This window comes from Orbicella faveolata, unplaced genomic scaffold, assembly GCF_042242905.1.
Source record: "Orbicella faveolata isolate gen_17 unplaced genomic scaffold, um_ofav_v1 contig_15, whole genome shotgun sequence".
NCBI classification, from domain to species: Eukaryota; Metazoa; Cnidaria; class Anthozoa; order Scleractinia; family Merulinidae; genus Orbicella; species Orbicella faveolata.
The window spans coordinates 2,707,421-2,778,320 of record NW_028301542.1 but is presented as its reverse complement, the minus strand read 5'-3'; the positions used below and the strand labels follow the sequence as shown (position 1 = coordinate 2,778,320).

Sequence of the window (70,900 nt, the reverse complement as noted above, 5' to 3'; positions counted from 1 at the left end):
CGTCAGTTGTAATCCGTGTTAATCTTCTCCATCCTTAACCATCCTTGTTTCTTTATGGTTTATTATTACCTCTTTAGTGTTTGTCTATCTTAGCAAACTATTATTTTCAGGTTTCTTTCAATTTAAAGGTAATTTTGTACGCGGCCAAAATAAATTAACTACAGCTCCCTCGTTTTTCAGGCGGTAATACTTTCAAGTGACGACTTTGGACGTGATCTGCCTGGTGTCGAAGCACTCCTGAGGAAGCACGATGACCTGGAACGAGACTTGACCGTTATCGAAAGCCAAATGGAAGCGCTCGAAAGCGAGGCTCGGCGATTAGCTAGGTCCCAGGCTCACATGGTACGCGCCATCCAGGCCAAACAATCAGAAATTATAGAAAACTGGGAAAGGCTAAATGACTTGTTTGATGAAAGGTAAAAGTGTGTTTCTGATTTTAGTTTTTGTTACTGTTACTGTTACTGTTACTGTCACTGTTACTGTTACTGTTATATTGTTGTTGTTGTTGTTGTTGTTGTTGTTGTTGTTGTTGTTGTTGTTGTTGTTGTTGTTGCTGTCGTGATGAAAAGTAAGGCTCTGGTTCTGATAAAACCTTTGTATTTATTAACTAGGAAGGGAAAACTTGAAGCCAACCGACTCCTTCAAATCTTTCTGATGGATTTCCGTGATTTGATGGCGTGGATGACAGATCTAGCCATGAGAATTTCATCCGGGGAACCTGCTAAGAACGTCAGAGAAGCCGAGGCATTGCTTGAGCTGCATACCGAGAGAAAGGTATCATATAAGACTTGAGCTGATGCTGTTGTTGTTTTTCTGGCATGGATGTTTATTCAGGCCCCATTCACACTACGCCGGAGGAATTTGAAAACGAAGGTTTCACTCTGAAAACGCTTCAAATTTTGTCCGGCCACACTACGCCGGAGAAATTTAAAAACGCAACAATCACTGCTCATTTTGGATTTGTGTTTGAGGAAAATGTTGTCAGGAATATTACACAATTATCATAACGTAATCCTTTTCAAAAAGCCCCGTTCTCAAATTGTTTTCCATCGTCACGAAACATCATAAATTCCTTCGGTTTGAAGAGCGTTTTTTGAAAGCTCCGTTTTCGTGACGGATTAGTGTGGACGGTACGCCTAGCCGTAGAAATAAAGCCGCGTTTTTAAATCTCTCCGGCGTAGTGTGAACTTTGCCTTAGTAAAATCTGTCATAAAGCATCAAGCATGCTTTGCGCGAATTACATCGTTTGGACATGGAAAGAAACGAATTCTGGGTCAAGTAATTTCCTTTACATGCGAGTTTTGAAGTGGCTACTGTCCCTAAATTCTAGACATCTAGCAAGATTTTTCACCTTTAAGAGCTGAAGATAAGTTAGAAGTCTCGAAACCCTGTTTAATTTTCCCATACATATATTTGTAAATTCTGAAGGCTTGGACTAATGTTTAAGAATACATCATTGTATGTATTTCAAGCACAGCCATACACTTCAATTGAACGTTTCTTCTGCAATATCATTGGAAAGATATCTTAAGCTTTCAGATTGTAATTATTTCAAAAATGAACTTTTTGCAGATTATTTGAGACAAAAAATCGGATTTCTCTTTGTTAGTCATAAGTCCCAATGATTCTCTTTTTCGTTTCTTAGGGTGTGATCGAGGCCCGCATGGAGTCGTTCAACAGTGCGCATGCGTTTGGTCTCAGTTTAGTGGATCAGGGTCACTTCGCCGCAAAAGAGATTCAGGAGAACTGTGAGGAAATGAATCTAGTCAGGGACGAGCTGATGGAGTCTTGGGAAGAAAAACAGATTGAGTTATCGCAGTCTTATGAGCTGCAGGTGAGTCACAATTGAAAATGTCTAGTCTTCTACGCTGCTTGGGTCATCGCTTGTCATCTCTCGCTCTCAGCGTAAGGCCCGGGCGAGAGAGGTTAAGGGCGGGAGATGATTACTGACATTTCAGGCTACTCGTCATCTAACAGTTCAATTGACGTGGAATGTTGCGGCACGTTTCAAGTAATAGCTGCGAAAGAGACTCAAAGGAAACAAAGGAAGACAAGCAGCAAACAGATAATAAAAACACGAACAAAGGTGGTTAGAATATGGAAAAACCGAGACGGATTGTTACCGCCTGCTACAGACCTTTAGTTATTTAAGTTAAATTTTTCGACATGTTCCCTCAGCGGCAACATAGTTTCTAGCCTGTTCCAGGCTCTCGGTCAGTGGAGACGGTCGAAAAAGCGGGAAGGCGACTGCCCCGCTCGTCGCTGATCCCGCTCGTCGCTGATCCCGCTCGTCGCTGATCCCGCTTGTCGCTGATCCCGCTCGTCGCCTGGCCGCTTTTTCGATCGTCCCCACTGACCGAGAGTCTGGAAGAGGCTACATGGTTCCTTGATGTTGAAGAAATAATCACTATTTTCTATCTATATAATTATTACTTCAAGTGATCTGTATTATGTAGCCTGCGAACGCAGACGTATTTCCGGCTATCAAAGTACGTCTGCGTTCCCAGGCTATGTATTATGCCGTTTTGCTTCTGCACTCTATATGTATTGCACATTAATAGTAACTCTACCGTATATCCGTTGTTTCTGTCTTATAAAACTTCTTTCGAATGTACTTCTGACTGTGGAATTGCGTCTTAAGTCTTCTTTTCACTTGCAAGTATTTATTTGAGACCCCACGTGTGACTTCACTGTTTTAAATCCTCCAACTCTCCTGTGTTTTCTTTCAGCTGTTTCTGCGAGACGCGGATCAAGCCGACGCGTGGATAGCAACAAAGCAAGCGTTCCTGCAAGCAGAGGAATCCAGTGATAGCCTGGACACGGTAGAGTCGCTTCTTAAAAATCAGCTCAATTTCGAAAAATCGCTCACAGCTTACGAGGAGAAGATCAAAGCTTTGCAGCAGACCGCTGATCAGCTGATACTGCAGGAACACATAGACTCCAGTTTGATCAGGAATAGGAGTGAGGAGGTCTTGGAGAACTGGAAACGACTAAAGAAGTTGGCCACTGCAAAGATTGGGGACTTGGGCGAGTCCAGGAAATTGTTCCAGTTTCTCAGGGACGCTGAAGAGGTAAAGGCATTGAGTGGTCACTTTTCTGCATCCAATTTGTGTGGCGCAGGTCTTATTTCGAAGGTAGCCCAGGGCTCACGAAAAGTGCCCTCCAGTCGTCTGGGGCAAGTAGATTTTCCTGTGGAGCAAGTTACTTTTCATGTCCACTTGTCCGACAGAGGCCCAGAAAAGTCATTTGTCAATCAAGTCATTAAAAAAAAAACAAGAAAACACTTGCCTCGGGCAAGCGAAATTTGAGAGTTACTTGTCTGAGGGGCAAGTTCGAATTCAATTTTTTTTCGAGCTCTGTAATTCCAGGAGAAATTCAATAAAAAGAGGTTAATTTCATCTGCATTTGAACAGACGTCCCGCATCTAAGTTCAATTTTTTTTTTGCACGTCACAGATTGAATCGTGGATGAACGAGAAACTCCAAACAGCTTCCGAAGCCTCGTACAGAGAGACATCCAATCTGCTACAGAAACAGCAAAAACATCAAACATTCGAAGCCGAGCTAACTGCGAACAAGGGACAGCTTGACAATGTTCTCCGTGCCGGACAGACGCTGCTCGAGTCCGCGCCCCGATCACGTGAAACCGTGGAAACGAGACTTAAAGATGTCAACGACCTGTGGAGACTTCTGGGTGATATGTCGAGCAATAAAGGTCAGCGGCTTAAGGAAGCCATTCAAAGACAAACGTTTGAGAAGAATGTTGGAGACCTGGAAACATGGATTACGGAAGTGGGAAACACTCTGGCGTCCAAAGATTTCGGACGGGATGTAAAGAGCGCAAATAATCTGATCAAACGGCATCAGCTGCTTGAGGCGGACATAACGTCGCACGAGGAGAGAGTGAACGAGATCTTGATTCAAGCGGCTGAGTTCGTAGAGGCTGATCATTTCCAGAAGGATGAAATTGAAGACAGGGCGAAGGCCGTTGCTGAAAGGTGATGAATGGAGCGTCCATTTCTTAAACACGAAAGACATAAGTATGCGGTTTACGGGAATATAGTCAAATATCGGTTTACCGTATCTCTTTTTAATTCCACTGACCTTTTCTGGACCAGTCAGTTCTAGAGAAGTTGACTCGAGTCCGTCTCTGTCTTGTCTTGAGCAATTGGTACTGATCATTGAAGAAATTTTTTCGGTTATTTCTGTGAATGTAACGCGCATCAAAATTCTATCCAAACAAGTGAAACAGCTCCCCAGGTTTTGCTTTGTCACGTTTTAAATTTGCACTTAATCAAAGAAGTTTAAGTTGTAAAAACACCGAAGAAGAACAAGTGTGGTTAAACTGGGGATTGACAGAGAGGGATTACGAACGGCAAACTTGAAAAAGTTAGGATACCATTTTTCAAGATACGGGATACCAAGACTTCCAGCATATTTCTGAAATAGAGACACTAGAGAATTATCTTCACATTTAGTGTTTTGTTTCGCTTCAGATTTACGCGCCTTTCTGAGCCGGCTGAAGCACGAAGAAACAAACTGCAAGACTCGCTTGCACTTCAGCGGTACCTCGCCAATGTGGAGGAAGAGCTGGCTTGGATACGAGACAAGGAGCCGCTGGTCAAGTCTGACGATCTTGGGCGCACCCTCCTCGGTACGAGACAAAATGAAATATAGATTTTCGCGAACATTCAAACGTTGAGTTCGTAACTTGTTTTTAAACCTTTTTTACTTGTAGGAGTTCAAAATCTCATCAAGAAACAAGAAGCAGTGGACGCAGAAATCACAGCGCATGAGCAGCTGATTAACACCGTCATGTCGACCGCTGACCAGTTAATTGAGCGTGAGCATTATGCCGCGGACGAAATCGAGGCTCGGTGTGCTGACTTGCAGGAGAAATGGGCTGAGCTAACGAGTTTATCAGCAACGCGTCAGCAAAACTTACAGGAATCCCAGAAGGCGCAGCAGGTTAGAAAGAAAACTGTGCAGGACCTGCAGAGAGCATGCGCTTGCGGGCTCTTATCATACTGTCCTGTTGAACTGTAATTTTCTTTAGCTTTTGTTTAATTTTCTTAAGAGTTTAGATTAAAAAGGAAAGAAATAAAAAATAAAGTAATGACAATTCACAGCAAAATTACAAAAGGTACAAGTAAAACAATAGAAACAACTACAAGTAACCAAAAAAAACTGTCTGGGGAAGAATGTTGTATGCACTCAAATCTCTCAAGGGATAACTTCTCATTTTATATATCGTTTCTTTTACTTCCGAATCCCAGATTTAATGTTATCTCAACATTTACGAACTGCGAACATTTCGTTCTTAAACTTGAAATCAACATGGAAAATGTCTTGCAAATAATTTTATGAGGCTGCGATGTAAACGTTATCTTTTGCGCTTTGTTAATGTTGGTGTTGACTTTATTCCCCAGTTCTACACAGAGGTTACTGAGGTGGAGACCTGGATTCGAGAGAAGCTTCCTCGGGTCTCTAGCGATGACTACGGCCGCGACGAGACTAGCGCCCAGTCTCTGTTGCGTAAACACGAGACTCTTGAATTAGAGTTAGACAGTTACAGGGCAAAGGTCAGCGATCTCAAGAATACATGCCATGCGCTGGTAACGGCTGGAAATTTCGACAAGGAGAAGATTCTGCGACGACAAGTAATGATACGCAAGTTATTTTATGTCTTGCATGATTAGATACTAACATCATGATAAAAAAAAGACTGACATCTATCTGCATGATATATCATCTCCAATATATTAGTTTAGGTCATGAAGCCTTCAAACCAATAACACAATGGATTACCTGACATTTCAGGCAAAGTCGAAATCTTGATAGATACACAGGTCGCATAGTTGCTTAAAAGTATCATTCGATTCGTCAATTAAGCATCCTTTATTGATATCGTATAACTGAGTTACAATCTTCACGCTTTAGTTTTTGATCTAGTTTGGCTGACACCGGGTGATGCACCAACGGTAAGATTATTTGAATTAACTCTAGCGCAAAGGCATTTGACACCAAGTTGGACATGGCCACTTTAAAGAGCTCCATCTAAAAAAAACACTAAACAACGAACATTCCGATTTGCATTCGCACTCAGTCATCAACTTGGCAGAGTGACCTCATAGTAATCTTTTCGCTCTCAGTCACTCGCATAATGATTGACTAACAGCTAAGATACCAGTTTTGACTTTGTACTTTCTTTATTTGTTTGTCAGTCGGAGATGGAAACTCGGTTCGGCGACCTAAGCGAGAAATCCTCTCATCGCCGTCAGCGGTTGCTCGATTCCAACCAACTGTTTAACTTTTTCCGAGAAGCCGACGAAGTCGAGTCGTGGATTGCCGAAAAGGAATCGATTGCCACTTCCGACGACTACGGTCGTGATCTCGAGCACGTGGAAACTCTACTGAAGAAGTTTGAGGATTTCACACGTGACTTGGTAATGTCAGGGGAAAGGATTGCCAGTCTTACTGCGCAAGCGCAAACCTTATTAGATGAAGGTCACAGCGAGGGAGATGTAAGTTATCAGTTTTTAGTTTGTCAATTTCTCTGTCTGTCTCTCTGTCTGTCTGTTTGTCTGCCTGTCTCTCTGTTTCTCTGGTTGGTTGGTTGGTTGGGTGGCTGGCTGGCTGGCTGGCTGTCTATTTACCTGTCTGTCTTAAGTCCCGCTCTGACCACTAAGCTGGAGTTATTTCTCGGTAGACCCTCGTTCAACTCCTCACTTATGCTTGTAAATAGCCAACTGGTTGGCCTCCCGCCAGCTGGAATTTTTAAGCCTATTTTGTTCATTGGATATCTTTGTTTTGTTTTTCAGTTTTTTGCTAATTGCCTATGAACTAGCTAGGTGTACATGTAGCTAAACGCATTGACCTCTATAAACAACAATATTTGAATACTTTTTTAAAAAATTGAACAAAACAGAGGTGTTTGTTTTAAGAGCTGTGTTTTTGTTGCAACAGGCAATAGAGAATCGTATGGACGAGGTCTGCACCATGTGGGACACGCTGAAGGAGAGAACCAACTCACGGCTAGAGGCACTAGACCGAGCCAGAGAGATCCACGCCTTCAATCGGAATGTTGAAGAAACTAGGGCCTGGATCCAAGAGAAAGAAGCAGCTCTGATGTTCAGTGACGATGGGGCACGTGACCTGAGTAGTGTCCAGGCCTTACAAAGGAAGCATCAAGGCTTTCAGGTCTGGAAATGTTAATATTTTGAATTTCATTTCATTTACATTGTTTTGATGAAACGTCATAGTTTGCGTTGCTGCGCCATATACACACTGTATAAAGTACAAGAAAAAAACTGAAAACCTAATCGAAAAATGGTTGAGCATTTGTATAAAAATCTGCTTTGTTATGTTCCGTCATCTGTCGTGAGTTTTTCCCAGAATGATAGTTATCCTTAAGTTGGCAGTAATGATAAAAGAAGTAAACATTGCGTGACATGGCTTCATTAACATGGCGTGATTTTAGAGTAACACTAGCGTGACATTTACAACAAAATCGTCACATTTGGTTTTCTTCTTCAGCTGGATCTCAAGGCTCTTGGCGAAAAGGTGGAGTCAATCGCGCGTGAAGCAGAGGACCTCGCCTCAAGGTTCCCTGAGCGACAGGAACATCTGGAGGAACAAAGGGACGAGGTCGTGTCATCATGGCGTCGCCTGCAGGAGAAAGCCAGCAGCAAGAAATCCAACTTGACACAATCTGAAGAGCTGCAAAAGTTTTTGAATAACTTCAGGGATCTCTTGTGAGTATTCGTCTTTTTGGTTTTGAATTTAAGGACGGTGCTTACTAAATACAAAGGTTTTTGCGCAAGGTTAGGACCTTGCGGAAAAAGTAGGTCTTTGCAAGGTCTATCGGAATCCACAAAGAAAAAATAGGGTAGCCGCGCATTTTTCCGAGATAATTAGCCTTGAATTTCAACAAAAATGCTGACATCAGCATTTTTCTGAAAAAAGAAGAAGATATTTCTTCACAACTTTCTTTAGAATTCGCCTTTACATACAGAAAAGCAAACACATTTATAAAGATCTGAAAACTACATGGTGAATGGTAACATAAAAACCATTTTTGGTATGTTTTTAATAACAAAATCGTTGCAACAGCACTTTTAACGTCTCTGACAGCCTTCCTCTGTTTCAGCTAAAATACAGTCTAAATATCTTTTGCTCACAACCAGAAACTAATCACGTGCTGAATAGGCTTGCCACTTCCACTACATAACATAAAATATAGGGATAGCATCGAAAATCCTCGAACACATTGTACATAGCCATGTGATGAAACATTTTGAACATTATAACATACTAACAGATTGTCAGCATGGCTTTAGGTCAAAAAGATCTACAGAACTCCAACTGATACTTACTATTCATGACATTGCAAGCTCTCTACAACAAAACAAATCTATTCATGCTGCTGTGTTAGATTTTTCGAAAGCCTTCGATAAAGTCCCACATCAACGCTTACTAATGAAGCTGGAGCGTCATGGTATCCATGGTAACCTCTTATCCTGGATGGAATCCTTTCTCACTAAGAGGGTTCAAACTGTCATCTGTGAGGGTGCAACATCTACCTCCTCCCCAGTGACTTCAGGTGTACCACAAGGATCAGTACTAGGCCCGCTGTTGTTCCTAACATACATCAACGACTTGCCAAATGGTCTAACCTCTACAGTTAAGCTGTTTGCCGATGACACCCTTTTGTACGGAGTGGTGGTTGAAGACTCAGATTGCGAAAATCTCCAAGACGACCTCAATAAACTAGAAACCTGGCAACATAAGTGGCAGATGCAATTTAACCCTTCTAAATGCAACATCATCTGTATTTCAAATAAGCAATGTCCTCCCCAACGGTCATATTTGTTCTGTGGGTCCAAACTTGAGCAAGTAGATTCTGCATCGTACCTAGGAATTAACAGTAAATTAAGGTGGTCTGACCATATCTCATCTATATCAAGCAAGGCGAGTCGATCCTTGGGGGTGATAAAGAGAAATCTCTGGAACTGCCCCAGGAAAGTACGCGAAACGGCCTACACCAGCATCGTCCGACCCAAATTGGAGTACGCAAGTGCCTCGTGGGACCCACATTACAAAAAAGATATTTCAACCCTGGAGAGAGTTCAAAGGAAAGCTGCTCGTTTTTGCCTTCAAAACTTCAACAACTCAGCAAGCGTGACAGACATGCTATCTGACTTGAAATGGGACACATTAGAAACAAGACGAAAGAAAAACAGACTGACTCTAATGTACAAACTTAGTCATAACTTAATGGACATAACCACAGAAGAACACAATACTAAACAGTGAAAAAAGAACACGCAACAGCCATAGGACGTTTTTAAGTTTTCTTTTTTTCCTAGATCAATGACAGAGTGGAACCTACTGCCCGCTGACTTAGTAAATTGCAAGTCATGATCTGATTTTAAGTTAAATTTAGGAAAACACGTGAAATGAGTAAAGTAAATTGTACTTAAGAATTATTTTTTAATTATCCTTTTTGTCTAGCTTATGCATATGTGCATATATGTTTGGTACAGTTGATGTGGTGTCTTGCGGGACTTTATCAACTAAATAAATGTAGATGTAGATAGGGGTAACCACGCGTTTTTTAAAGTTATTGATCCTTTTTTAAACTTTTTACGGTGCCCGTTACATTTTTTCCTGTCACCTCCCCAGTAAGTAAAACATTTTCGTATCTCGCACTTGTTTTGCGCACGCACTACGCTATCTGCAGGTAGATGTTTACAGTTGGATTTCAGTACAATTTTCGACAGATAACAGCTAGTTTTTCAGCTGGAAGACGTTAACAGACGGTGCATGGTTAGCGATATGCTGCTGTTCTGGTGTTCCTGCTTTAAGTACAGGTTCATTAAACTTGATTTGGTCACAGTAGGAAAATTTTGCTTTTTATTAAATCCATTTTGAAATCACTGGTTATCCTTGCAATCTGATTGGCTCTCAGTGGTGCGATTTATTCACGAATCGCACTATGTTTTGCTCTAAATCGCATCTTTTTCTCAGCCAATGAGACTGGGACAGTAAAACAAAACAACCAATCAGATTTCAAGATTAGTTTAAAGTAATCAATAAAATTCCAGGAAAATGAAAGGCAAAAAGCCGTTGTGTGGAGAATTTTGCAACTACTATTGCCAAAACTTCGTTGTTATTGCAGCTTTTTTCCAAAAAAAATTGACGAATTTAATTAATTACAGTTTCTGAATGACGATTATGAGCTCCTTCAGGCTGAAGACCTACTTTAATGGAAGTTTCCAACTTTCAGTGTCCATTTTGACGAATATTTTGGCGACTTTTCTTCAACATCTGCTCAAGATCCGTATGATATCAAGTCCAGTAAAACAAAAACAAACGAAAACACACAACAACAAATTCAAAGCCATCTCAAGAAGGTAGATGTTTCCAGGTTTCCGGTAGTTTCAAACGAAGCAACAAAAGAACTCAACTCTGTCGCTGTGAATAAACATAGTCAAAATAAGCCACACTGCACAAAATAGTGAATGAACGAACGTCTTACGAAGCCGGTGCCAGTCCCGCCATCTTGGAAATATCTTAAAACAAATGGCGCCGCAAGAACTTGACAAGGTCCTGAGTATTGAGTCCTACGCCGAGGTCACAAAAAGAAACGGAGATGATAACGAGCTGGACTCCCTTAAAATCATGCCATTAAACGGTATTTAAAAGAAAAAAAACGTACTATCCACTGGGCATCGTGCACTCGAGGGAGTTTCACAACTCAAAAGAAATCGATTGCAGAATTACACAGGATATGCACCTTCAAATTCCTTCTCCAAAGACAATGAAAAGTCTCAGCCTCAACCACAGAAGAAAGGAAGGCCTTCCATCACTGATTCAGGCGTCGAGAACTGAACTTTTGTACCTGAAGTAGACTATTTTCGTTCTGATTTCAGAACTGCTTGTTTCTTTGTCATGCTCGAATGAGCTTTCGTCACATGACATTGTTTTGCATACTAAATGAGACGTAAAGGCGTTTCCGGTTCCGCTTTTTTTAACAAACCGGCTACTGGAACAATACACCAAAAATCTAAAATTTAAGGCGATGAAATTGTGCGATTTCAAAATGGATCTAATAAAGTGGCAATTGAACTTCGGGTGGTGCAATTTTGGTCTGAAATCATACTTGTGATTTCAAATCGAACTCGCGCTGCGCGCTCGTTCGATTTTGAAATCACTCGTATGATTTAAGACCAAATTGCACTCCACTCAGTTCAATTACCATTATTAATTAAGGTGGCCGAACACAGTTTTCAAGAGCCTATGCCTAATTCACCATTACTTTTAAGCTATTTATTCTTTGGCGCCCGTTTTTTGCGAGAGTCAAGGTTAACCACAGAAGGGTTTATTGTCGCATTTTGGCTAAGGTGTGTGCTGTTGCCATGGCAACGGGGCTGGTTAAAAACAAGGTTTAAAAAATGTTTTTTGTTTGTTAAAAAAAAATCCAGTCGTTAGTTTTTTTTCATTATTTGCCCACTACGAATTGACATTAAATCCCTTCTGTCAACACTGTTCTAATAAAATTTTGACATAGGCGATTTTCGTAATTCGCCGTAAATCGTTTTCACTGCGTGTTCTGTATTATTAAAAATTCCCTATGTCAAAATTAAGATTTTTTGTAATAGATCATTCACGTGGTTTCTGAACTATTTTTTTGCCAAATTTCTTGAAATTCTAACGACTGAATCGTCAGAAATCGGCACGTTTCTGCAAAAGCAATCGGTCTCAATTTTTCCAGCAGCTGCGCATGCGCTGCATTTAACTGGGTTCTTTCGGTAACAAAGAAAAAGCTGAGAATTGCTGGGTTCTTTGCGTCGTTACCTTTTCTAACATATCTTTGAAATAAAAGACTAAAGCCATCAATACACTGCGTTCAATAATAGAGAAAAATAGCACAGATAGTGCGGGTGTTGAGTAAATAAAATGATCGCTCTATTGACGGCATGTTTGTTTTTGCAATCCTTGTGCGCGCGCTGAATTGCATCAGCAAAAGCGCGCGCGAAAACTGTGTTCGGCCACCTTAAGTCGTGTAATTGGCAGCGTAGTTGATGGCGTCATGTCAACCCAGCGCGCGCGTGGCGCTTAAACCATGCCTTGCGTGATGCGCAGAACGTGTGCGCACTAACAAAAGTAGGCACCGTCCTCCTTCCGAGATGTCGCCGAAGCTACTTCGGCGAGATTTCGGGTGGGTATCGTCGAGCTGTGGTTTTTAGATACCACGACGATGTGGCGCCAAAGTCTGACGGTGGGGTCACAGACGTGAGCGTATTTTAACTCAGTTTAGGACTTAAAGGAGCTCAGCCACGGTATTTTGAGTTATGTTGGCCACATACAAAATTACCTTTAAATGGTAGGAAACCTGAAAATAACAGTTTAATAAGATAGAGAAACACCAAAGAGATAATGATAAACCATAAAGGAACAAGGATGGCTGAGGATGGAGAAGATTCACACGGATTACAAACGACGAATTTGAAAAATTGAGGCTAAACTTTTCAATATGCGCAAACCGTGACTGAGCCCCTTTAAAGGAGCTACGTCACTTTGGATGACCCCGAAAAATTGTTAATTGCATTACTGCGGATGTGACTTTTTCCGAAGTGCTGTTTCAATTTTCTGTCGTTGCCTCACATGCGTTTTGAAGGCGGTGATTTAAAGGATCCCATTCACGGCATTTTGAGTTATTTTGGCCACGTACAAAATTACCTTTAAAATTGAAGAAAACCTAAAAATGTGAGTTTACCAAGACAGAAAAACACCAGAGATATAATTTTTAACCATAAAGAAACAAGGTTGGTTAAGGATGGAGAAGATTGACACGGATTACAAACGACGAACTTGAGAAATGAACGCTTCAGGACGTGCAAACCTGAAACCGATTGTTTTATTTTTGTAGGTCGTGGATTAATCACATGTCATCTGTCATCACCGATGACGAACAACCTGATGACGTCACGAGTGCAGAAGGTTTTCTAACACGTCACGAGGAACACAAAGCAGAGATAGACACGCGGCAAAAGAGCGTCAACGAGTTCTACGAAGCCGCTGATACCCTCATTGCGGACGGTCATTCTGCATCCGCTGATGTCAAGGAGAAAAAGCAGCGGTTGCACACAGCGTGGCTAGCTTTGCAAGCAACGTGGAGTGAAAAAGGTGATGAGTTAGAACAAGCTAAGGAGGTGCAAGTGTTTAAACGGGATGCTGACCAATTAGAAGCCTGGCTGAATGCACGTGACCTTGATCAGGAGTCCGGTGACGTAGGCGATTCGTTGGATGCGGTGGAAGAATTACTGAAGAAACACGAGGAGTTTGAGAACATGCTCCTTGCTCAAGAGATGAAATTATTGGGAATTACAAAACTGACGCAGCAGGAGCAAGGAATAAATAAACAGAGGGAGGAAGAGAATGAGCTGAGAGAAGAAGAAGAGAGAAGAAACAGAGAGGAGGAGGAAGAAAGGCTAGAAGAGGAACTCAGGGAAAGAAAAAGACTGGAGGAGATAAGGCAAAAACAAGAGGATGAAAGGAAGGAAAGAGAAAGAAAACAATGGGAGGAAAGAGAAAAGATAAGGGCCAAGGAAGAAAAGACAAGAGCGGAAGCAAAAGCGAAGCAAGAGGAGAACAGGAAACGGCAGGAAGCCGAAAGACAGCAGGTCATGTTAGAAGAACAAAGGAGGCGAGAAGAACAGAAAAATACACGTGAAATCTACGACAGAAATAAAAATGGCGTCACTTCCGCCAGCAGTCCTCGGGATCAGCGGAAGGCCTCGGTGTCGTCAACTTTAGAAGGTATCTTGCAGCGCAAACAGGAACTTGAATCTGGTGGGAAAAGGGCGCATGTCCGCGCATGGAAGACGCTGTACGCGGTGTTACGCGGGCACCAACTTTTCTTTTACCGCGAGAAGAAGGACGCGCAAAGTACAAACTACGCGGCTCCTCCTATTGACTTGAAAGATGGCTTTTGCGAAGACGCCAGTGATGTCGCCAGACGAAAGAACGCTTTCAGAGTGCTTTGTGACGACGATTCCGATTTTCTCTTTGTTGCCAAAGATCCTTCTGATCTAAAGCGCTGGATGGGAAACATTTGTGAGGCCGCTGGCCAAACTGATCTCCCCAGTCCACCTCCTCCACCTCAGGCTGCACGGTTACCGAGCCCGAAGACGTCACCGCGCACGCCTCGCGAGGAAACTGGCGGCACTCCTAAGCTAGCAAAGCCTTACGGGCGAACTCCGAAACCTCTTATCACCGTCACGAGTTTTGATGATGACGAGGATGTCCTTATTGATCCCCCTCCCCCTCCCCCTGTTAATATCCCCCCTCCGTCAATTCCGTCGGACTTTTCAAACGATGACCTTTTGGAAAGTGATCTTGAAGATGAAAATAACTTAGTCGCGGATAGTGGTAGTCTTCCATTGGTGCCTGACAGCCCCCCAGCAGTACCTCCCCCGGATTTTGCCGACTTCGATGACCCTTGCGATAGTGACGACCTCCCTGTTTTGCCAACATCGCCGCCTCCGGAATTCCTTTCTGATGACGAAAATGGCTTTGACAATGACATGGAGGATTCCTCTTTTGCCTATGTCCCTACAGCATTTGATCACCCCATCCCTCCCCCCAGGAGCAAAACTAAACCGACTCCTCCCCCTGTGGCGCCCAAACCGGAGGGGCGTCTACGATCAGACTCCGGGGAATCTTTAGACTCGGCGGGAAAAGGTCCCAAACCACCGGTCAAACCCAAACCCACGGTAGACAGAGCAAATCTAGCTGGTCAGCGGTCAACGGATAGTAGACATGCGCAAGGTACAGAAAAGTTGCGGTCAGCGGTGGACAGTCCAGAGTCTGCGCATGACGACAAGAGACACGAGAAGAGGAAAGGCGTTTTAGGGAATATTTTCAAAAAGAAAAAGTAAATGAATATCTGATATTACAATGCAGTACTGTAGTTAGTAATAGTAAATTTAAATTGCTCGTGTATATTTTAACATCATTTTTTGGAAAGTATTTTTAAACAACTTTTGTAGCCGAAATTGTAAATACGCACGTTTTAGGTACAGAATATTTAAAGATAGAACTTTTTACTATTTAACAACAAAGACTATGTTTATACAACTGTGTAGTTATAAATAAAGGTATGAACTAGAAAACATGATCCCATTTTTTCACAGATGGTTATTTTTTTTTTAAATTTAACTGAAAACCAACATATTGTTTCCCAGGATACTACTTCCACGACTTTTCCTCGCACGTCCCTGTTTTTCAGAGCGTAATTTTGTATAGACAGGACTCTAAAAATGACCATTAGAAAATCGCCTTGATGCACCAAGGAAGCAAGGAATGATATTTGTTTGTCTGTTGGTTTTTTCCTTTATTTCGTAGTACTAAATCTCAACATCGCTATAACCAGTTTCCCTCTTCTCACCCCTAGAGCGGGAAAGAGACCCTAGGATGGAAGTTTTATAAATACGTTCATTACATCTCCATATAGAACTCTCAATGACCCAGTTTTCGCAACATATGTAACTATGCTAAAACTATGATATTGGGAGAACTGAGGCGCCAAACAACCACTTCGTTATTACAAATTTCAGTCAATAATTTTTGCCATGCCCGTTTAGTCTGACAACGTTGTCAATGCGACTAACCCTATGGAGTACACAGCCTTTTGTTTCATCGAGAGAGACACATGGGTTATTGACCAAGTGTGAGGACAAGATGGTCAATAAAGGATTTGTTATGTGGCTTTCAGGGAAATTTTTCTTGCGGGACACGGCGGGTAGTCCCGAGCGGGCAAGATAGCTCCATCTTGCCCGCTCGGGTAGCCAATCACAGCGCAGGATTTGATTCATCTTGCCCGTTCACGGAGCTAGCCATATAATAAAGTCATATAATATTGAATAACGTGTTTTGATAACTACTCAAAATGTCAGTTGAGATCGCTGAAAAGAACAAATAACATTTCTTCACTGAAAGAATCTGGCGATTAAATAATTAGTTAAATTTATCACACTATTCATAGCATATCGTTTAATTTATATTACTCATATGGTTTGTTAGGCGCATTTGATCATATTCACATGTTAATTTGCGCCTTAGAAATATTAAATATTATTATTTATTTATTCTCTGAGGGGGGGTTCAATGGACTCTGGCTATCGGGTAAGCGCCATATTATTTATTGAAGGGACCTCTATGTAGAAAACATGTTCACAGTTCAAGAAAAGTTCCGTTTGTTAAGTTCCTTTAGTCAATGATATTTCCTCTCACCATTGCTGTATCATGACCATGTATCACGTGACTTTGTATCACGTGTATCGAGTGACATTTCCCATTGGTTACACCTGGCTGGACTTGGTCTGTTCAATCATATCTTGAAGCTTCGTTATTGCTTGCTGAAGTCTGTTTGTGAAAAGGTCAAGGAGAGTACACGATTAATCTGTTCTAACAACGCTAACTATTACATTTCCCATGCTAACCTGAGACCACGAAGACCGAAAGTGGCGTTGAATTTTTACTTTTGACCGCCGTGAGCGTTTTCCCGCCCTTAGCAGCGGTTACATGTTTTCCCGCCCTTGACAGGTTCATGGCACTAGTTGTATGTTTTTGCTTCATGTTCTGATTGGTGCATTGCACCTCACTGCTGATTGGCCACATATGATTACTCTGGTCAACTCGTTCCCAGGGTCTCTCATCCTATCTTCTCCTTGAGAGATCCTGGGAACGAGGTTGTGCTCTGGTTTAGTTTTGGTTTTACCACAATGAAATAAGAGCACTAGCTAGAGCAAGGAATATAAAGGATATCAGCTTCATCAAAATCTTCAACTTCCACAACTGCTTCCAACCTCCCCTCCAGTTCACTTAGTTTATCCAGGAGCTTTTCATAATCCTCTGCCTGTTCTTCAAAGATTTCGTCTTCTGATGACTTGAGAGGCTGAGAGGCCGCATCCTAACGGAATAACTGAAATCAGCTGACATGTTTTCAAATAAATACTTTGGAGCCATCTAAAACTTCCCAAAAAAGTTCCCAAACATTGTTATTTGGATCACTCTTGCGAGAAAATTGTCTTTACTGCGCCTTTCAATGACATGCGGACTCTAAAATTCAAAGCTCAACCGACAAATGCGTTTTTCGCCACCGTCAATCAAATGTTAGGAGGCTCCTCCCGGCTTCCGACAACCACCGAGCGCGCAGTAATCAAATCAAATCGTTGAGCACAGTTCAGACAACATAGTCGGAAGCTGGGAGGAGCCGCCGAACATTTGATTGACGGTAGCGAACGACGCATTTGTCGGTTGAGCTTTGTTATTGAAAGGCGCAGTAAGGATTTCCGACATCTCCTCACGGCAAAAAGAATGGATTGCAATTGATTAAATCGTACAGATTAAGTACTATGTTGAAAAATCTACAGCCATTAAGACTCACCGAATTCTCTTTGATGTCGTGAACTTGAGATTCCATTTGACTGTGATCTAGATCAGGCTTGGGAATATCATGTTTATTGCACAGGTCTGATACGAGGTTCTGAAAAAGAGAAATTACAGTGAAATGGCAGATTCACATTGAGTAATAAGTCTAGGAAACTTCGGGGTTTAGCTCCTAACCATCTTGCGATTCTAGTTTCAATCTTACCGGCTTCACATTATCAACTGCGTCGAAAGGGAAACGGAAATTTTACGTGTATTATATTAAATTGACATCTTGACATCTCCAACACTTACTCTGCAAGTTTTAGCCTCTGTCTCTAGTAATGCCTTCACAAGACTGTCATCACCGATTCTGTTTAGAATATGAAAAAGATAATGAAAACGAGTTGTGTTTATGAATTAATAGTTATAAAATGTAGGTAAAGTCTGCATACGAGCCAAGTGGCTCATCAGGTCAGCGCTTATCCCGGTTTCAGTAGCATGAAGCGACTAGGAGTATTTCTACTCCCCTCTGGATGGGGTGGAGAGAGACACTGTGAGAGTAAAGTGTCTTCCCAAGAACACAAAACAATGTCCCCAGCCAGGGCTCCAATCCGAACCTCTTGATCCTGAAGCAAGCGCACTAACCATGAGGCCACCGCCCCTCCACAAAACGTGGAGAAATACAAACTCTGTTCAAAACCGTACTAATCTCTATGCATGCTATTAAACGACAAGGGCAATAACTCGTTTTACCTGTTTATTTGTTCCTGAAGTACTTGAATCACAGCGGATGCCTTCTCTACAGTAACCACAGCTAACGAGAGACGATAAGATAAGCTTACAAGAACGTTCGAAGTACAAGCTAACTACAAGCAGTCTTGAGCTAGAGAAAGAAAACGCCACATCATCTACCTATGTAAATACTCGATGACTTGCGTAAAAATTGGAGAATATTCAAATACGATAAAGACACATGATGGTTACCACTCAAATGAGAGCGAAGATTTCGACTCCAGCCAACTCTCAGCTGAAACTTGCCGTTATTTAGGCGGCAAGAAAGCGAGAAAGTTAAAACCTTACCTGTAAGACGATCCTTTTCGCCAATCTCTGCTTCTAGCTCTGCGCTCTCTTGTTGTGCTTTCTCCAACGACTTCTTATCTTCCGCAAGTTCCTTTAACAACCGTTCAAGTTTTTCTTGACTTTTAATTCCCTCTTGATTTAGTGCGTCTCTTTCCTCTTTTAACCGTTTAGCTTGTTTGAAATTTTTTTCTAAACAGCAAAAGTAAACTTAGTTAAAGGCGATACCTCCGTGAAATGAAAAGCTTTTAGTTAAATTTGACACGTGATTGCCTTGCTTTTGCGTTTCCAGAGCTTCACAAAAACACGCAAAACGCGATGTTCTGGCTAGGACCAATCACAAAGCAGCACGAAACAAAACAGTCGTGATCTTCGTTAAGGTTACGTGAGTTTTCCGGCGCTTTGCGCTGGTAACATGTTCTTCCGCGCTTGACCCTGTCACGATTTTATCGCTTCCCGCGCTTTTACGCAGTTACATCTTTTCCCGCGCCAAGCACCAGCGATGTGTTTTCGCCTTGAGTTCTGATTGGTTCATTGCATTTCCGCTGTAACTATTTTTTAATTTTCCGTTTTGAGAAGTCTTCCTCCATTTAACCTTCACTTTACGTTCATATTGATTACCTTTCTTTGCTATTTCCTTGGCTGCGTCCAGATCAGATATCTGAGACTCGACCTCACTCAAAGTTTTTCTGAGTGTCGCCACGCCTCTTTGTCCCAGCTGGATCTTGTTTGATAGGCTCGTGATTTTCTGGGACACTTCCTTCTGCTTAACATGAAGACTAAGTGAAGGGATAGAGCGATTTTCAATTGAGTCTCGTAAAACCAAAACCAAAACAACTCAGCTAATCTGAAACCGTATATTAAAACCAAAAGCAAAGTAGTTGCCTGATTTCTTCCGACACCCAATTTAAAACCTCTAAGGACTATTTCCACTATAAATTAAAATATTTAGCTGGTTTTCACACGGGTCCTCTATCCTGGCGGAATTGCAATTTGGAAATGTTGGTTTTTGTGGAGGGAGGAAAACCGGAGAACCCGGAGAAAAACCCTCGGAGCAAGGCGAAAACCAACAACAACTCAACCCACATATGGCACCGGGGTGGCATCCAACCTGGGCCACATTGGTGGGAGGCGAGCACTCTCACTACTGCGCCATCCTTGCTCTCCGCGATTTAAATTAGGTAAGTCATTATTCTGAATGATTCAGAGTTCTAATGCCTGAGTTGAAAGAATTTTTGTTGCCTTTTTGATACCTCATATCTCCTTTCATCATAGCTTGCCTTTTTTGTCGCAACTCAACGATAATGGTTAACGTTTTGAAACATGAAGGAACGAAACACCCGTTGATCATCGTATACCTTACTGTGAACAACAACTTTCCAAGATGGAGAGGTATCGTAAATTTATCAACGAACCTTGCTAGTTTAGAGTCTGCGTTGAAAGTGAAATGCTTCATGTTTAGAAATTCTTGAGCAGACTGTTGTTGTTCTTCTAGCCATTTGATTGTCTGTTCAGATTTCTCCAGCTCATCAGAGACAGATGAAACAACGCCCGCCAACCTACAAAATGAAACAACAGAAGTGGTTTGTTTTCTCGTTTCTCTAAGGCCCCGTTCACACAACGCCGGAGGAATTTTAAACCGGAGGTTTCACGCTCAAAATGCATCAAATGTTTTCCGTCCACGGTACGCTGAAGGAATTTAAATACGCAACAATCACCGGTCATTTTGGATTTGAGTTTGAGGAAAACTCGGTCAGGGAAATCACGTGATTATCGTGACGTCATCGTTTTCGACAAGATCCGTTTTCAAAATGTTTTCCGTCCACACGAAAACGCAAAGTCGGAGTTTTCAAATTGCTCCGGTTTGAAGAGCGTTTTCGAAAAGCTCCATTTTCGTGACGGATTAGTGTAGATGGTAGGTCTAACCGTAGAAATAAAGCTGCGTTTTCAAATTTCTCCGGCGCAGTGTGGACGCTGCCTCAGACCACTGCCAAAAAACAGTACTTTTAAACAAAAAATTCGAGACTCACTCTTGTTCTCTTTTGTACTTCTCCTCTGTTTGGTCATCAAACTCTTTCTGGCTAAGCGATAACAACTTCTAAAAGGACCAAAGCAACAGTGCGATTTATTTTAGAGTAGTTTCCAACTGAGAGGCGTAAAACCAAAACCACTTACAACTCTAACCAACCACAAAAGACACAAAAATCCATTGGACCAATCAAACTCAAAGTAAATACACGCAGTTGATGCGAAGCGCGGGAAAACGTGTTCGAGCAAACCACCATTGGTTTTGGTTTTACTTTCTGATCAGATGAAAAAGTGGCGTTAATTTTTTAAGCCAATCGTGTAGCGTAGTAATGAATTGGAGAGCTCCTAAATGGTTTGATTGGTCGAGAAATGACACAAACCCATTCGGAGGAGTCTAACACAATGTTGAAAATGCCTTTGAGTTCAGGACAATTCATCACGCAATTTATTAACTCACAAATTCCTCCTGTAAGGACTTCTCTCTTCTTTCTATTTCTTGTTGTTGTTTATCAAGAGCTTCCTGTTGAGGACCGAATTCCGTCTTGACAGACTCAATCTTGTTTTCTTCCTCTTTTATGGCGTTCGTAAACTCCGTTTCTTCCTCTCTTAACTTGGCAAGCTTTGCTTCTAATGCTGAAATTTCTCCCTGCAAGTAAAACAGTAGGGATAGAGAAGTAATACATCAAAAACGAAAGACTGTGTTTGACCATATTTCCAAACACCGAGAAGAGAGTTGAAAATACGATGCGCAGCGGAGTATTTTGACGAACTTCGAAAAGTTTGCAAATGTGGTCAAACACGGTCTTTCGTGTTTGATGTATCATATAATTATTCAAGTGAGTTGATTTCACCTGCAGAAATCCTCTCTGAAGCATAAGCTCTTCCTTTCTTGTCTGGAATTCCTCTGTTTTTTGCAAAATCTCGTTGCTTAATTCCTTATTTTCAGCTTCCATATGTTCCTTGTCAAGTTTCAAGTGATCCATAGTTCTTTCTAACCTCTGTCGATCAGAATTCAAACGTTGCTTTTCCTTCGTACTCCAGGTAGAGCTAATTTCTTTGTGACTCGCAAGACACTCTTGTTGTTCTTCTCGTACTTCTTGGAGAGTTGTCTGGCTCTGTCTGTAGATATCAGCCTCTTTTTGTGCTATTTCGGCTCTCAGCTTCAATGCTCTCTCAACCTTTCGAAAAACAAGTTCGATTCAACTTTTAACATTTCAAAGGGAAGAGGTGGAATAGATAAAGAAAGGCAAGAGGGAAGGATGAAAAAAAAAGGCAGGAAGACGAAGGTATACGTCTGAAACACACATATGTAATCGTATATAGCGCAGTTACTCCACCATGTAGGCCTTACTGCTAAGATAATCCCCCTCAAGTTATTTTTAGACAGTTACCACGCGCGTTGCATGGATGTTTTCTTGGACGATGAAAATGCTCATAAAGCCGCTTGGACTGTTCATGTGAGCAAACTCGGCGTCACGTGATTGGCTATTTCTAGACCCCCCTATTTTGGTGGAGCCATGATGCGTACCTATGGCATGGAAAAACAAGACTAATAGGACACCAAAGGATACAAAAAAAGGTACGTGATGTACGATTAAGTATTTACCGAACCCAAATTCGGCCATATCAGGCTCACTGGCCTGATTTCACGGGACAACACGTCCGTGCTAGTAGACGCTGCTTCAGATTGGCTAAATCCGAATTGGGGTGTGGTGAATTATTTTATTAAGACCAATAACTGTATGCTATTGTACCTTGTTATCTTGAGCTGGTAATCTATATCTTGCACATTCCAGCTCTGCTTTAAGTTGTTCCATTCTGTCACTTATCTCTTCAGCAAGGTCGTAGTTCTCACTGGCTAAGGCTAGGCTTTCCTCCACTTGAAGTTCCTTAAATTGTTGTTCCTTTAAACTCTCTACATTGTGTGATCCTGTGTACATCTGTAACAAGTCTTCCTCAAGGATACTAAGACACCTTTTGTCTTCACTTCATTGAACAAAAAAAAATTATAAAATCCCCGTTAAGTTCATTTGAAATGCACTTTGTATTTTGTCTTTCTCTCTAGTTAAAGCTCCACAAATGGACACTTCTCATGACTGACATTCACATTTTTCATGACCGAATGGGGGAATAAGGCTTGTTGTTGTTTTTTTTTTTCTGTTGTTGTAGAAAAACACACTTCTTAATGGACATTCAATCAGTCCTGGTCAACCAAGAACAGTAAATTTTGAATCTAACACAAGCAGCCCCTCTCCTAAAAGGCATTTTATTCTGTTCCCAGGAGTGTCCATTTGTGAGAAGCTAGACAATAAAGAGGTTTGACTAACTGCTGGACTAATAATAAAAATGGTTATCTTCACCCATTGAGTTCTCTGTCATACCTTTCCATGCCGAACAACTCAATAAGAGGGGGTGAGGCAGCTTTATCCAAAATTGCTTCTCCTGGTCCTGGCTTTAACCCTCTGTTACAGAGTCTAACTCGCAAAACCACTCCCTTACACAGGCTCACCTTCCTCCTCCCCCTCCCCCCCCCCCCCCCCACCACCACAAACACACACACGCAAACCCTCCTAACCCTATGTTACATAGAGTCACTAACTCAACCACTTCCTTATGCAGGCTCACCTTACCCCCACACCCACACAACCTCAGTCTGTCCCTACCCTACACATAATATCTCTTCCCCTCCCCTGCATTGCTTCTCTTTCACTTTAGGTTTACCCCTCACAAAGAGTCACGTTACCTTAACATTGTAAGTTGTGATTTCAAGTGCTGCAAAGCAATTCTCAGTTTCACTGAAGCTCCATGCAATGAATGCACACTTTCTGGCGACAGGTCAAGATTGCACCTTTCCAGATCACTAGCAGAATTTACATCACCTGTCACCTGTTTTAGCCCTGGGGTGGCTTGCTCACTAGAACCAGGTTGACATGTACTGTTGGGAGCACTGCTCAACATTGAATAGCTAGTCACTGCAAAGCTGTCATTCATGTTCACATTAAGAATCTCAGGAGGATTCTCGATTGAATCCAAAAACATCTCACTTTCTTCAATGTCCTCAGTTCCTTCTAATCTCTCGAGGGATTTTTCTAGTTTGGTCATTTCAGCGGCAGCTTCCAACTGGCCATCTGTCAAATCACCGTGAAGATTAACATTCTGACTTTGATCTAAAATCTTTAAATGCACATCGTCTTTTAAGGGTTCTTCCTTGGAAATTCCTGTCAGTGTGCCATTGCCTGTTTGAGCTGTCACATCTTCAAACAAATTTTCATCTGATGAAGAGGGAGTTCCAATAGAATACAGTGGTGTTGGAGTTTTTGGATTAGGTCCTTCAGCTCTTGCATTATTTTCTGCATTTGTTGCATCTAAATCACAAGTTAAAACCTTATAATAAGTTACTGTACATTACAAATCAGGGATATCCAGTGATCAGACATGACTGTTATCTCATCAATACCAATAATAATTATTGTTGAATAGTGCAAAGATGAAACTTGCAAAAAAGGCGAGGATTGCGGCACTACTGACATCACACCCCCCTCCTCCATCACCACTCTATTCTTCTCTCACTTCTCTTCTTGCTGCTCCCAACTAACTGAATGCCTGAAAGAGCCCCTCAGGTTTAAAATGCTGTTGACCGTTGCTGTTGTCATTGTTGTTGTTTAGTCCATCTATTTCTTATTTATCAATGTATACTTCAAAGCTCAAAATTCCTTGATCTTTTCTTTTACTCAGGAACCATGTCAACTGCAGCTAAAAGCTTTAATCTGTTACTCTAATGCTTCAGCATGTAATGCCCCCATCTGTATAATGACAGTGTTCACTTATTGACATTGTAATCAGAACATACCTTTGTGTGTTTCAGCTCTTCCTTGTTCCACAGGATCACAAACTTTCTCCTCAATTGCAACCACATCATCATTTTGTTCACTAGTGTCCCTTAATTAATAATCAAAACAATATCCAACAAAAAAGAAGATATCAATTTACAAAGACACATTCAACAATCAATAAACCGCTGCTGGCCATCCAAGTCAAAAATATTTAAGTTAATATAAACAAAAATTTGAATTAATTAACTATGCTTACCCTTTACTGTCAGGTTGTCTAGCATATCCAGGTCTGACCATATGCCGAGTTTTTTTCTTCTTTGTAGTTGATTGTCCAACTTGTTGTGGAATAGGTGATGGCTGTATAGGTTCAGGTAACAATTCCATTTCTGGTCTCGCTGTAATATCATAGAGAAAGGTCATTTTAAGTCTGTTTTCAAGCCTAGGGTAGAACCAGGCCAGTACTAATAAAATGACAGCTTCCATGATATAAAGTGGCTAGGAATATTGCTACTCACTCTAAATGGAATTCTTGGGTTCACCCCAAGTAATAAAACTTTGCTGAAATCTTCTGCCAAGCCCCCCTCCACCCTCCCCCCACCCCCTTACAAAACAATGAAGAACTCTCATGAACTAGTCATGAAGTGTTCCCAAGTCAAACTCGGTGCAACTCACCTCATTTGCTTTCTATCTTCTCGTATCCAACACGTGCTTGTGGAATAATTGTTAACTATTACACTATAAGTTGTTGTGTGTATACCTAGCTGTTATAAATATACTTTGTAATGTGGGCATTTGAATACTTTACCGAGGACTGCCGCAAAGCCTTGTATGTTTTCAGTGTCTATTTCTGTTAAACTGCTCTGTTTTTGAGGTTCTTTGGTAACAGGAGTAACGTCAGTGTGCCTCATCAAACTTAGGTTGTCACTCGCTGCTCCATAACTAGCTGTTACGGTCATGCCACTAAATAAAGAGGCACCAGCATCACTGTCCTCTGTCCTCTCCCTCTGAAATAAATTTTTCCAAAAAAAAAAGTGAATCCTTAGTATAAAGCTTAACAAACATACCTGAGGGGATCCATCAATAAAAGCTGGGTAAATAAATTTAAACCCAATTCAATCGGTCTGAGCTCCACTGAATTCGATTAATCGATTTTTGTTGTCAATAAAGGGTCTTAATTTAGCGATTTCAAGTGATTTTAATCCACCGTGCACAGTGTCTTAGGTTTTTAAACCAAACAAAGATCCAACTTTTTATTTCACTGCAACAACTTTTAAGTAAAATTAATACCATCGTTTTTCATTTAACCATTATTTTAGTTCTTCTTTGTACATCAAAAAGAAGATCTGGCCATTACCTAGTAATAAATATATAAAATCCAAGCAAAGCGAATCACTATGTAAGATAACGCGGAAGTGAAGTCTTAGTAGAATTGCTTCATAACTATCTAGAAAGCAAACGTATTTACACACCGAAGTAATCGGTAAACCATCTCCAGAAACTTGAGATTTTTTATCTCGGGAAGATGAAGGTCTCAGCTTCCGTGAACGAAAGAACAACGACATGTCTTACTTAAAATGTCTCAGTTTCATCGAGTTGATCCGCCATATTGAGTTATTAAATTCGCGCCTGCGATGTTCGACCGCTTTCACGACGTTTACTAGTGCCAGTACTCTACCAAACCGTGCATAGTGACCTGTGTCTTAGCGCGGAGACAGTAAATTTCTCCCAGTAAATTTCTACACTACCAACGTCAAATTACATGCAAGCAATTATACAAAATTCTTCATTCCCCTATCCCGTCTTTAAGTGGTCCTGGGATAACAAGCTTCCCTCGCCATGCGCTTGTATTTACTTTTTACCCTTTTAGTAACCCCCTCCCCTCCCCCCGTCCGTCCCTGGGGTTGTCATACACTGTACATCTATTTATATATCTGACTTTCGTCTCTTCTAGACTTAAAGGTTTTAGTTTTCTTTGTCTTGTCTTGTGTGATTATTTTTTTACTAGACACATTTTCTTGATGTGTTTTTGTTTGCATTCGGCCAGCCATAACAGATGATATCTAAGGTTCTATGTTCTCTTGTTTAAACAAGGCAGGTAAAATTTGACTTAGGCTCCATCGACAAACATCTTAATTCAACAAGATGATACATGACAAAAAAATAACGCTTTACCTCTTTTTTATTATTTTCCAACCATTAACGTTGCCACCGTGTTTTGTCCACATAAATGCAACCGGTTCAACAGAGACAAAAACCGCTATTCAAAGCTTCATTTCATTTGAATAATCTGCATTGAGAATGTCCCTATAGAATTTTCAAATCTTCGACTCCTTTAATTTGTTTTTGACAGTGTTTTTGACCCAGGCGGCGTTTTGTAAACTTTTTTTATTTTTCAGCTACGTTTTATAATGTGCTTGTGTTTGCGTTTTGTTATTGCCCAACCGGTGAAGGTCGCTCGAGGGCGACATTTGAGCTGAACAGGACTTTGGTCTCTATCTAGAAATACATCTTGGAATTGAAGCACTGGATAAGACATACACAGTTAGATCTTTTGTTTGTATCTATTAACGTAAAGAATGTTCTGCAAATTTGCCTCTAAAAATGACCTTATTTTCTAATGTTTCAGTCATCAAACATCTTTTGCATAAAGCTGTTTGAAGCAACAACGTTTCACGGGTGTCCGTTTTAATTGTAAGATGTAATATTTTTTTTTTTTTTTACATGCAAATGTAAAAACATTTTCTTCCACACCTTTGTAAATAGCCCCTAGGTGTGACCAGGCCTGAAGTTTGACGCTATTATACTTCTGAGAAATCTTTGAGGTCATTTTATCGTCTTGGCCCCAGCTGGGAACATCTTTCTGATAGCATCTTTTATGAGCTTGCGTAATTTACATCAGACAGTGAATTTTCATAACGCTTATTTACTGATCAGCCATGTTGCTGGAAAACGAAGGTACAATTTGTGACAGAATGAGGAGGGTTACAATTTAGGCTACGTCTCTACCGAGCTGATAGGTATCTCTAATCTTGAGAAAAATAAAGCGTTTTATCCTTTGTTCTGTTGCATTAACCCAAAGTTAAACGCCACCCTTGTTTCCTAGAGATGCGACTGTATTGTCTGGTATTTTAGTCGGGCAGCCTTTATAAACAGTTTGAATCAACAGAATGTTGTTAGCATCAACCTATCTCTTGTGCTACTAAAGCAAAAGCTTTTAAGACCTTTTTATCTTGTAAATAGCCACAGGCTATTTACGTAGCTTTCATGAAACTGTTGAGAACGGTTTCATCTTTTCGTCTCATTTGTCATGTCCATGGTGACTTGTTAACAAAGTCCAGGGGTGGCGAATGGTCTTTCAAAAACTCTGGGTCTCGTAAACTTTTACTCCAATTTCACGGGTCTCGTAGTCTCGTTTTTTAGCGATTATGTGCGTCTCGCAGTCTCAATTTTTATACGAAGCTGTCTCGGGGTCTCGATTTTTCGCAATCTAAAAAGTCAAAATGTCTCCGGCTCGCAAAGAAAAACGCTTGTCTCGCTGTCTCGCAAAGTCTCGCATTTACCATTCGCCACCGCTAAGTCCGTCTCGAAGAAGGCGTAAAAAAATGGCCCCAATTGTATTTTTCTAGCCCTGGGGGGGGAATCGGATATCCCCTACTGATTGGCTATATATTGGGTATTGTTTTCGAGCGGTTTTGGTGTGAAAATGGGCATACGTTTTGACCATTTTGGTCTGAATTAGGGTATCTTTTTAAAGGGGCTAATTTTTTCGACAGCAAAATTAGCAATCGTTTTGTCGCCTTTCTCAAAGTGTTTACGTAAATGGAAGTCAAATTCTGGTTAGCTGTGGTCACATATTAGAGCCATGTACTGATTTTAGAGGTCTGAAAATGAGGTATTGATTTTTGGCTCATGTCTGAAATCGAGTATGGAAAATCACAAATTTTGGTCTGAAATAATAGACCGTCAGGTCTTCAAGGTCTTTCAAGGTCTTAGCCAGACACCCCAACCAAAAACTTTGGGGAGTATCTCCTCGGGTTTCCTAGACGTGTATCCGTCTTTTCATTCAACAACTGATGCTTTGCTCTTAATCCGGTATTACCAGATTACCCAGCAGGTGACCATAAATGTATAAAACATTTCCCTTTACTTGTAATAGTTGTCACTAAAAATGTAGCTAGAAGTAAGAGAAATTATCTCTATTCTAAGCTTGTTTGGGAAATCGCTCAAATGTTCCGTCTTTTTTTAAGAAACAAATTTGAAGTGCAGTTCCACAGAAGTTTCCTTGCCACCAAATGTCTTGGCCAGGAATGTGTATTTTCATTCATCGTGGAAGACTAGACATTATGCTAAAACCAATTTTAAGCAGCTAGTTCCAGCCACTGCACTTAACCCAAGCCCCGCCTTGGTGGGTTCAAATTTGGCGTCAAGAAAACGTATTGAAACCTGTTTTCATTATACCAGCTGCTCGACTTTACATTACTAGACGGCAATCTATTCAAACCACTAATTATTTCGGTGTATAATTTTGCTTGGTGAAGTTGGTATCGTCTCAGCTGAATGGTAAATTAAAAACGCCACGTAATATACATAACAGGTGATTTAGATCTGTACGTAGACATTTAGGCTTACGAAATGCTTGTCTGAGCGAGTTCAAAGGGGGTCCAAAGCTGAAACACGTACATTTATCGTTTAAGGAAGGGTGATAAAAACACTTTGTTACCTCCCAAAAAAGCGTGATGAAAAGTGGTTGTTGATATATGACGAGAACTCATCTTGTATGGGTTCCGTTTAATTTACTTTCCTCTAGTTTTTCGAGGTGAAGGTTTCGAGGACGTTTAATTAAGTAAATGTCCCAGTTCGTAATCATAGCAGTGAATACTGCTGAAAAGTCATTCTTTTGCTGTTAAATTAAACGTTTTAATGTCATTTCAATCCACATTAACAAATGCTTTTTCTACTAAACACCTGGTTAACCTGGTTACTGCGCCTTTCAATGACATGGGGACTCTAAAATCCAAAGTTCAGCCGACAAATACGTTTTTCGCTACCGTCAATCAAATGTTCGGCGGCTTCTCCCAGCTTCCGACTACTGCCGAGCTCTGACTTGTGCTCAACGATTTGATTACCGCGCGCTCAGCGGTAGTCGGAAGCTGGGAGGAGCTGCCGAACATTTTATTGACGGTAGCGAAAAATGCATTTGTCGGTTGAGCTTTGAATTTTAGAGTCCGCATGTTATTGAAAGGTGCACTAACTGTAACGGTCACTTCTGAAGATGTATGTTGTAGCATACGAAACATCAAGTTTAATATACCATGCGAAACCTGTTTGTTATGTTTGTAACCGCTGTTTGTTTTCTCTTTCTCCTGAAATTAAAATGGCCGAAAAACAGAATTTTTATGATGACACCTGGTTAAGCATGAGAGAACCCGTTGGGGTGGGGGTGTTTCCTAAAACTGACTTACAGGGAGGATCCGCCCGAAAGGGCGCCTTTCTCAGGATGGGGACGGAGTTGATGCATAGAAAGGTAGGAAAAACTGGCATTTAGGCGTTCAAAAGGGCCTTTCAAAATATTTCGAACAGCGGAGGTATATTAGTGACGAAACTAAGACCTTTCAGATAGAAAAAGAAACTTGGTCAGATTTATTAAAGTTTCCTTGAATGAGTTTGAGGGCTGTGTTTGTTTGTTCAGTGATATGTTTTTCAAGTGCTGTTTTCTCGATCCTTTACTGATTTTCGCTGGTTGGGGACCTACGGCTCAAAGAGCCGATTTTGTCCGATTTCAGTCAAATTTGGTCAGTTGAAAGAATAACCTGTCTCCAACAAAGGCGAGTTGGGAAATTTGACAATTCTAAACATTATTTCGACGAGAGTCACTCAGTGCGGTCACTCCGAAGCTTTTGATATTCTATAACTTTTGAATACAATCGAACAAAGAAAACCCATACATGCTTTTTAACATGTTTAATTTGGGATTCCTGACCTCTAGAAAAAAAAAATCCAAAATATTAAAATCGTCTTGGAACTTTAAGAAACTTGAGATGATTTATACCTTCCAGTTAAGATCTTGCGGTAAACTAATTCATTTCCCGGAGAACATAATTACAAAATGTTTGAATAGCCAGATCCATAAGCTTTAATTTGGACGGGGTGTATGCACGTGACGTCATGACAGCCATATTAGTGTTTCAAGACATGTACCAAACCAATCCCGTGGGAGTTCAACTCTTTTCTTATGTAAACACCTTCTTTTGTTCCAATAAGTTTGCATGGCTTCTGGATACGTGAATGCAAACGCTCTATATCCGTGATCTAAGCGCGAAGCGCTACTTCTATAGGACTGGAGACACCCCTAAAGGTACATGGTAACCTTAAAATTAATCTCCAATTTTATTGTATCTTCCCCGTCGCATGGTGGTGTTTTTGTCATGTATGAGTCACGACTCGACAGTAACAATTTATAAACGCCAAACCTCAAATAAAAGAGGTCGGTACACCAAAAAGAGGCCAGCAGCGAGTCAGAGGGTACTCCCAGAAAAACTTGGGCAGGGTGTGGGGCCTGCTTTCCAAAACCCTTACCCTATTAAAGACCAAAATCTGCGGTTTTCCCTACCCTATTTATGACCTGACGAAAAATTCGATACCCTATTAAGACCTGACCCTTAAATTAATACCCTGTTTCAGGCCTGCCTTATAATTAGTTGTTCCCTAGTTCAGATCGATGTTGAAGGCATTGTGATGGACTTCTGTTGATGGTCTTATCGATAATGATGAAAGAGTAGTTTAATGTTATCAAAATACAATGTTTAATCCACCACGCCTTTCGTTACATTTAGCAGGCAGAATAAAACGGGTCTTTGCTTATCGTGGTAAGAGCTTTCCCATTCCGCTAAGAAAGAAAGGGACTGAAAACAGTTTGTGACCAAAATACACCTTCTCCAAATGTTAACACCGACAAAGTGAAGTATGCGAGCGTTAAGAACAACAGAGATGCTTACAACTCGAATTCTCTTAACGTCTTCAACAACTTTTCTGGAGGCCAAAAAGGTAATTTTCAAATAGGCTAGATCGGGGCTAGGTAAACTCTGTAGAAACCGATACTACAAAGAATATCTGTACGGCAGGTAGATAAAGGTTTGCATGCAAAGACTCAGCTGTGGTGACTGCGAGCTGGTCAGGCGCTTAGCCTCTTAAATAGCAAACAAGAACAACAGGGCTTCGGCCTTCCCTCCCGGAAGTTCACAATTCAATAAGAAAATTTTTGTAATCTAACGCTCAGGAAACACTACTCGACCGTTTGAGATAAAAGAGACATCCCAAATGGATATGTCTAGACAATACTTCAGAATACGTCCCTGCGAGCCTCGGCAAGTAACTCGTTGCCGGGCTCACCAACACGGGGACGTATTCTGCTTCTACCAAAATCGGAGAAAAATCTTAGTTTAAGGTAAATTCATTTTGGCGGTAAGCGCAAGACCTGAACCAAGCTTCACGCGCACGACGGTAGCGCCACTCAAACTACACAGCATAACTATGCAAGTCCCGTCCCGATCCCTCCCCTCCTCATTTGACTCCTTTGGAAAAATCTTGGCTAAGTTTCCAAGGTCTTGTAAGGGGTCATTCGACATCTTCGCAGCGAGAGGGAGCTGTCATCGTTCTTGGCTGTTTTTTTTGTTTTGTTTTGTTTTGTTTTGTTTTGTTTTGTTTGTTTGTTTGTTTTTTTTCTTTTTTCTTTCTACCCTGCGAGGAGAAGCCAACTGCTTGGAGGGTAGGATTTCTCGTGACCCAACGGGGAAAAAACTCCAAGCATTTCCGCCATTGCACTCAGCAGTCGCCACGCTGGGATAAACCTGACCTTGTGCAATCAATTTTACAATGTACGCGAAATGAAAAATAGCAGAAGTTGTTTCTGTTTCTGTTTCTGACATACTGTAAATCAATTAAAATGGCCGCGTCAACGTGCTGAAACTGTTTTCGTTATCTGGTGGAATTTTGAGAATGATAACCCAATGCTCAACATTGCATTCTTTTTCTTTTGCCGGGTTACGTCACGAGTCACGCTCGTTACACGTGTGGTCACGTGTGGGAGCAATTTCTATAGTCCAAAGGCGAGGTTCTGGGTCAACCGCTTGTTCACCAGAGTACTTCAGCTTTACAAAGCTGACCAAAGAATGATAAAGTCTTACTCTGATTGACTTTAGAAACCAACAGTAGCCTAACCAACAGAATTTACTAGCAGTTCGTTGTGATATAGACACTGGCTTTATAGTTTGGTTTTCAGGATCAATCCGGCTTTTTTTTCGACTAAATAAAAGCATTATACAGACATTATGAGGCGAAAACAAAAAATCTAGTCTTTACCTCGTGGAAAACATATGGCACAACGAAAACTGATCAAAACAATGAAAAAAATGCTTAATGACCTTAACAAAAAAAATTGACAAAATGGACTACATATTTTTCAAAACAAATCGTGCTATGAGGTGAAATAGACAGAACTCGTTGAGAAACATTTTTTGGGGGTGCAAATCGATTGAGCGTTATATTTTCAATCTGGAATCCCCTATAAATTTTAGGCGTGCCTCAAAACCTGTATTCGGAATGAAGATGAAAATTTGTCTTCTATAAAGCTTCACTGAGGTTTTCATAAATGATGGCCTTAAAAGTTTTATGCCTTTCTCCTAGAGAATTTTATCCCTTGCTGTCAATGAAAATGGCACCAGTGAAACGTTCAACCCGCCCAGAGAAAGTCTCCATGAATACTAAAATGATACAAAGGCTTTTCTTTTGCTTGGAAATAACCTGCACTTTAAAACAAAGCAAAATTATGGACGGACGATAATTAATTTTGGCTTACCTGCGCTATTAATGTTATTTATTTTACTACGCCGAGAAAAACTTGTTAAAAATCTGAAATTTGCCCAAGACAGCTAAATTTGCCCAAGAAAGCTATTCTGACAAAATTCTCGGTTGTTTGGAATTGTCAACCTTTGTTTGTTTTTATGTTGTTGGCCTTTAAGGTTCTTTTGTGGGTTGCTTTCGTCTTTGTTAGCCATCAATTTATTGATGTTTTACCTTGCTAGCGAAATCAGCTGCTCAGTCAATTTTTCACTCTTATGATATAATCGGGTGAAAAGTGTTTTAGAGGAGACACACGCTTGTTTACTAATAACTGGCCAGCCCTTTCAAAGTGTCAACCTGTGGTTTTTAAATAATATTTGGCTCATTGTCTCGGCGTGTTTTATCAAACAAAGAAACTGTTGTACAGTTAAATTGAACGTTCGTGTAATATGGTTGTTTATTAAAAGTACACTCAAAAGAAACTCTTATTAACGTTGATATATCTCCGTTGCTTGGCAGTACTTGTCATTCGACAAACTTTTTTGATACGTGGGGGAGAGGATAAGGCATAGGTAATTGACCTAGCAGGTGTTTTTGTTCGCGCGAAATGGTTTCTCAACGAACTATAAACTTGGTTGTCTGGTGGAAAGGTCTTTGTTTGAGCTCTTTCTTAGGCTGGAAAAATAAAATCCAAGGATTCATCTCCCCGAAAAAGGGGCAATGCAAACAAAACAAACATTAACTGAAACGCGACAAAAAGACTGTCAGTTAATATCTCAGTCCCCGTGTATAGAGAGGAAGCGAGACTCCGAACAAGGCACTTTTGTTGACAACGTTCTATTGTTGGCCGGTCATTATGAATTTATATTCACGTGTAAAATGACACACAAGGTACGATAAGTGTCAATACTGGCTTGAAATTTGCAGTGTAAACATGGTAAATGAGCCACGGTGGAACTAAATAGTCAGACATTTCGTATCGACAAAAAAATGTCGCCGCAATGAGTGTGAAAAAAAAAATTAATCATATTTGTTCCATTAAGCGCTGAGCCTAAAGCTAGATTAAGCAAATTTTTCGAGAGAAGTTTAGAATCCTTGTTGTAGAAAAAGCTTTCATCGGGTAGTACTTTTATTTTTAGGTTTATTTGCCGGCTGTGACTGGAAGTTCTCCTGAATTTTGAAAGCGCTCATTCAATTATTACACGTCGGAAGTACATTCGCTCAAAAACTGATGTCTGGACTAAAAATATAATAAATTTTAACCGCTTGCTAACAGCTTGCGGCTGACCGTAAGGATAAGCAAAAACTATCAGCTTGAAAATCATGGAAGAAAAATTAATATTAAAAGTTTTGGAATGAGAACGATAAGAATTAATTCGTGTTTCTCTCCGAAGCAAGTAAGAAAGATTCTGGCGAAACTTTAAATGATAATACGCGGCAAAATATACCACCTGCCGCAAAGATATGAAAAGGCACAGCGTTTACGTCCATGGCAGACTGAATAAAGAATCTAGAAAGAACATTTAGAAGATCATATTCGACCTCACGGTGACGAGGCTCCCTGCGGACATTTTTGCTAATCAAACTGTGCTTTAGCTGTGGTTGGCTATTACGGCACAATATTTCATTCACTCAGCCAACAAGCTGATGTAGAATGCTAAGCTGCTGTCAAGGCTAAATTTCATAAACTCTCTTTATTCTACCCCGCTGCTTGGTATACAATTCTTTCGCCTTAAATGGTTTTGGAAAGTACACAACGAAGTCTGAACGAGTTAATTGGTCAATGTGCGTTGGGTTCATCCGAAAATGCTTTATTGGGAAAACGCAAGCTTTCCACAGAACTCTTGACAAAAGAGTGTTTTTAAGCACTCTTTACTACTCAATAAAATGCAAAGCGTTTTTCCCTTTTGCCACTTTTGTGTAGATAACAATAAGTTAACAATGGAAAACGTTCAAGCATATTGTGTTTTCACTGGGGGGCGAGGCGAATTATGGACGCCGAGCTAGTTGGCCTGGGATTTTGAAGGAAATCGTCCAAATGTTCAAGATTGTGCATTACATCAACTGGAAAAGGTTTCACTATTTGGAGAGTTCAGAGATCGAAATCACATCTTTGTACTTCTTCTCACATATGCAAATGTTTCCTTGTGACGTTTTACGCAAGGAGTTTTCCAACTGACCAATCAGATTGAAGCTTATTGTGTTAGTTCTGTACGATTTATACTTGTCATGTTCGTGGTTCGAGGGCGATAGGTAAAATATGGCGGACATTTCCAAACTTAGTTACGTCGAATAAGCGCTGTTTGGTGACATAATCAAACACGTTTTGGATCAATATTTCTTTGAACAATCTGAACGCGTTCAGGCAACCAGAAAGCGCTTATAAAGACCGGCAGAACACGCATCGAACGTGACGAAAAGAACATAGTCGAAGACGATTTCGAATGGCGGCGCGGTGATTTGTAATTGTCCTTTCCAGACGCGAACATGAGTACAGCAAAAAGAAAGAGGCGCACAAATAGGTAAGTTTGTTTACAATTTTTACTTTTCTTGCCGTGTTTGAGGGAGATACGGCAATAGGAAATGGAATTTGTGATCCGTGCGGGACAAATCGACAATAGTGTTATGTTCGGCTGCACGTCGAGAGCCAGTGTTTCTTTTCAATTCTTGATCGCCTGAAAAAACAGTTAACTGGAATTCTTGCCGATTGCCATACAAAACAGAAAGATGCTATTATCAGTAAGGTTGTTCTGTTATTTAATCTGTTCGCTCCCGAGTGGACTTAGAGCGTTTTCTGTTCGTCCCAGTATCGACTACAACTCTACCGTAAATGTATACCCGAGCTTTTTCCGGTGTACACAATTCCGAATTCTAGCTTTTCAAAACTCGTAGCTTGTTCGCTCCCCGCGAAGCGCAAAACCCTAGCTCTTCTCAGCAATGATATAAACAAACCCACCAGCCGGCAAACCGCGTTAAATTCGCCGTTACGAGCTAGAAAGGGTGGCAGACAAAATTTGCATTACTTGACAGAGTCTTACAGACCGCGCTGCGCCGGCGAAACCCGTGAAATGGACAACATTTTATTTCGTTCCTGGTGATTCACTTGAGCGTACTTTGCTTCAAAACCTGAATTGCTGGCAATCTTGATCGTTTTACCTTTGAATAGTATTCTATCTTGGTGTTTTTGCCTCGTTAGTTTAAGCTTATATTCGATGCAACACTGCAGATAAAGTGCTGTATATCTAATTGTGACCTTTGACAGGAACAACATAGCTTCACCCGTTTAAAACTTTGAAGCGAACGTGGAAGTAAAAAAGTACGGTTGACTGTTTTATTGAGAGTAAATAACGACAATGTAATTTTCGTGCAAGATTTGTCTGCGGCCGATCAAAGAAAAACCATGCAAGCATTCTTCTTTGGCTAAAAAACCATGGGATGGGCTGATGGCTAGCTAGAAATTTTACGAGACGAATGCTACGCGCGTTTTTCTGTACACTGCTTTATTTTTTTCATAAATCGTTTATTGTAAGATCGTGGTAGTGATTTATCCAGACCTGCGAGGCCCACTGGGGTGAAGTAACGCTTTTGTTATGCGGAGTCAGTCCCGCCATGTTTGTCTTTTACGAGTTTTGGGCTGATCGTCCAATTTTTACACCCGATGCACGGAATCCTTTTCTCGTGTTCTATAAGTCACAGGAACATGTTTCTTACATATTTAGAAGCTTTAAACCTTTGAGAAACACTTTGTGACATTTGCGTGTGTGTTTTTGCCATATTTTGCATGCATCGAGTTCCTTCAACTTTCGTCTCCATGGTCATACTAATTTGCGACGGCGAGAAACAATTCTGGAGACGATCTATATTATTCCAAGCGTTTTGTTGCGGTTTTCAACAACCAGTGCTTGAATGTTGAGAACTACTCGAATTTTGTAACCGAAAAGAGCGATTTTAGAGTAAAATTTTCACAGATAGGGTGTCCATAACGAAAAAAAAGCGCGTAGACGCACAACTCATTGGACATTTTTCGAATGTTTGAGGCAATTTACATATTCAGGTGGCTGTCAAAATAATTCGTTTCTTTTTGTGCCGTGGATAATACACATGGCCCTTTATCTTTGGCGTGCTTCGGCTAATTCTTATGCAAATCGAGAATGGAAAGTTTTGGCGTTCGATGTTCATTAAAAAGGGAGAAAGGGATTCCGTGAGTCAAGTGTGAAATCGACATTGCTGTTCTCCACTGCAGTCACGGAGAAGTTGCCACATGGACTCGAGTCCTTGTTGACTTATGAATAATCGCTGTTTCAGCAACCTTAGGGGGACCGCTTGCTTAAAATTCTCTTTTACCTTGGTACTTTAAGGAAAAATAAACATCTTTTGTTATTTACTTCTCAAACTTTTCGACGTGTTTACGATTTTTCGTGTCTGAGAGAAATGGCTGCGGTTTGTTGGGTCGCCCTCTGAATAAGTGAGAGGTCGTAAAGCACACCACACCAGAAATAGTAGACGTATCTTTAGTTTTGAGTGTATTTTATGACGGAATGGAAACCGTTAGACAGATTGACAAACATCAAGGACCATTAATTAACAAGGAGGAAACACAAAATTTACATACACAGGGTTTTCGACTATTTCTGTTCAGTTTATTCTGATGTTTATCTCGTCGAGTCGCTTTTCAAATGGCATGACTAATAATTTAGCATTCAACAAGGGCCATGAATTACTGTACTCCTCGGATGAATCTTGAAATCACTTAATTTTTGACATGTTGGCAGAGTAAGAGAAAGTGTGTTGACAGATTTGGGCAGAAAGAATTTGAATAATGTAGTGAAGTCTTCAATCTGGCAGCCAAAAACTAATTGCTTTTTCGAGTGCTTTTGCCACTGTCTCCGATTTTGTTACTGTAGTTGTTCAAGCTTGCTTCCTTACTGTTTCATTAAAGGTTGCGTTCAGCTTCATTGTGGCACATGGGTACTACACAAACAAAAGGAAAACTTAACAACTGTATTTGTATGTCAAGTTTAAGCAGCTTAACCTCAGACCATTGCTTATCCCCTAAATATATACCTTCAGAGTTGTCTGGACATTTATTTGTTAAGAACATTTGCTTCAGAATTCTTTTCATCCTCTCTAGAGAAGTGTCTGCGAAAAAAAACTATTCATGAACGTTCATTAGCAAGCCCCATACCCCATGCACCTTAAAAATTACCTCAAGTAATTGTTTTGTAGTAAAATTTCAAACCACAATCAATTAGCTCTCTGTTAGCCTTAACATCCTTGCCCTTTGAAATATTTCCAAGTGTAAAACTTTGTTGGTACAAACATTTTACAGACAAATTGTAACTTTCTCCTTTCCTTTGTTTGGTACCCCTGGTTTCATTTTGTAAGATAAGATGTTTCTCTCAGATAATGTAACCTCCCTGTGGGTAGTAATCAAAAGAATGATAAAATCATTTCTCTATATAAAGGTCTGAGCAAAAATCCAAAAATTTATGTCTCAGATTTTTTGGCTTGCATTTTTTTATTCTAATTTTTTTTCTCGGCATGTTGACGTCTGAATCGTAAATACTGCTGTCTTGCATTGTAAATTCCACACTTGAGAACAAACAATCAATCCTTTTTTTTTTTTTCACAAACTGTTTGAAACAGCATCTCACAAAAGTTGATAGTCTCAACGTTCTATTGTCTCCTAGACAGTTTATGCCTTAGGCTGAAAATGAAATGGATTGGATGTCAGTAGTAATTGATTTTTTAGCAGTGATGTTGCCAGTTACATTTTAAGTTCTGTATTATACCATCATTCAGCACAACAGGAAATTGAGAACTTGAATGAAATCTAGGAAACACTATCTCCAGGTGTGCATTTCTTAAATTTCTTGAGTGTTCTGAAATAACAGAATTGTTTTGTCTTGGTAGTATAATAATTGCTTTGGCTTCTTCATATGTTTTAAGGGATAGATCTAATGAAGGGAAAAAAAAAACAATTAAACAGATTTTTTCAAAACAGTGCTTGTAAGCAAATCAACGTGTTTGCAGAATCCAAATTGTACACGCGTGATATCAATATTATTAAGTTATTGTGAGTATAAGTTAAGTTAATTGTTGGTTTCGTTTTATTTTCAGTCTCAAGGGATCCTTGAATCCTTCAAAGCGGCATCGTGATCGCTTCAATATTGAATTAGACAACCTTGCAAAATTGCTACCATTTCCACATGATGTGATTCAGAAATTGGACAAGCTTTCAATTTTGCGATTGTCAGCAAGCTACCTCAGAGCCAAGAATTTCTTCAAAGGTAGGTTTAGCTCAAATTCAAGGGAATTTTACATTTTCTAAGAATAATTGATGATGTTTTCTCTTCTGCCCAAATGTGCCTATTGGTAAGTTGTTGAATCAACTTGGAAAAAAACACTGGATGACTACCTGCTAAGGATCTGTGTTCCTTCCAGGAGGGGAAGCAATGTTTCCAGTTACTTCATTGTTTGGTTACTGGACTTAAGCTCAGCTAGCTAAATCACTAGACTTCTACAACCATCTACATAAACCTGTAGGGTGCAAAAAAAAAAAAACAACAACTTTCAAGCTTGTCCTCTGGGCAAGCTGTAACTATGAGTTACTACTGTACCCTTCGCATCAGGTAAAAGGTAGAGTTTGTTTTGAGCCAAGCTCTCTACCCTAAAGGAGTACATCCCAGTTTCCAAAGCATTAAGCAACTAGGAGTATTTGTATTTCCCCTGGATGGGATGCTAGTCCATCGTAGGGTTACCCCCCAGCATTAAATTTATATGCCTGTGGAGAGAGGCATTGTGAGAATTAAGTGTCTTGCCCACAAACAAAGAACACATTGCAATGATTCTGGCCAGCGATGTCTCAAAACCTGGCCACTTGTTCCTGTGTCTGGCATGCTTGACTGTAAAATCCACTAACTAATCCTGGTCATAACTTCCTATGTTTATTGAATCCAAAATGCTTAACCTGAGTAGCAATTTTATCTAAGTCATAACTGCATCAAAGCAACTGTGTAATGTAGTTAAATATTTCTTGCACTGAAAATCAACCCTACCCAGTGTACAGTATACACTGTATGTGCCAAAAGGACTTGTAAACTTGGCAAAGAATGAACAAATTTCCAAATTTCTGACGTCATACCTGGTAAAATTACAATTGCTTTGTGTACAAGCTTGTTGAAGGTCTGCTTCAGTTACATGGGGATCATCTATAGCATAATTACTGTGTTTCCCTAGTTAAGTTGTTAGCATTTTCCCACCAAGGAAGCCAACAGATAGTTGAAACCAAATAACTACTGTAGTATCCAGTAGTTGTTTTAATATTGTATCTTAATTTTGTGCTTAAAGAAATTGTGAGTTTATTAAAAAAAATAAATTAAGGAAAAATCCTTTTATGAAATAGTTTCTTACAATTTTTAAGTATGGTATCCAATTTTGTTTTCATGTGCAATGGTCTTCTTGTTCAGCACCTTTGAACGGAAAAAATAGCTTATTATCAAGGGTTTTTTGTGTGATATTGGAAGCTTCCTTTAAACCTCACGATTGTTCAGTAAACATGGTTAGAAACAAAAGTAAATACATGATGTCTTTTTCAGGTCAACAGTGGACGGAGGACAGTCAAGTGGGAAGACTTGCTGATGGGAATGGAGACTTTGAAGGAAATGGCATTTTTTCAAAACTTCTCTTAGATGTAAGTCCTTTTTGTGTGGATTAAGTGTGACTGTCTTTGTAGATATTTTGGTTGGTCGCTTGAGTGCACATACATGTAGTTCATGATCCACTCTTGTTTATTGTGCTAAGTGAGTCATACCCTGGTGTGGTTGTAAACCTCAATTTTAGATTGAGATTTATTATATTCCTTAATTTAGTGTGTAGGCAGGTACAATATTGTTCAAATTTTTGTTTTTATGTGGGAGTTTCATTGTTGTCAGGTATTTAACTTGATCATTCAAAACTCTTCAATATTGCTTGATTACTGAAAAGATTGGTTGTGTTGGCTTGTTTTGTGGCTAGTTTAAGACAAACAGCGGTAAAAGGATTGATCATGTTGTGGCTAATAAAGTTCTCAGCATGCATGTGCTGGGGTAATCTTGTAAGAAAATAGTGTGTTCAAAGAGGATGCCTGAAATGATATAATGTTGCTTGAAAGTACATGGGATAACTACAGTTAGACCCCATTAATTTGAACTTGGCTATTTCAAATTCCCCATTAGTTCAAACTCAAAACCATTTCCCTTTGATTTACCCTTCAGTTGTTTACTATCACCTATTTCAAACTGCTGCTATTTTGAACAATTTTTCATTTCCCCTAACAGTTCAAAATAGCGGGTTCTGTATGTAGTGAATGTATATGTGTGAGGCTAAAAGTTGGAAATAAATTCTGGTGGATGCTTGTATAAGGACACTGAAGAAGATCCATGGCAAGCTATTTTAGAGATGTTGAATCTATTCTGTTCTTTGATTTTATCCAAGAATTTGGATACATGTATGCATTTTAAAACTAAAGAAAAAATCCACAAATTGATATATTTTTTTATCATCATCACCTTGTGGTTTCCTTGACAAAGATGTTCGTATTACAGTAATAGATGAAATTGATTGCTGTTGTATCTCTCAGGCCTTGGATGGCTTTGTTATCGTCCTGACCAGAGATTTTGAAGTATTCTATGCATCTGAAACCGTTCAGGAGTACCTTGGACTTGCGCAGGTAATGTGAAATCTCAAGCAAAAACAATCTATTGACAGAGATTACTTTGAAATTAACATAGCTATCATGTAAAAATAACAATGGATTTCCAAATTTAGAGCTAACAGTTTGAAATGTTTCACCATGAACTTATAATTTTTTTTGTTTTTACAAAGGCAAAACGATTCTTTTGGTCTGTATGTTATTTGAAAGTATAGGTGGTAGGTAATGCTATAGACAAATAAATATCTGAAATTATGTTATATGGACTTGCTTGTGTTGTTGAGAGGCAATAATAAATTAAGCAATGCTCATTACAGATTGTTAGTTATATGGAATGTAGACTTTTTCTTGCATGCAATTTGAATTATTTTTAACATAAATTTGTGGACTGTTTAATAAACTGAACTTTCCTTGGGAAAATGTGATAAAATGTTGTCTGAATGGGATTGTTTTCATTAAAGGTTGTACAGGCAACAGTAATCTTTGTAAAGCCTTTTACATTAACATGTTTATTGTTGCTGATTAATTTCTTATAAGGATCGTCATGTTAATACATGAGCTTAAGCAGCTGTTCTGTTTATTTAAGAACTGAAAGATGCGCATTTATCATGCTTAAAATTTTATTTCACATCTGTAATGGATAACGAAGGCATTTGTTTCATTTTATGATATTTAATATTTTAGCGTGATCTTCTCAAACAAGAAAGGTTCTTTTCTTTTCACACGCTTTTTTTAACTGATGTGGGTATAAATACTTCTAGCATCCTGTTTCTAGAAGATTAATAATTTTGATTATGTTTGGAAAACCTTTTGCCCTTTAAGGTTGCAAGGTGATATTTGAGAAATACAATACATTTTTAATAAAACAATTGACTGAAAAATTTGTGTGGGAACCTCAGGTGAATACTACTGATAGTAATGGGTATCAGGTTAAAAGAAAATATCACGTGCTGTAAGTTCTAAGTTATCCTTTGCGATAAGCTCAAAGTTAGTAAATGTGTAGGGAAAATGTTTTACAGTGTATGTTTTCTGACTCTTGTTCATAAATATTCTTGCTTTCTATTTGAATTGATAGGTTTGTACTTTAAAATATTTAGCATTTTTGTCTCCTGAATGCATCCATTGTTTGGAAACATATCATCTTGCTGGTTACACCTTATTTACAGAACTCTTTGATATTTTCCTGGTTTTGTCTTTGCAAAAATAGTAGCAGAGACAGTTGTAAATAAAAAAAGGCTGAATTTAAATTCTTTTAGCAAACTGGTTGAGAATCTCTATGCAAACTGCTAGAGAGTTTGGGTCTCAAGTACCTATTTACCAGTAGCTCAATTGACCTTTACAAATTATACCAGTCTGCTAAATTTACTTGGTCCTTCTCTGTTTATTTGACCAGTGATCTTATCACACTTGAAATTGAGGAATTTGCACTTTCTATTTTTGCTAGTGATGGCCAACAATTTAATTGTTGAAGGACAGTGTTTTACGCCAACAGTAAACAGAAGTTAGTAAATAGGTACAGAATATGTTTTACATGTACAGTGTACATGTATGTTCAGTGACTCTTGTTCATAGATATTCTTGCTTTCTATTTGAATTGGAAGGTTTGTCCTTTAAAATATTTAGCATTTTTGTCTCACAAATGAGGAATTCAGGAATTCACACTTTCTATTTTTGCTAGTGATGGCCAACAATGTAATTGTTGAAGGACAGTGTTTTACACCAACAGTTTAAGGTTTCAAAATTGCTTACATGCCCAGTGGGAGGCAGTGGTATAATGTGTTTTACATGTGCATATCAAGAGATCAGATACAAGTCTTGCAGTTTTGATCTTGAAAATTCAGATATGATGTAAATGTTACAATGCTTCACTGTTGGTTCAAGCTGAAAACATGAATCCATTTAATTAAATAGTAAATTACCTCATGTGGTGTGTGCAAAGTTCTTCTGGTCAATTATTTAACTGAATATTTATATGAGGAATTGTTAGTTGGAAAAACACTTCCTATCACATACTGTTTTCTTTACAAAAAGTTTAGCTGGTTGTATTTCGAACCCAAAATGTCAGCTTACAGTGTGTCTCCTTGGAAACAACAGCCTTTTCCACATTATTGAAGTTTTAGCTGATAATTCATGAATTATTCTAGAAAAAGAGTGATTTTTTCTTTTTTCATACACTGGTAAATCTTAATATCCAGAGTGACCAAAGGGCTTTAAAAGAGATTTCATCGGAAATGAGTTTTTTGCTTTCTCGTCATAATGTGAAAATGTTTTGCTGTGAAGCACTCCTAGATGTCAATTATATGTTGGTTAATGGAATAATTATAGTTCTGTTTTGTCTGTGGTGACAGAATAATGAACATGTTCAATGTTCACAGTTTACAATGTATGTACATATGCTGTACTAGCTGGAAATATTAGCTGAACAACAGATGTACACTTTGTCTGACTACATTTGTGTAGATGCTGCACAAACATGTTGTAAAACTCTAAGGATGTATGAACCACTCACTCCCAAATTTTGTCAAAATTGACCAAAATAGTCTTAAGTAATAAGAACCAGGTGACAATTACTGCTCAGTAAGTCTCATTTGAATATTAAGATAGCTGAAAGGTTTAATTATCCACAGTTTTATAAGTGAGAACTACCATTTAAATTCAACATAGCAAGCAACACTCATGAATACATGGAGCTTTCATTTTGTTGGTAGAAAGATAGATGTGACCCTTAGTGTGACATGATGAACATTTATTTAATTAAAATCATCTGACTGTTGTTCTCTTAAAGGAAAATCTTGTGTTTTTATTGTGGCCCACAAAATGGATTATAGAATCAATGATACCCTCACCCAAACAGGTTTCATCTGCAGATAAAAATCAGGTTTATTGACTTGAGTTATGAGCTGGAGCGTGATAGTGTTCTTGTATTATGTTAGAGTACTGTTCCTCGTTCAGAGGTGGATAAACCTGTTATCCTTACACTTCACTTTTGTTTGCACTTCTAGCAGTGTGGAAAAGATAAGAACCTAGGTCTAACTGTAGGTTATTTTTTAGGCAAGTGTTATTCATCAAGATTTCCTGAGGTTCATACATGTGGATGATCATGACTTGATCAAGAAGAATCTTCAGCCCTTCCCTGAGGACGAGGAGGAACAAGTAAGATGGATGACATGAATTTTTAGTGTTCAGTTAATGTCAACAGGGCTGTGCTCTAGGGTGCGTGGATGCCACACGCGACTAACTTTAGCCTTTGGGCGTCTGGAAAAACTCTTTTTTTTTTCATATAAGCTTAAGTGCTGGGCACCCAGGATTTCATGGTTAGGAACCTTTTGGCTCCTCATGATTTTTCTTAGACCACAGCCTTGGTCAACTTTCATTGCAACACGTAGTGTATGGGTTCAACTTTTTTTGATTCATCCTACACAGAATGCCAAACATTATACCTTGTTTTGATTGCATTTCTCAGTTCTAACAGCAATATCGAGTATTGGAACCAAGAGCTCTACACTCAAAGTATTTTCTCTTTTTATTTCCTTTGCTGAATGAGCTCTTGAGTTGTTTACTGTGAGAGAACAAAGGAAATTTAGCATGCATTTTTATGAGGTTGTTTTTAGGGAGAAAAGCTGTTTGTGTATCAAGAATAAGTTTCAACCATGTTGAACTACAGGAATTGGTTTAATAAATGATTATATTGGAAATTATATTACATTTTCTTCTTGTTTGGGAAGGAAAAAAGGGCTGTTTCTTGACAGATAGTAATCTCTTTCCAACCAGCCTTTCAAATAATTTTTCTGTAAATTCCTGTTGTGCCAGGACAAACAATTTCTTTTCTGGAAGTTTCTTTTACATAATGCCAGCTTGTACTTGATTTTTTTCCTTTGGGTAGCAGGTTATATTGTGTGATAAAGAAAGTACTCCAGATTGTGTGACACAGTTCATTGAAAACAGAATGTTTTGATAATCAATATCTTGGTAATGCACGGAAGGAAATATATTGCGTTTAAAGTAAAAATCCACAGTAGTGTCCGTTGATTCCTGAATCCTGAGTGGTGATTTGACATCTTTTTGAACATGCTTTTCTGTAAATTTATTTACGCAGAAAATTAGAATTCTTGATGAGGAGAATGATGGGGCAGCTTCCGAAAGTGGCAGCACAAATAGTACAGGTATGAAAGTTTTTGTTTTTTTTCAATAACAGTTCTGTAAAATGATTCACTTTCATACTGGTTGTTTTTTAAAAAAACATGGTTCACTTTTTAGGAGACATACAAATTATGGCCTTATCTATTTTTCTTTCTCTCTTTCTTTCTTCCTTTGTTTTTTTCTTTTTTCATGCACAAATTTTCTAACAGTGAAAATTCACCCTGGGCTGTGAGTCCTAAGCTATTTTTTCCTTTGCTTTAGTGTGGAAAGTGTTTCAGTGCATAAAAGAGATCTTTGATAAAAGCAATGGCATTAGCCCAGGACTCGTTTTTCCTATTAACGGCTATCAATCTGTGTTATGCGTACACCTACTACTAAACACAGACCATTTCTTTATTTTGGGTTTTTACAACTGATTTTGTTTAGGTTGCAACTTTTTCATGTTAGTGAGACATGCGATTGTATTCTCTTTCTCAGGAGATGACCAAAGTAATAACAATGCTGTGGAGACAGAGAGGTCTTTTGTTTGCAGAATGAAATGTATTTTGAATACAAGTGCTGGCTTCTTCAAGGTAAAATACAGTATGCACAGAAAAACACAAAATATGCTCTTTGTTAGTCCAATTAATAGATGTTGGTATGAGGCCTGATGGCATCAGAGTCTCCTTTCAGGAGTATAAATGGGTCCCAGCAAATTCAGTTACTGTGATAACCCTGTGATCAACTCGCATCCTATTCAGGGGAGAGTAGAAATATTCCTAGTTGCTCTGTGGTGTGGAAACCAGAGACAAATGCCAGCCTGACGGGCCACTAGACTCCAACGTAGATGATACGTACGATATTAAAATAGATGATTACTTTAATTAGTTTCTTATTATGCTCTACAGCCATTCAGGTGTAGTGGACGTTTGCGTGAGATGACACTCCCTGACAGTGAAAGAAGAGAATATGGACTCTTCATGATCTGTACTCCACTGGAAACAGTTTCTTCTTCAATGCTTGAGATTAGACTAAAAACGTCCCTGTTCTGCACCAAGAACCGAATGGATCTGAGTTTTATGGATATTGATCAAAAGTAAGAAATGGATCTTTACATTGATGTACAGAATATGTTTGGAAGAGAAATAATTATCATTCTTGTACAAGTGCATGCAAGATCATTTTAAAAACCTTAAACTTTAAGCCATTTTTCTGGCAACAAGCTACATTTTGGCATCAAGTTTACTAGTGTTTCCTGGAATTTTTTAACAGTAAATTTCTGTTGCGGAATGGAAGGTATTCTTGCTTGAATGTTTGGTGGAACTTTCATGTACATTTGATCTCTTTACAATGGAGTCCAAAGCCTAACTTATTTTTGAAATTATACAAAATTTAAAATAACCTGCTTCTTTGATGTATGCTCACTTAAATCATTCTGTGAGCTTGATGACTTTTAAGCAAATTTAATTAAAGTTTTTTTTTTTTTTTTGCAATTTTTTTTCAGGGGGAGATCATTGCTTGGTTATCACAAGAGAGATATAGCTCTGCAATCCAGTTATTGTATGATTCATTTTGATGATATTCCCGTGCTTCAGACTCTTCATAGTGACTGTAAGTATCAGTGTTAAATTTGATTTGCTTAGATGTTGTCATTATTTAAGTCTGGGATCAATTTTGGCCAGTATTCTTTTGGCGAAATCTTGTTCAAGTCACTTCATTCTCTTGTTACCAATCTTAAAGTAACAGAACTTGACAAGGAATCCAAACCAATTTACAAACCAGAACTAAAGTTCTCTTCAGGGTCTACTCAAGAATTAGTCGATTGTGCGTGCCCTCGTCAACTATCGCGCATAGAAATTGAGAGTGAATAATTTAACTTTTTTAGTCATGCAAAACTTTATCTAAATCCTCTTCACAGACACCACTGGCCACTTGTTTGTTAACAGCCCCACAATGCTAGGCTACTCATCTACAACAGACTAGATAGTGGGTAGTGTAGCCAACTAAAGAATGGCATTCATGATAGAGGGCTAGTAGATTTATACTAAAAGGCAATTATAATTAATTATTATAATGTTGTTTCTTATAGTGATGGGCACTGGAAAATGTCAGGGAACATTTCGCATGCTGAACAAAAACCTGAAGTGGCAGTGGCTCACAGGGACAGCACAGGTTGTCTTCAAGGGAAACGAACCTGATTTTATAATCACAACAAACAGGCCTCTGAGGTAAACATTAAGACCTATTTTTTCCATAAGTTTTTAAAGCAATGTCAAGCATACACTCGGGTAGTGATAATAGAAGAAATCATCAACTGGGACATTTGTTTTGTTGTACCACCAACTTCTCCCATCTAACATGAAAAGAAAAGTAGTAACCAGTATGGAGAATAATTATTGATGTTTTGAACTGATATTGAAAGGCGTACTATTCATTTCAGTGATCTGAGTGAGTGGCCATTCTAAATTTTGATTTTTTTTTTTTTTTTTTTTTTTTTTTTTTGCTAGTGAGGAGGAAGGTGAAGAAATTTTGAGACAGCGAGGACAATTTCCTGTGTTACCTTTCACGGCAAGTGATAGTGGATCACCCAGTCCTCGGAGTCCGAGAAGCCCTGGCAGTGTTAGCAGCTATAGCAATGGTGGCAGTCCACATCCAGTTGGAGTACCCTGGGGAGATTTCTCTGCCACTGGGAGCTTTAAATTCCCAAATATGCCACACAAGTATTCTAGCAATGGCAGAGTGAAGAAAAAGCCACCTGCTTCGGAAGGAATCGCGAAATCTCCTGGCAGCGGTAAGTTTTCCTTTATTTCTGGTTCTTGCTTATCTAGACTCAAAAAAATAAGTTTAATAATGTACTCACAGAGATCACTCAGTGTTTCAGACTAGTTTTTGCTAAGTTTTCAATTTTTTTCATTATAGCAGTAAGTCATGGGTATCTTTAGAAGCAACATGTTCTTTTAAATCTTGGAAGCCTTTCTTGGGAATAATTAATTGCTTATGAAGGAATTTGTCAGGCTTAAGAATTGGAGCGAGTAGATATGTTGTTTACCTCTCTTAAGTGTTGCAGGGTAGTTGTTTAAACAATGCAAGTAACTTATGTGGTATCAGTGAAACAAAGAGATTGTTTTTTTTCTCAACTTGGTCTATGTGACAAGGTGACTTGCAAAAGTCTTTGATCGACAATAGAAACTAGATTAAACGTTATTTTGGATGGAGTAGGGTTTCCATTTGTTTCATATTACTACAGAGTTGCCAAGTTTTTGTTACACAGTGGAAATCAAAATTAATAGGGTCACTAAGGGGCTATGAAAATTTGATGATATTCATGGTGGACATATTAACAGGGTAGGGTCAAATTTTATTAAATGGTCTACACAAGTGAAATCTTGACAGATCTATCACAATTGTATTTCGTAACATCTGTTCTTTAATAAGCATCTGGAATGCAGATGTAACTTTAGAATTTAACTGAAACCTCAACTGGTACATATCATATTAAGTGAGGAAATATGAACACCTGTTTTGTTTGGTCATTTTAATTCACTGAAGGGTAAAATTATAATGGATTATACAGGTCAGGATGTGGCTGTTATCCGTATTAACAGGGCAACTGCATGAATGGGTTTTCTTGTAAGAAAATGTATGGGTATTTTGCTGGGATAAAAGGAAAGTTACCATAATAGTGAAGAACCATGTTAACAAGGTGATCCTAAGGCGGGCTTCCACCGCACAGCATATTTGTATGTAAAATTGCACCGCAATGTTGTGTGGTTTGAAGTCAGTACTAGTGAGTAATGAGGCTGACAAGGATCGTGTTCTTTTGCATGAAGCAAGTGAAGTTGTTAGCTTTATAGACTAGCGACTGTTCAAATGCATTGACCTGAAAAAACAACATACTAGCTTTGGGTAGGGGGAGTTAATTTTGTCAAAAGTTACAGTTGATGAAAAGTAATAGCACACAGAGGTGTGCTATTTTCCCAACATATACACAGTTGCTAGTGGTTTGGAGAACAAAGGATCTTTAATTACATTCTGGTTAATGTTTGCCCTGTAAGTACCTTGCTATTATGCCGCCCACCCCCCTATTGCAGCCATGTGGTAGCTGAAATTGTAGCATAACTTATGGAACTTTTAATGAAAGCAGCTTCTGCTATGGCTGACACCAGATTGCGGTGTTAGTTGTGTGGACATTTAGGAACACAGTCAGGTCTTCTTTAAAACTCTTAGGACCCCTACCATAAAATTCTTACCCCGTTGCCCTTGAAAAAAAAGCAGATATAACAGCATAACAAATTGATGTGTGATAACCTACAATTGATAGCTGCCCATAAAGGGGAAGTTATTAACTTAGTTGCTCTGTGCCACAGAAATCTCATGGGCTCAAAGGCAAAGTTGACTTTGATTGATAGCTTGTAAACCTATCAGCCTACACTCACTATGCTGTTAAATTAATCCAAGTAAAATAAGGACATATTTGTGACCTACCAAGCATTAAACTTTGTTAAGGTGGCTTATCATTAGCTAAAACCTTACACAATGGGCTGGAAAAGATAGCAAACCCCGTAAATTACCATAATTTTTGTTTGTTTGTTCATGTGGTAAGTGCAATGCATTATGTGCCATCCTTCTTGTCCACAGCAAGTTACAAGTGTAAATTTTATTGCTATGTGCTGCATCATCCATACATGCTGCCAGTCTCGCTGTTTTCTAACGGCGAAATGGGGATCAGAGTTGCTGCTGGTGCTGATACTTTAACTTTTCCCTTTTTCTTGAAGTCCCTGGGTCACTTTCAACCAAATTTATGTTAGAGTGAGACCCATTCTAACTGAATGACAGAAATGTTTCTTTGGTGGAATGTTTTGTGTTGTTTCAAGTAACAGAGGAAGCAACACAATTAATGCTCCAAAAGATTGTTTCTAGCATTTACTGTTTAAGGGTTTTGCCACGATTGTCTTATTTAACACCCTGCAAATTTGCATTTCTGTATTCCCATTTGCTAAATGCATCCATCTCACTTCTGTGTCTCAGCGATACACAATTAATTGTCCATTACGTAACAGGAGACCATTGCCAAAGCGTTTTTGTGAGAACTTCAAAAGCTTACCATTTTTAGAGCAACACACACATGCACACACACTAAGGTACCTAAAAGCATGACACTTTTTGCAAACCCACTCGGAACTTACTGTTTTTTTTTTCTGTTATTGTTAGGTTCTCCTTCCCCCATGCAGGACGATTTGTACTCACCTCAGCACCCTGGGTCCCCATTTCCTGATGCTTTTTTAAGCTCTACCTCTTGTACTTCTGCACCCCTGTCCCCGCCCTTGCTGGACTTGGGTGTAGACATACAAGCGGAGCTTGAAAGAGAGGCTCCAGACCTAGACTTCGCACTTCTTGATCCACAAGGTAAGATGGACCTTGTGTTCCTCTTTCACTCTGCTCTTTGTCTTCTCTCTCTTTCATGCTTTTCCTGCTCGCTTCTCCTTGCTTTCTGTTACATTGCAAGCTATTTGATTTTGATATTAACACCATGCACCCCAATCAAAGATTAAAGTTCTGTTAATCCCTTTTAATGCTGTGTAACTTTCCTTCTGGTATTATGCAGTGTAAATAGTATAAAGATAACAGTTAACCATAATACAAAGTAAGAGTAAACTTGGAATAAAGCAGTTTTTCAATGCCTTTTAAATTAAAGTAATCATTAATGATCAGTTCTAGACATGCCTATGTCCAATGTCTGTAGCTAGACTGCACACTGTACAGTACATCACCGCTCCCCATCGGCAATGCCTCTTGCATTTTGTAGATCTGGTTGTCGTGATTGTTTGTTGAAACACTGCTTTAATTGCACTCACCAGCAAAAATAACATCTGTTAATATTAACTGCAATTATCATGGAGTGAGGGAAGTTAGGATAATTATAATAATGTTAAACTCATCTACTCACTGGCATGTGTTGTCTACTTACTAACGGTGTTGTTAAATTTGTTCCCCTCTAACACTTAACAAACAGCTTTGTAAATGTCAAGAACCATCTGGTAATATGTAATAAACAGTACCACATAAAACACACTGCTCAACGGCTCTCATTTTAATGGTCACACCCAGGTTTCATCCTCATGTTGAGAGTGAACACCACCTTGTACAGCATAGTAAACAGTACCACGTGAAAGTATTGCTCAATAGCTCTCATTTGAATGGTCATGCACTAGGATTTCATCCACATACTCAGAGTGAGAACCGTCTTGTACGTACATTGTATTAAACATTACCAAATGAAACTGTGGCTCATTGGTGTTCATTTTAGTGGTCACACACTTGGGTTTCATCCTCAGATGCCAAAGTTAGGACCACCTTGTGCAGCGCAACAGTCAGTACCACTTAAAAGTGCTACTCCACAACTTTCATTTAAATGGTCACAGGCAGCATCCACAGACACGAAATATCAAGCACTACAATAATTATTGACTATTCTAATGCCACTGTTGAATAGGGATGACTTTGAGTTACATCATTCAACCATAATAATCTTCATTTCTAATTCATCTGGAAAGGTGTTCATAAAAGAATGTTTTTGGGAGATAACCTGCACGTAACACCATACAGAGTACATGTGATAACGTAGATTAAGAGAAGATTAATATTAGTCAAAATTGGAGGAGAATCTCTGACTTGAAGTTTCTGTTTTGTTTCTTTGAAACAGATTTGACATTAAATGATCTTCATCTTGAACCATTGGAGAATGTTAACGGCAGTGATCTTTTGGTTATGGATCCACCAACTTACGAAGAGGCCTTGTTGCTTGCTACAGGTTGTCTTTCACTTAGTGGTGACAACAACAGTCTGACAAGTCCCGATGGAAGTCAGCCCTCATTATCTCAAAGCCCTCCAAAGAATCTCGAACACTTTTCGCCAACACCCCAAATGGGCCCATCACCTTATCCATCACCAGGACATCCTACGTCGCGTAATTCACCCAGTGGTTTACCAACTCCTGACCCATCCCCTGTGGGGCATTGTAATCCATCAACAGCCAGAGTCAACATCTCCTGGCAGGGGATGGGCCAGATGAAAGTGTCCACTCAGCCTCTGCAACATTGCCAGCCTCAACCATCGCCACAAGTGCATTCGAAGTCGGCACTTATTTCTACAACAATAAAAAAGAAAGAGAGGCTTGAGATGTATGGTTCAAGTTGTGTCACAGGTCAACCTGCTAACCCTATGACAAGTCCCAGGGGAATGCAAAATGTTCATGGAAACTGGATGCAGCAGAATCAACCACAAGTTCCCAGAAACATGCCGCAACAAGCCTATGACTGGAAAGCAGCACAAGCAATGCAACACAGCGCGATGCAGAATTTTTCTGGGGACAGAACTGCCACAGCCATAGCCCAGGAAAACCCTGTTTATGCAACAAATATGCAAGGAGGAAAGTGGGACAATGTAACGGTCCCTCCTCTCTTTGAGGACACTCTGCCAACTCTCGATTTTGATGGTGGTGTAGGATACATGAAAACAGGACAAAACATTGGAGGAGGTCATCTTCAACATCACAACTGGGAGCCACCTGTGGACATTTTATCGCCACCTTACCAAGAGGACTTTCATCCAGGATTTGGATTTCAAGGAAATCCTCTCCCTGCTACAACAACACAAGGTCAAACAACCCTTGGATGGGGATAAGAGAGGTGCAAGGTAGCATTAAAGTAAATACTGTCCATAGATTCAACACCCAGGGTAGAGTTCCAGTCAAACCTACCAGTGGGCATTAGGGCAGTAAAGCTTGCATTGATTTGATCCCCAATTTTTCACAGTTTGTATTGACAGAAGGGCAAATTGAACTGACTTCAGAGCTTTAGAGTTGACGAAGTATGTTTCGTGGATAGATACATTCCAGATTTCTAGGTGTTTTGTTCATGGAAAACAACTTCTTAACACAATGGCGATGGCATTAGAGTGTCATCTTACCAAATATTTAAAGAGAATGAGCAGTTTTGTACATTTTCTCAGTAGGGTTATAAGTATGTTAAATGGTACTTTCAATCAGGTTATAGGAGCCGAGTGCATTCATGGTATCAGTTATTTCATTGGCTCAAAATGTTATACCCTGAATGCCAATTTAGCAGTTTTCATCTGAAAACAGCTATTTTGCTTAAGTGTAGTTGTTGGTGTAGCTAGATTTGAGGTACAACTTTTAGCCAAGTAACCATAATTACCCATTTCATTGCACTTGCAACAGTAGGAAATCTTAGTCTGGTCAGTTCAAATTTTAACGTGAAAAATTTAAAAATCTCTCATATAGTGATAGAGTGAAAAGTAAGGAAAAGTTCAAAAAGGTATGTGACTTAAGTTTCTAAAATTGATCGTTTTAAGAAATGAGCCTCATTGTAAGCTGCGTTCGTTAGTTTACCAAGTGAGCATGTAAAGACCTTTCCCAGCAACTGGTTTTTGGTGTCACTGTTGAGATTTGAGAGGCACATTGCTCAAATGGCGAGTGCATTGGCTCTGGATCCAGCTGTCCAAGTTCAATTGCTTGCCTGGGTCATTATGTTGTGTTCTTGGGCAAGACGCTTTACTCTTGCAGTGCCTTTTTCCAACCTGGGATGTGAGGTAGTCACATTGGGGGAGGGGGCTAGGAATTCCGTGGGGGGCAAAAGGGAATCCTCTCCAGGGGGTATAGAAATTCCTTGGGGGCACTTGGTGGAACAAAAAACAAACTAAGCTCTAACAGTATGTGCAAAGTGTGTACCTTTTTGCAAAGATTTGAGACTTGAAAGCTCAGAGCTTGTTATTGTACAACTCGATTCATGTGATGTTCTTGTGAGGCTTTTTCTTAATTTGATCAAATTTGAGGACTTTTGCCCTGTCCCCTTTGAATATCAGTCAGTGTTGTCTCTGCTTAGAAGAGTATTGATTGAAACTATGAAATAAATCTGAGGATTGTCTAAGAAGGATAATTAAGCAAAAAAGGATGTACTTTAACCACGCTGAGTCTTTTTCCAGTCATACTTCCATATGCGTCCCATTTGCCTTGTACATAGATCAAGGGAAATCATTCAGTTTGTACAGTTTCTTTTTTTATCCACATTTGGTTCAGTCCTTTGTACTTAACCTAAGACTTCATGCTTTTTTGCCATAGACTTCATGTTTTTTTGCCATTTTTTAAAGTTTTCTCCTTATGGAAGGAAACAATTTTTTGTTTTTAATCCAAAAGCGATTGTGTTCCATTTTTTTTTTCCGAATCAAAATTTACACTTTCAGCCCTGGCCCGCATTCTCAACCAAAATAATTTAATTTGTACATCAAGGCAATGTCAGTTAAGGTTGGTTGAAGGCATCCTTTTTTGCAACCTCAATCCCAGGCAAAGGAGACAGCCTTGGAACGAGGTTGCCTTTTTTCCTTGATTGTCCCTACAAACTGTGACGTAACAAGAATTTATTCAAACGTTAGGGGGGTATTCCCGTGTACATACTTTCAATAGATTGTCAATATGGTTTAGTCTATTTGGTTTTTTTATCTGAACGCATTATCTTATTTAGATGAAAAAACTATATGCAGCTAAAAGTAGTAATCGATGTGCGTAAAATTAAAAGTAGACTGACTTATATTGGTAGGTGAAAAAAGCAATGGACCAAGAAACCAAGCTCAAAAAAAATATGAAATTCTAAAATTATGGAATTATTTCAAGTTGGCCAATCATAGGAGGTCTTTCACATTCAAAGTCAAAAAATTAATTTATTAATTAATGATTTGAAGCATCGTAAAGAAATATGGTTAGTCACAATTGAACATGATTGCAACACTGTTTGAATCGTAGAATCAGAATCACGGAATCATTTTTTTTTTTTTTTGCGCAAACAAATGTCTGGGTGTCGATACAAGGACACAAACTCTCCATACACGTTTGTGTGGTGCTTGTAAAGAGAATTTATTTGGTGGTCATTTCTTGCTTCGAGTGTGACCGGTCTTTTTTCAAAGAGAATACAGAACATGTCTCTAATAAGTGAAAAGTGTCAGACAAAAAGTATTGCAGAAGCAAGGGAAACAGTGTTAAGGCTGCAAAATAGCTCCAAGAGCTTGGTTTTTGACTGAAATTGTTATCACCTGTCAGTATATTTTTAAAATGGCTGTAAAATGCGATTTTAGTTTAGTGTGTTAGAAGCGGCCAGAGATCAAACCAAGGCTTAAAATGTAGAAATTGTAATGGATTATAGTAGTTTTAGAGTGCAGTACACGTAGGGTAGTTTGATCAAGTGACGGGGTTTGTCATTTGTCGCAAATAAACTGTAGCATCATCCAAAATGTGGCTTGTTTTTGTCCCAAGGGGGACTCCAAGAAAACTTTGGTGAGGACGTGGCCATGTTCCCCATTTAATACCAAAATCTGCGATTTTCTCTAACCTATTTGAGACCTGACCCTTAAATCAATACCCTGTTTCAGAGCTGCCTTACAGTTAGTTGCCTTGTTAAAGGCATTGTAAAGGGCCTTTGTTGATGGCCTCGTGGATAACGATAAAACATACTCAGTTCAAGACTACAGTGCAAATACCATACCTATTGGAGACTCGATACCCTATTTCTGACCAAACCGGCTGAAAAACCCTACCCTTCAGGGCCGTACATACCTATATAGCTCATAAGAGGGAGTGCCCCGAAGAGGATGGGGGTGTCAACGTATGTGTCTTTGTTTTCCCAGAAGTGGACGCTTTCCACTATGCCATTTGTTTTTTCACACTTCCCAAACTTCTTGTCAAACACGCGGTCATTTGCGCGGCAAACGAAAGCGCTGGAAGGTGTTCGAATGCTGTCAAATGGTACAAACTCGTCCCGTCTCCGCTGAAAATTTGTCCTGTTCCATTTGGCGGGAAATTGTCACCTGTCTTAGTAAATGGAAAACCTCGGAAGTCTCCATTGTTGCTTAGTTTCCAGTACGAGAGATCATTACACGTCACTTGACTTCATTAGTTCCAGTGCTCCTTGATTGCCAAAGGTTAAGCTGTCGATGGTAGTTCATTAAACCTTACTTAAGGGGGCTCGATCGGATTATAGAATAATGATATTTTTCAACTGTGAGGGACTAGAGCACTACCCTAAAGAATCTAACAAAATCGAACGTTACTAGTGTACTGGAGAAATATGAGAGTTTCAAATGGGGTACATGTTCGTTTTACCAAGATCGATGTTACTATTGCAACATGATGACGCATACCCCATTTTACGAGTAATAAAACATCAGGACTTGGAATTCGACAGGTCGGGTAGTCGCTCTGTACATCAAGTTACACGATATCGATTTTTAACGCGACAGTCTTGCGTTCAAAATCGGCTTGTGTAACGTCACCTTTAGTTAGGTTGGGTTCTTCTAAAAATTCAAAGCGACGCGCTAATGTGTTTGCCTAAGCTCTTTTTTTAATGTGTTCCCGCTATTGGTGATATTTTTGTGGGGTGGGGGGGGGGGGGGGGTTATGTATATAAGGTCAGCAGGAAAACCAATTGACGATACAACTGTGACTGATCTACTTCTAACAGAGGGATTTCCATCCAGTTGTGGTCCCCTTTACACTCACTTTACTTGCCGTCACACAAGAGCGTATTGTTGCGTGACAACAAGGGCCAAAACTAGATTGAAGGTTGTTTCTAGTTGATGATTTAATTGACACTTCAAAAAATACCTTTTACTCTTTCTCTTGTTCAGACCTTTCCACACAGGCGCAGGGGTAAAATGCGCGCCAATTTGCTTGAAGGTGCGGAGGGAGTGGGGAGAGCTTGTGCCCGTCCATGGCCTCCACACTGATCTCACGGTGCTCGCCACGACTGCACCGAAGCCTTGTAAAACGTCAAGCTTGGCCCTTTGACAAGTACTTCGATGATTTAGATGAAGACGCTTTCAAATATTTAGGTACTTCAGTGACAAGATAAAATATAAGACGCCGTGGGAACAGGCAGTTTTTCGAGCGTTCATGAATTGCATAGGGAACGCATAGTGGGGATCCGAGATTAAATGTATGAAGGAGGCTCAACGAATTTACAGCTATAGTACTGGGAGGGAACCCGATCGGGAACCGCTGGGGAACACACGAAGTCGCCGGCGGAACGCGCAGGAAATTCGACGAGGAGTAAGGCAAATGCACGGGCATTTCAAGGTAAACGTGAGAAGGAGTACGTTAGGGAACGCACATGATGGCGCGGTAAAATGACGGCGAGGAAACCATTGAAGAATCTGTAGTGAATGTGTTCGCCACTTCAAAAACGAGAAGAAAATGGACGGAGTCTCATCTTACAGTGGATTGTGGGACTGCATTTTCGTCCTCAGAGCAGGAGTGTAGCAACACTTTATAAGCTGCTATTGCAGGGCGAATCCGCGATTTTTCTTAGGAGGGGATGTACCATTGTTTTACGTCAACACCAATAAACCACATTTATTTTCAGAATACCAGTCATATTAGAAAGCTGCATGTCATCTCAGGGTTTTATTATTGTAGCAGCAATTTTAGGCGTAGGGGCGCTGTTTCTGTTGTTTGTTCTATTGTTCCCTTAAGGGTATCAAGCCATTCATTTGAGACCTTACGAAAATTGTTCGGTCACAGCGCCTAAAGATCTTAAGGAATTGAGTTTAAAACTCTTACGCAGAGAAATTCACTTTCCGGTTTGAATTTCATTCTTAATTCTCCGTAGCTAAAGAGGTGCTGTAATCAGTAAGAGATCAACTAATGGGTCCTTTCGGGAAAGAAATCAGTGTTGAATGAATGATAATCTTAGTCCAAGAAATTACCCCATCATGTTTCTCCACAACCATCTTTCCCTCAGGCAAGACCCGACTTGCTAAGAGGGCCGGACAGGACAGAACAGAATAGGGAAAGTCATATTGTTTCTAGTAACAGTTTCATAAGCGCCTACGAGATTCAACGGAAATACATCGATTTTGTATCAGTGCCCTCCATTAAATGACAACAATTATAAAAAGTAAAGTTATACAAGAACCAAACGTTAAAAATGGTTTAATTAAAGTAGTTTTTTCTTTTTTAGTTGGTTCTAGCTTATACCAAATTATAAGCTTTGATTCGTAGGCCATCGGGTCTTTACACAGAGGTATTTAATAACCTGCAAAAATCGACCAATAACATTATCAGAAAAGGTTTATTTAATGAAATATGACGGCCGCGTAAATCAGTCTTTATAACTGTCTTAATAAAAGTCTAAAAATGCAAAGATCTGGAGTAAACTTGATATCTGTGAAGTGATACAATAGTTTTGCATAATTAAGAATTAATATTCAAGTCATGAAAATGTGCGGCGACGTTTTTGTCATCGATTGGTTCTAGTTTGTAATCAATATTCATGACTAGATGCGGAATTTAATTTGCGTCAAACCAAACACTTGGTCAAAATATGAAGACGTGGATTTATGTGCTCCTGGTGATGTCGGATCTTGTTCTTCCTTCGAAGAAGTTAGAGCAGGACAAGATAGAAGTATTAAAATATTAATGGTGAGTGTACGTTTTAGCCTTTTTGATCTTCACCATACGGAACAATTTCTACCTTCCCAAAGTTAAGTTCCCGACCCTTCGCTCGCAATTTTCTTTGTCGAGTGGCACATAGCTTCGTTTGTTAACTGTAGATAGTCGTAGTTTTGCAAACACTGAGATGAAACGTTTCCGTGAGGGGTTAAAAAATAATTTTTGGCACGTTTTTAAGAGAATTGCGCTGATATTTCCAGTGTTCATCTCGTTCCGTCAGTTGCTCCGGGAAAGTTGAAAACCGTTACCACATGCAGCCGGTTCATACGAAATTTGGTCGCTGCTTGCCCTGGTGGTAATAGTGTATATTGGAAGCACGTTTTCTCGAGAAAAAGCTTATGTTTCTCTTTATTGTCTTCTTTTTAAGGAGAGGAAATGGCGAAACGGTGAAGATGGAATTTCCTTGGTATGACCCGGCGAACGAAAGAAGAGATTGAAACTCACGAGGAGTTAACGGTTATTCAACATTTGAGATGACAGCGAGATAAGAATTTTAATTATAATAACTTTCGATCAAACTGGTGGCAACATATTTGAAGCTTACGTTGTAAGGAATAGTTGTGGAGGTTTTTACTAGTAGAGAAAGTCGTGGTATTTATTTGTTCCGAACGACTGATCTATTTTTCAATAGCTAACCTTCGGCCGTAATTAATATGGTATCTCGATTCTGGTAGCCACCATTTTGGTCGACATGATTTCAGGAAATATTTTAATAAACAACGTTGAGTATTTACGGTGGCACTGTATTTGGCTAAACCATCTAAACTTTTATGATCAAAACGCGTACGTCTTATCTCGGAATTGATGATATAATGTAACAGTAGCTGGGTTTCTTTAGGCAAAAGCAGATTTTAAATGGCATGTACGGCAACGAAAAAATCTATTTGGCAGCAAATTAACTCTATAATAAATAAACAGTTTATGCTTTCCAGATCGAGGAAAACCTCGAAGTTATATTCGCTGTTTTTTCGCATGCCTGTAGCGTGAAACAGAAATAAATAAATTTTGGAACAAACGAACTTATTCTGTAAAAAAAAAATTAAATTGTCTTGTTTTTTTCAATATTATCTTCAAACATAAAAATTCTCATTGATTAAAGCCTCAAATTCAAACTGAAATAAAGCAGAAAAATGCCAGGACAATGAAAATTCGTCTTGAAAGAGTACATGAACACGCAATTGTATTATGAAATTATTTGCACAAATGTTCAACAATCTGAAACACACTTATAAAAACAAATACCTAGACTCTGGTTGAAAACTTCGATTGCAAATTACGATGAAGATTTCTAAAGAAATAGGAAGATTCCGAATGGCTGCAGACAGCCATCCGAGGTATTCCAAGCCATCCGAGGTATTACAGAAATTCCGGGGGTCACTCGAAGATTTCCGAAGACTTCCGAAGATTTCCCAACGGCAACGAAAGTTTGGGCAAATTTCTAAGAGATTACAAACTGCTTTCAGAATCGTATGATTACCTAGAGTTGTCTTTCGCTGTAAATCGAAGCTCTTCTTGCATGCCATTCTACCACTGGTTATTTAAACTAAATTGCAAATATCTTCAGTTTTTGAAAGTGCCACCTTAATGACAGATCAACGTTTGTTTAACCTCTAGATATCAAAAGTTAAGGCTTCTAAAATCAATATCTGGTTTATAAAAGGTGTTTTGAAAAAAATAGCAGAGAGGTTCAACAAAGTGTAAACAAAATCATCGACTAAGGAGATGTTGTCTTGATGTGCAACCAAATTCTCAGAACTTAAGTTAAGACCAAGTAAGGCAATCGTTGAGGAGAATTGATATTTCCAGCTTTAAAGTACGAACGAGTCCAGAATCGCCGGAGGACAGCTGAAAATGTAAAACTTGTTTCCGTAGAAGCTTTAACATTTACAAATCAAATTCGATTTTACCATCTTTTGTTTTTTCAACAATTGTCAAGTAATGATCTCACTAAAAGAGAACCTTCCGCATGCAACCACTACACAATACAGTTAAAATTGATTGGTTTTATTGAAGATTTAAAAGGCTGGCAACAATTTTGTAACTGTCATAACCAAAACTAGAAAGACCAGCAACAAATTAAATTTGTTAACAAGGATGATAATATTTGCATAAGAATTGGCATTAAAAACGTGCCTTGTCATACAAAGTTCTCATGGCGCCTTTGCAAAACATGTTTGTTTTCCTTTTTCTTTTCTAACGTTTAAATTTCAGGACGTCCAAAACAAGTACATAAGCATTTTCTTTAGTAAGCTTTGCACAAAACGGAGTAAAAGATTTTCAAAAACTTTTCAAAAGGAGATATAAATTTTCAACGAGTTTATAAAATATACTGAACCGGCCGAAGAAATTTTGCGTTAGTTTAGGAATAAACATCTTTGCTACCAGATATTGATTATTTTGTGGTGTTTACACTTTGACTGTTGCACGGGAAAAAAGAACGGAGCCAACGGTCGCATCGGAAGAGAAAATTAACTTATTTCGAAATCTTATTGGGTTATAAACCATCGAAATTGGGCAATTTGGCGGGGGAAACTGATCGGATTTTGATTGATGAGTGTTCTTGCTCCTGTGCAACTGATCCAAAGTGTACCATCTTTATTATCGCCTTACAGAAAGATATGAAATGGCAAGCCACAAACAGTTGAAGATCAAACTCGATTGGATAATAAATAAAACTCAGTTACTTGAAACGGTATTTCACGGTTACACTGCGAGATTTGAAAATCCATTTCGGAATTAAAATTTTACTTTTTCGCCGATTTGATCCATTTGTCATTTCATCTTTTTCATGTCTCGAGGAACTCTTGCATCATCTCGCACAAAAACCATCGCGAAGTTCGTTGAAAGAGAAATTTGAGGACTGTTTGGCAAAAGTTTATTTTGAGACGGAAAAAACATCTTGAAATATCAAACTTGCTTTTGATGCGAGGTGGTGCAGTAGTTTTTGACGGGATTTTCTGTTAACTGTTGCCTTTGAGAATTTTTTTTGCGATCAAAACTTTTGAAGTGTAACCTCATTAAATTTTTCTGGAAGATGTTCTAAGGGGAAACGCTGTGCAAATTTTTTCAAATTTTCCCGCCAAAAGTCTTAGTTTTTAAACGCGAACTTTTTCCTTCGCACATTTTAATTTAATTTAACTGATTTTCAATTAATTAATTATTATTGCGAAACAATAAACGAAATGAAAACAGCAAGTGGTGGTTTTTATTGTGTACATTATTTTAGCATTAAAAAATATCAGACAATAAAAATACAACAACAAATAGAAGTCAATTACACACGCGTCTTCAATAACTTTTATTGGCTTTTAAATAATTCAATTTAACTTCATTACAAACAATTTAAATAAGTAAACAAAATAAAAAAAATTGCGCTTTTAAAAGGGCCTGGTAACTAGTCAAAATGTAGGCTCTCTTTTACTATTTTTTGACTATGTAGGGTTGCCGAAGAGAAAAAAAATTCTGCGCTTTTGAACAGAGTCTAGCCAGAAATCAAACATAAACTGTGACTTTTGATGACAAAAATCCTACATAGTGCAAGATTTTTTTCCACCAAAAGAGTCGGTACATGTTTAACTCTAAATTAGACACCATTTAAAATTGCAGACTTTTTTTTCTAAGGACAATTTTTCGATTTTTTTTTTTTTTGGCCCTTTTAAAAGCGCAACCTTTTCATAAATTCGATGCGTCTTCGAAAACTACAAAGATTTCAGCAAATTTGTGAAATAGATACTAGACAATTAGACAGAAATTTCAGTGTGTTTAATAACGAGACTTCTGGGCTGAAAATTCGGGTTGCAAAACAAATCCAGGTAATGTTGATATTCTACCTTAATTTTAAAGCTACAAACTTGAAATACAATTCACGGATTCCTCGAAAACTAGCAGGATACGAGACAATTCGAAAGATACTAGACAATTTGACAGATATTCTATTGTCTTCTTTTGACTCTTAGGCTTGTGTTGTGAAATCACTAATACGAGCTCCGCCCTAACAATCTTTCGCGAGAAACCCAATTGAGATAAACCTTGTCTTGTAAATCTACCTTACTTTTAAAACGTGATCCACTGAAGAAACATCTAAATAAAGTTCTTTACTTTCTTTTGCTTCTTTCTCCATGTTAATGTCACTGCACGCGCACTGGAGATGGCAGCCTGAAAAAAAGATAAATATAACAATTAACAATGGGTATACTGAAACTCAAAGAACAAATTATACATACAGTGTACTACATTGTATACTCGACTAAATTAAGTTTACAAATCAATTCTCTCATCTGGAATGCGGTTGTCGTTTGGTTATATCATTGATCACCATACAAATGCACTGAGTTTACATACTGACATCATAAACAACTTGTAACGCAGACAAGCAGCAACACGAAATAAATAACACTGGCTAAAATGTAGCGCTCTAAAATTAACCTTCATTTATAGCAACGTTTGCAGGCCAAAAGCTCACCGGCAAAATAGCGCACTAAACATTTCACGGCAAAAATGTTCGCGACAAAACTGGCAATATTTAAGCATTATTTGCATTTTCTTCCTGAAGATGAGTTTATGCGTGATTAAATAGTCGCCAATCTTTAAATAACTCGTGAAATTTTTGAAAATAAAAAGCTCCCGGGTAGCTTTATATTCTTACAGTATTAAAGTAAACAAACAAAATTTGAAAATTTTACACAAGCGAATATAAAATTCAAACTGTTGTTTAAATGTAATAATTTTGCAAACATCAAAAACCATTTTCTAAGAGGTACGTGCTAGAAGAATAACAATAAATTTTACAGTAATTTACAGGACTGGTAATTATGGTTTTCTCTTGTTCACCTTCGATCTCACAACCCAACAGCTACCGCGCTAGTTTTGACAAGAGGGCTTTTATGAAACTATTACTGAAAACGAGTTTCACTTTGACAGCCATTTCAGAAACATTTCCCAGTGGTATCTGAAATCCCAGAGGGAAATTCGCACAGCGGTGGAAATCCGAAAATGTCATGTCAAAAAATAAAAAAAATATCTCCCAAATTTGAACGCAGTTATGAAGCATTTCTCTCCCACTATTAAAGTTCTGGCACATGATGAAACAAGGAATTCACTTCACGTGCACTTTCAGGATGCATGAAATACTCTCATTTGGCACTTTTAGTTTGCTCTACTTGGCAATGGTGGTTCTAGCTTTTAAGTCTACGGATAAAATCCCTATGTTTGTCCACTCGAATTGAATCTATGCAGTATACATGTTTATTTACTTTTCAAAGCAAAATAAAACGAGGTACATTTTTTTTTACTTTGGCACTCCTGAAATGATAAAGTACGTGAATGATGATCTTTTTCAACAAGAACTTCGCGTCTACATTTCTGGGCTGCCTGGTTTTCTTTGCCGTAAATTTCTTTTAAAGGTTTGTTCTGAGAATTAATTTTGTGATATATCAAGACAATATCCTTCAGTTCATAACCTTACTTGACACTGCTTAGTCCTTTTTCAGAGTCCTTAGTCAAGAGACAAATTCTCCTTACAGGTTTTCAGTTATCTAGAAAATTCCTTTTTGAGAGTACTCTCTAAATCCTCTTTACTGTTTCTTCATGATTATGCTTGAGACTGTTGGGAGAAATTTTGACCTGATCAGTCATGAGGCCAATTGGCTAAGGAAGCATTGATACATCAACTGGAAAGCAACTGGTCTTTGATCCAATTAGGCCCCTTTTCTCACAATTTGAATATTCAACAACAAAAGTACCTTGGGCATTGTATTCTTCAATAAGGAATGTTTCTGTATTGCCTTACCTAGGGTATAACAAGGGTTTCTTGAAAGATCTGAACAGTGAAACAATGATATCTCTGCTCGTTTAAATTCTTTGCCTGCATTGTGTGCAATTATTCCTAGTGCATGCACTATCAAGTGATTAAAATCCCTTCTTTTAAAAGAAAATTGTTACTCACCTAATAAGGAATCCAATGCCTCAATTTGATTCTTTTTCCTCGAGTCTCAGCACAGCTTTTATTGTTTCTTCTCTGTTTTGTATCTAGTAAAAATAAAGAAATGTTTTAAAATTTATGACATTCGTCATCTCTTAAATTCAAAACCTGTGCAATTAAAAATAAACCATCACATTTTTTCCATTTCAACCCTACAGAAGACCATGAAGATAAAGTCTTCATCAGGCCAAGTAATCCAAACTACCGCACCTTATCCCAGTTCCTGTCACATCAATTGACAAGATGTCTTTCTACTCTCTGTTCCACCACCCCTCCCCCCCTCTTAAATGGAATGCCAGTCTGTTGCAGGGTTAGCCCCAGTATGGAATTTGCCCAGTATCCGTTTGTATATCTGGGTGGAGGGAGGGAGGCACCGTGGCAAGAATGTCATGTACAAGAACACAATGAAGTCCTGTGAGGGGGGGGGGGGGGGGGTACTCGCATTATACATGACATGGGGGTTTGGGGTAGCTTCATATTGCAACCCCCAAAAAATACATGAGCCTGAAAAAAAATACCTAGCATCAAAGTTTCCTACCCAAAATAAAATAAATACCGAAATAAATAAATCTATTTATTCAGTATAAAACAGACTCTTCTAATGCACGATTTAATAAGCTAATGAAATTGGTACGTGTGTTACATTGTATTGTCTTTTTTATCAGCATTTTTTCCCAGAACTCACACGTTGCTGAAAAAAAAATTTGAAAGAATAATTATCTGATCCACTGATTGCAACTGAAATTTCACCCGGAGATGTGTAAACCCAAAAAAATATGCATATTGTTTAAGACCTAAAAAATAAGTGACAGATCTCTTGACTCAAAAAAATACAGAGGGTGTAAATTTTCAACCCAAAAAAGTATGCTGGACCGTTTTAACCTTTATGACATCCTTGATGTCTTATGTTTTACAAACTACACAATTAAAAAAAAGTCATCAGAGTTTTACTGTTTTAACCCTACTAGGATGAGACTATGAAGATAAGGCAAGTCTGCATCAGGCCAAGTGATCTAACCCACCACAGCTTAACCCAGTCTCAGCTTGTCTCTGTCGCATTTAAGTGATGTTGAGTATTTCTACTCCCCCATGGATGGGATGCGAGTTTGACTGTTTCACAGAACTAGACAATTAAAACATGATCATCAGATTCTTTAAGAGTTTCAACCCTACAGGGGCAAGGTTTGACAATGATGGAATGGGAGGGGATGAGAGTCTGTTGCAACGTTAGCACCCAGTATTAAATTTACCTTGTACTAAGTCTGATTTCCCCACAGTAGTAGGTATAAATGTAAAGTATAAAGCATCACTTACCATGTAACTTAACAGTGAAGCCCCACACCCGACTCTCTTCCCAGGCAGAGTGCCAACATTTTTCCTGTTGGGAAATAAAACAGAGTATTTGTAAACCTTGTTTTTCAGGTTAGGTGGGTATATCTGAAAAGAAATATTTTTCTAATGTTAAGCACACTGGACTGTAGATCAAGAGGCAAGTACAAAGATTTCAGAAAAGACTTTTGAAGACAAGGTGGAGAAAAGTCACTGCTGAATGATGTCGACTCATATTTTCCCAGGTGAATGAATATTTTTATTTATGAAGGTATTGCTTGCCCTACAACACGTTGCAATTTCAATACAAAAAATTCTCACTAGAGTTTGGATTCAAAATCTCCAGAGAGGCAATCAAATGGGATGTTCCTATTTTGGATTTGCCCTCCTGTGTGTGTTAACGGCAAAATGAATCCACTACCTAAACATGCCGGACTTGTCACGAAGCCGGAAAAATATCCTACAGTGTTAAGAAACTTTAACTGTAAACTTGCAGCATGGCAGAGACAAAGGATAATACGCACTTGGAATCCCACAAAATAATACTCATCATCAATGATACCCACAGGCATTGCAGTTGTTGAAGGAATTCTTGTACACCTTACCCCTGAGCTAAGGGTTAGTGAGCCAACATAGCAACAGTTCCTTAAAAAACAGTAACATTTTTATCTGATTAAAATTCTCTACCTGCTCTGTGCACTGTCATGCCTAGTACATTAAACAAACAGAGAGAAATTGTGACTCACCTAATATGGAATCCAATGTTTCAACGTGATTTTTTCTCTTCTTAAGTCTTGACACATACCTTCGTTGTTGTTTCACTCTTTTGTATCTAGTAAGAAAAAGGAAATGTTTTAACCGTCATGAGAGCCTTAATCTCTTAACTCTTACAAACTACACAATGAAAAATAAGTCATCAGATTTTTTTATAACAAAATTCAACCCTAATAGGAGAGAGGTTTGACAATGGAGGTAATGTAGGATCTGTGTCAAGCCAAGTGATCCAAAACACTGCAGTATTTTCCTCTCCCCCACCCCCTAGATGGGACACTAGTCTGTTGCAGGGTTAGCCCTCAGCATTGAATTCACTGAGTAGCAATAAATGTTGTACACTTCAGTGGTGAGCGGCACTGTGAGAATTAAGTGTCTTTTCCAAGAACAAACAAAAGACTGCTTGATGTGCAGTCCAGTGCACCAACCACTGGACCACTGAGTCTCTTCAATATGCCCTTTGCAGGATCCGGTCACATGGTACTGAATTAATTACGCTGGGACTCAAGTTACACAGTGGGTCTTCCAAAACAAAGGAAAGTTGGGCTTGACTGGTATGAGTTCCTTTGTTTTGGAAGTCCCACTGTGTAACTTGTGTCACGGCGTAATTAATTCCGTACCATGTGACCGGATCCTGCAAAGGGCCTATTTCCATGATAACAAATTATAACTAAATAGCATGTTGCTAAATGGTTAAGGAAGAACTGATATATATGGTGGAAAGAAATTGGCCCATCCTCCCACAACTGAACTTTCATCAAGAACAGTACCCTGGGCATGGCTAGGTTATCTTGTCACATACATGTAACAATTGAAAAGATCCTTGAAATAGCTCAACAACATTGAAACAACCACTTCCCTGTTCATTCACTTTGCCAACATTTTGTGTTAATATTCCTACATGTAGCACAGTTAGCAAAAGTAAATAGGTTAATAACCACTCCAACCAAACACAGCGAAATCACGACTCACCTAGTATAGGGGATCTAATATCTCAAAGTGAATTCCTTTCCATATAAGTAGTCTTGGCACATACATGAAGACTTTATTGTTGCTTCTCTTTTTTTTCTGGCAAGAAATAGGAAAGGTTTAAGTGACGGAAAAACTTCAAATATGAAACAGGAGGCTGCAGTCTTGTGATGAATGGTAGAACAACAGGACGGGACAAATGCAGATACTAACAACTACCCAAAAGGTTCCCCTATCAACTTGCTTTACCAGTATTCTTGTCTACTGAATGCAGGATGTGTATGCTGGGGAGATAAAGGCTTATATAGCAGTAATGCAACCAGAATTTGCCTGTCATACAAACTGCTACAGTAACAGGACTGTCAATTAAGGGTCACTGTAGCCAGCCAAAATGGCCGCCTACTGGCCAATCTTCACTCCACTATTTTTGCCCCACTTCACCATATATTGTGATAAGAAACTTTAAATAATGAAGGATCCTGCAACAATAAGAAATCCATTTCAAATGTCTGAGTTAAAGGGAAGATGCATTTCAAGGGTTTTCAACCTGTTTACCTTTCCCACGTGCATTGGAAGCAGCAGGAGATTGAGGGGTCATGGAATACTTAGGACATTTTTACAAAACTGAATCGCAAGCTTCCACATGTGCCAAGATACTGATGAATTTTCATATCAAGTAATCAGGGACCTGTTTGTGTGGCAAACCAAAAAACTAAATAAAATAAATCCTTATATTCAACTTGGAAACTGACGTAAACCAGTTATTGGGATCGTATATCAAACCACTACAGCAGTCATAACAGAGTAAGTTTCACACACTTTGAATTTAAATTAATCCATGCTTTTAACTCCTTGTTTTTCTCATCTTGCAGACTTAAGGGTGCGTTTCTTCAAAAACTCCAAGATTGGATTCTTAAATCCAAAAGAATCCAAAAAAGGATTTTGCGTTTCTTTACTAACCAGATCAATCCAAGATCTCTCGCATCATGGTGTGTCAAAGGACCCGAAGAATCCACTCTGGAAGTAGATTCTTCGTTTCCTTTGACGGGAGTGGATTCTTTGGTTCCTTTGACACACCATGATCCAAGAGATCTTGGAGTGATCTGGTTAGTAAAGAAACAATTTCCGTCTGAATCCCGATTTTTGACAGTTAATAATATCCAGTAGTGTTTTATGATAGTCATCTATCAACGTTGTCGAGGCTGAGTTGCAAAAATTTAACCTTGCCGATTCATTTCTTTTTTTTTTTTTTTTAATGGCAATTCCTGGTTTCCTTTTAGTCTGGATAAAATCTTCCACCAACTGGTCAGTTTCATGAAAAATGATACCCTATTCAAGACCCAAATGCTCTGATTTGTATACCCTATGCTAGAGTAACCTGCATGAAAACCATACCCTTCACAGCAGCACATACCTATATAGCCCATATATGGCAGTACCCCCCCCCCCCCCCCTTTGGGAAAAGTTACTTGCCCCGGGCTAGTTTTTTGTGGAAACCAGTTGCCCTCCCTGCTGAAAACGTTAATGAAAGCCGTGCAATTTAGCTTCCAACTGAGTCCAAAAATATCCACAGCTATTTGCTCTTGGACACTATTTGCTATGAAGACCTAGTAGCTTACAGCAATTTTCAACTGGGTGTGGCAAAACCAATGTTACCTTGCCAATAAGACTACTCGCCCAGTCTGAAACCGTAGTTAAACCAAAACCCAAACCAAAGTAATTGCCCCATTACGATTGACACCAAACTGAAAACCGCTCTATATAAGCTTACTGACTGTACATGGTATCTCATGAAGTGTTTTGTTCAATGTTCCCATGTGCTCAAATTCACCCTCTAAAACGCTTCCTTCCACTTGCATTAACTTCTTTAAGTTACTCTTAAATTTGAAGGAATACATCTTACTCTTGATAATAAAAGAACAAAAGCCAAAGAAGAGCAAATAAAAATAGAAAAGCGCCAAAATGTCTTACCTTTCGAATTCGAAACAGAATACCCGCCATATTTTCAAAGATATCATGCTCCGGGACACGTGATCATAGATTGTGCTTTTAGTGTATGATGGGATACTCAACCGGAGTCAGCCGTGCTTTTAGGCGCGTCCACACTCGCTGGAGGATTTTATTTCTCCGGTCAGGCCTACCGTCCACGCTAATCCTTCACGAAAACGGAGCTTTTCAAAACCAGTCTGCAAGCCGGAGGAATTTGAAAATCCCGTTTTTTGCGTTTTAGCGTGGACGGACATTATTTTGAAAACGGAGAGTTTCGGAAACGATAATGTCACAATCATGTGATTTCCCCGGACCGTGCGT

General features: G+C 39.1%; 3 protein-coding genes and 1 long non-coding RNA gene across 7 annotated transcripts in view; 2 read left to right on the top strand and 2 right to left on the bottom strand.

Annotated features, from left to right (window-relative positions):
• LOC110053800 (spectrin beta chain, non-erythrocytic 5-like) overlaps positions 1 to 15,178 on the top strand; it is a 52,441-nt gene extending 37,263 nt beyond the window's left edge. For both annotated transcript variants that reach the window (XM_089287934.1, XM_089287933.1), the window contains 12 exons: positions 181 to 416; positions 612 to 774; positions 1,646 to 1,834; positions 2,730 to 3,071; positions 3,456 to 3,997; positions 4,496 to 4,653; positions 4,738 to 4,967; positions 5,429 to 5,659; positions 6,224 to 6,523; positions 6,966 to 7,199; positions 7,536 to 7,753; positions 12,934 to 15,178. In XM_089287934.1, the coding sequence (XP_089144060.1) occupies positions 181 to 416; positions 612 to 774; positions 1,646 to 1,834; positions 2,730 to 3,071; positions 3,456 to 3,997; positions 4,496 to 4,653; positions 4,738 to 4,967; positions 5,429 to 5,659; positions 6,224 to 6,523; positions 6,966 to 7,199; positions 7,536 to 7,753; positions 12,934 to 14,944 (4,854 nt within the window). In that variant the 3' untranslated portion in view covers positions 14,945 to 15,178. The remainder of the gene's footprint in view (positions 1 to 180; positions 417 to 611; positions 775 to 1,645; positions 1,835 to 2,729; positions 3,072 to 3,455; positions 3,998 to 4,495; positions 4,654 to 4,737; positions 4,968 to 5,428; positions 5,660 to 6,223; positions 6,524 to 6,965; positions 7,200 to 7,535; positions 7,754 to 12,933) is intronic.
• A 196-nt stretch (positions 15,179 to 15,374) lies between these two features.
• Positions 15,375 to 26,006, bottom strand: LOC110053799 (uncharacterized). Of its 2 annotated transcripts, none has more exons than XM_089287937.1 (17): positions 25,946 to 26,006; positions 25,182 to 25,380; positions 24,633 to 24,771; positions 24,394 to 24,482; positions 23,287 to 23,908; positions 22,298 to 22,529; positions 21,395 to 21,721; positions 21,001 to 21,189; positions 20,546 to 20,613; positions 19,931 to 20,074; positions 19,137 to 19,294; positions 18,519 to 18,707; positions 18,192 to 18,252; positions 17,751 to 17,808; positions 17,455 to 17,553; positions 16,833 to 16,977; positions 15,375 to 16,434 (listed from the first exon to the last, which is right to left on the bottom strand). In XM_089287937.1, exons 2-17 carry the CDS (start codon positions 25,330 to 25,332, stop codon positions 16,367 to 16,369), a joined length of 2,739 nt encoding a protein of 912 aa, XP_089144063.1. In that variant the 5' UTR covers positions 25,333 to 25,380; positions 25,946 to 26,006; the 3' UTR covers positions 15,375 to 16,366. The 2 variants fall into 2 exon arrangements, with proteins under 2 accessions (XP_089144063.1, XP_089144062.1); XM_089287936.1 differs by having other exon boundaries at positions 25,846 to 26,000.
• Positions 26,007 to 35,399: 9,393 nt separating this feature from the next.
• Positions 35,400 to 56,327, top strand: LOC110053812 (uncharacterized). 2 transcript variants are annotated; one of them, XM_089287929.1, is made up of 13 exons: positions 35,400 to 35,736; positions 39,335 to 39,504; positions 40,813 to 40,907; positions 41,835 to 41,924; positions 44,958 to 45,059; positions 46,003 to 46,069; positions 46,524 to 46,618; positions 46,934 to 47,121; positions 47,530 to 47,636; positions 48,115 to 48,253; positions 48,533 to 48,816; positions 51,237 to 51,431; positions 52,729 to 56,327. In XM_089287929.1, exons 1-13 carry the CDS (start codon positions 35,702 to 35,704, stop codon positions 53,706 to 53,708), a joined length of 2,547 nt encoding a protein of 848 aa, XP_089144055.1. In that variant the 5' UTR covers positions 35,400 to 35,701; the 3' UTR covers positions 53,709 to 56,327. The 2 variants fall into 2 exon arrangements, with proteins under 2 accessions (XP_089144055.1, XP_089144056.1); XM_089287930.1 differs by lacking the exon at positions 51,237 to 51,431 and having other exon boundaries at positions 35,401 to 35,736.
• A 10,514-nt stretch (positions 56,328 to 66,841) lies between these two features.
• Positions 66,842 to 70,618, bottom strand: LOC110053819 (uncharacterized). The gene is made up of 4 exons (XR_002297167.2): positions 70,562 to 70,618; positions 68,594 to 68,689; positions 67,597 to 67,682; positions 66,842 to 66,899 (listed from the first exon to the last, which is right to left on the bottom strand). It is a non-coding gene; the product is annotated as an uncharacterized LOC110053819 (long non-coding RNA).
• Between the last annotated feature and the right edge of the window lie 282 nt (positions 70,619 to 70,900).

What these genes read in the sequence shown, in the direction of transcription:
- LOC110053799 (XM_089287936.1), bottom strand. Translation starts at nt 25,938, where the DNA reads ATGTCGTTGTTCTTTCGTTCACGGAAGCTGAGACCTTCATCTTCCCGA. An exon ending in AGGCTTTGCGGCAGTCCTCG is followed by an intron (nt 24,772 to 25,181) that starts GTAAAGTATTCA and finishes ATGATATTACAG; the next exon opens with CGAGACCAGAAATGGAATTG. An exon ending in TTCAGAGAGGATTTCTGCAG is followed by an intron (nt 21,190 to 21,394) that starts GTGAAATCAACT and finishes TTTTACTTGCAG; the next exon opens with GGAGAAATTTCAGCATTAGA.
- LOC110053812 (XM_089287929.1), top strand. Translation starts at nt 35,702, where the DNA reads ATGAGTACAGCAAAAAGAAAGAGGCGCACAAATAG. An exon ending in AGCCAAGAATTTCTTCAAAG is followed by an intron (nt 39,505 to 40,812) that starts GTAGGTTTAGCT and finishes TGTCTTTTTCAG; the next exon opens with GTCAACAGTGGACGGAGGAC. An exon ending in CGCACTTCTTGATCCACAAG is followed by an intron (nt 51,432 to 52,728) that starts GTAAGATGGACC and finishes TCTTTGAAACAG; the next exon opens with ATTTGACATTAAATGATCTT.